Below are 70782 nucleotides of genomic sequence, written 5' to 3'. Positions count from 1 at the left end.
GTGTGCAATGGTTAGTGCGTTCAGCTGTTATTCAAAAGGTTGGTGGTTCAAGCCCACCCGGGAGCGGTGTTGTGAGGTCTCAGATGTAACGTAAAAAGTCAGAGTTTTTCTACAATACCTGACGAACATTTAATTTTCGGGCTTCCGTGGCGCAATGGTTAGCGCGTTCAGCTGTTAACCGAAAGGTTGGTGGTTCCAGCCCGCCCGGGAGAGGTGTTGTGGGGTCCAAGATGTAGCATAAAAAGTCATAAGTTTTCCACAATACCTGACAACCATTTAATTTCTGAGCTTCCGTGGCGCAATGGTTAGCGCGTTCAGCTGTTAACCGAAAGGTTGATGGTTCGAGCCCACCCGGGAGCGGTGTTGTGAGATCTCAAATGTAACGTAAAAAGCCAAAGTTTTTCCACAATACCTGACGACCATTTAATTTCAGAGCTTCCTTGGCTCAATCAATACCGCGTTCGGCTTTTAACCAATAGTTTGGTGGTTCGAGCCCATCCGGGAGCGGTGTTGTGAGGTCTCAGATTTAACGTATAAAGTCAAAGTTTTTCCACAATACCTGACGACCATAAAATTTCATAGCTTCCGTGGCTCAATCAATACCGCGTTCGGCTTTTAAACCGATAATTTGGTGGTTCGAGCCCATCCGGGAGCGTTATTGTGAGGTCACAGATGTAACGTAAAAAGTCAGAGTTTTTCAACAATACCTGACGACCATTTAATTTTTGGCCTTCCGTGGCGCAATGGTTAGCGCGTTCATCTGTTAACCGAAAGGTTGGTGGTTCCAGCCCACCCGGGAGAGGTGTTGTGGGGTGGGGTCTCAGATGTAGCGTAAAAAGTCATAAGTTTTCCACAATACCTGACGACCATTTAATTTTTGGGCTTCCGTGTGCAATGGTTAGTGCGTTCAGCTGTTATTCAAAAGGTTGGTGGTTCAAGCCCACCCGGGAGCGGTGTTGTGAGGTCTCAGATGTAACGTAAAAAGTCAGAGTTTTTCTACAATACCTGACGAACATTTAATTTTCGGGCTTCCGTGGCGCAATGGTTAGCGCGTTCAGCTGTTAACCGAAAGGTTGGTGGTTCCAGCCCGCCCGGGAGAGGTGTTGTGGGGTCCAAGATGTAGCATAAAAAGTCATAAGTTTTCCACAATACCTGACAACCATTTAATTTCTGAGCTTCCGTGGCTCAATGGTTAGCGCGTTCGGCTGTTAATCGAAAGGTTGGTGGTTCGAGCCCACCTGGGAGCGGTGTTGTGAGGTCTCAAATGTAACGTCAAAAGACAAAGTTTTTCAACAATACCTGACGACATTTAATTTTTAGGCTTCCGTGGCGCAATGGTTAGCGCGTTCATCAGTTAACCGAAAGGTTGGTGGTTCAAGCCCACCCGGGAGCGGTGTTGTGAGGTCTCAGATGTAACAAAAAGGCAGAGTTTTTCCACAATACCTGACGAACATTTAATTTTTGGGCTTCCGTGGCGCAATGGTTAGCGCGTTCAGCTGTTAACCGAAAGGTTGGTGGTTCGAGCCCATCCGGGAGCGGTGTTGTGAGGTCTAAGATGTGACGTAAAAAGTCAAAGTTTTTGCACAATACCTGACGACCATTTAATTTTTGGGCTTCCGTGGCGCAAGGGTTAGCCTGTTCGGCTGTTATCCGATAGGTTGGCGGCTCAAGCCCAACCGGGAACGTTGGTGTTAAGTTTTATAAGAAACGTAAAAAGTCAAAGTTTTTCCACAATACCTGACGACCATTAAATTTTTGGGCTTCCGTAGTGCAATGGTTATCGCGTTCAGCTGTTATTCAAAAGGTTGGTGGTTCGAGCCCACCCGGAAGCGGTGTTGTGAGGTCTCAGATGTAACGTAAAAAGCCAAAGTTTTTACACAATACCTGACGACCATTAAATTTTCGGGCTTCTGTGGTGCATTTTTTGGCGCGTTCGGCTGTTATTCGAAAGGTTGGTGGTTCGAGCCCACCCGGGAGAGGATTTGTGAGGTCTCAGATGCAACGTAAAAAGTCACAGTTTTTCCACAATACCTGACGAACATTTAATTTTTGGGCTTCCGTGGCGCAATGCTTAGCTTGTTCGGCTGTTAATCGAAAGGTTGGTGGTTCGTGCCCATTCGGGAGCGGTGTTGTGAGGTCCCAGATGTGACGTAAAAATTCAAAGTTTTCCCACAATACCTGACGAACATTTATTTTTTGGGATTCCGTGGCGCAATGGTTAGCGCATTTGGCTGTTAACCGAAAGGGTGGTGGTTCGAGCTCATCCGGGAGCGGTGTTGTGGGGTCTCAGATGTAGCATAAAAAGTCATAAGTTTTCCACAATACCTGACAACCATTGAATTTCTGATCTTCTGTGGCTCAATGGTTAGCGCGTTCGGCTGTTAATCGAAAGGTTGGTGGTTCGAGCCCACCCGGGAGCGGTGTTGTGAGATCTCAGATGTAACGTAAACAAGTTGGGAAAGCCAAAATATTACCTCTCCGAGTGGAGATGACTATCACTACCCCTTAAACAACCTAAATATATGCATCTATCGCTTTTTTTAATTCTTTGCAAGTGCAGGAATTCAATTTTAAAATAGTCAATTGTTCAAGCCTTTTCAATATCTCTCAATTGCTGTGGAAACTCTACTCTCTCGCTATACCTCAACCGTATTCTTAGTCTACCAGTATGATTTGTAACATTTGTCCATATCAAAGCTGAATCATACCTCGCCACACAAAAAGCAAATGTCCCCAAAACATGGAAGCCACAACCCAATCACACATAAGCTAGGCTCGTACTTGTTCATCGCCTTCGATTATTTCACTAATATTAGCATTATCATTTTGTACATTATTGGATTCCTCAATAATAGATATGCCTACGCTTACGGTACTTTCAATAGAGCTTTTATTTAATGCGTCATTTTTCGCAGAATCATGGCCAACTGGACTCGCGGTAGGACCAACATTGGGTGTGCTAGAACCTGTTCCCGAAACAGCCTTTTTTTCAGCTGCTCACACTCTTCTCCTTTCATTTTCTCGTTTCCTAAATTCAGGATCTGACCTTTTTTCCCTCATTCTTTCCCTTGCTTTACGTTTCCTGATTTCCTCTTTACTTAAATTATTATCCTCCTCCATTTTATTATTCAGTTAAATACTCACAAAATCCGCAAAAGCAATCCCCTTGCAAGACTCTGTAACGTTTGAAATATTATTTTCCGAAGAAAGTTATTACAGAAGATTGAATTATGAAGTACTACCTTTGAAATTCAAATAAAGAATGATAAAAGTGCGTAAAAAAGGTCTTTCACAAATAGGGGGCGTATAAAATAAACAGCATTTTTTTATATTTAAAAAATATTCTTAGATTGTCAAATACTTTTTTCGCCGTTGAATTTTTTTTAACACCAGCTTGTAATCTAACTGGGAGTAAGATGAAAGGAGTAGAAGCTTATCTGTCTTAGGAAATATGAAATTTTATCTTAACAGTTCGTTAAATCATAAGTTTATAACGAAAAAACGCGGAAGGGGAAAACGAGCAGACAACAGCGATTTTTGGGGGTAGAAGGTTAAGAGCGCCATCTGTCGTCCGTGCCAAAGTTGAACTTCCACTCGAAACGCAATGAGAAAGTGGATAAAATAATGCCATCAGGTATTTAACTGTGTCGATATAATTAACGACTAGACCCATGACATGCCCTTAACACTGGCTTCTATGAATCCTATTTATTCTTGGATACTAGGAAACTTGGTAGACGTAACAGTCTGTACCAAGTACCCAAGCATCCTTCAATAAACGTCTGGCAACATTGTGGTACGCATGGTACAACTAAAAAATAGGATGTGTATTTATCTTTCGACTCTCTCCAAGTCGTGAAGCCCTCATTACAGAGGATTTGAAACACTACCATAATTCATAGTGTCTCGAATCTCTACGTTCCTGTCCATTATGAACAGTGCTGAGAGAATGATACATCAGAAAGAGCCATTCAAATCGAATTGCCGAAAATATTATCCATATTTTCATTTCATATAACAAAGAAATTAAATTATTATGGTTTTGAGAGGAGCTTCCCATTTTGGTTGTTATTTTCAAAAATATATCGCAATGCACGGGCCTTGAAAGATAGAGGAGGCAATGTAGGAAATATAACGCAATGCACGGGCCTTGATAGACATAGGAGGCAATGATTTAACGACTTCGGTACTTGGGTTTATCTTTAATATTTAAATAAATATAATTATTTTTAATTATTTTAATCAACAGTAAATAACTTTAAAAATAGTTAAATCGTTTAAAATAAAGTTGTTCATAATATCTTTCGAAACTTTGCTAATATTGACGTTTGAAGTGAAGGGTACCCTTCTTGCCCGCTTTCTTCAAATTTTGGGGTATATATACGATCCGTTTCCATTATAATAATAGATAAAAACGCATTCGCGTGAACCTTTGGTGGAAGCCCTGCCATTGGGAGGCTAGACGTTTCTCGTAACCCTAGCTGATCGCCGCGTATATCTTAAAACCAAATAATAGATAAAAACGCATTTGCGTGAACCGATGGTGGAAGCCCTGCCATTGGGAGGCTAGACGTTTCTCGTAACCCTAGCCGCTCGCCGCGTATATCTTGAAACCAAACGATGACGGTGGAAAAGAAGCCAGAATGTACTGACCGGCGTCCATGTGGAATGGACAAAAGACCTGAAGATGGTGGTGCATAGAAGCTGGTGTCAATGTGGAATTGACGAAGAACAGAAGATGGTGGTGCATAGAAGCTGGAGTCAAGGTGAAATTGACGAAGAACAGAAGTTGGTGGTGCTTGGAAGCAAGCAAGTACAGACTAGTGTCCATGTGAGACGGACAAAGACTAGCAGATTGTGGTCCTTAGAAGCCAATTAGTAAAGACTGGTGTTGGTAGATGAATGGCCAAATTTCCGTGAACCGCGAACGCGTTCCGGAAATCGGGTATTTGTTTGCTCCGATTTGTAAACTGCGAACGCGGTCACGTGGGGTCTGACAGACAGACACACAGACACACAGACACACACACACACACACACAGACAGACACGGCCGGTGTAATACCTCTCCGTGACATACGTCACTCGGAGAGGTAAAAATCGAAGTTTTTACACATTACCTGACGATCATTTAATTTTTGGGCTTCTGTGGCGCATTGGTTAGCGCGTTCGGCTGTTATCCGAAAGGTTGGTTGCTCAAGCCCAGCCGAGAACGTTGGTGTGAAGTGTTATAAGTAACGTTAAAAGTCAAAGTTTTTCCAAAATACCTGACATCATTTTAAATTCTAAGCTTCCGTGGCGCAATGTTTTGTGCTTTCGTCTGTTAACCGAAGGGGTGGTGGTTCGAGCCCATCCGGGAGCGGTGTTGTGAGGTGTCAGCTGTAACCCAGAATATAAAAGTTTTTCCACAATACCTGACGACGATATAATTTTTGGGCTTCCGTTGCGCAATGGTTATCGCGTTCATCTGTTAACCGAAAGGTTGGTGGTTCGAGCCCACCCGGGAGCGGTGTTGTGAGATCTCAAAAGTAACGTAAAAAGCCAAAGTTTTTCCACAATACCTGACAACATTTTAAATTCTAAGCTTCCGTGGCGCAATGCTTAGTGCGTTCGGCTGTTAACCGAAAGGTTGGTGGTTCGAGCCCACCCGGGAGCGGTGTTGTGAGGTCTCAGATGTGACGTAAAAAGTCAAAGTTTTTCCACAATACCTGACGACGATATTATTTTTGGGCTTCCGTTGTGCAATGGTTATCGCGTTCATCTGTTAACCGAAAGGTTGGTGGTTCGAGCCCACCCGGGAGCAGTTTTGTGAGATCTCAAAAGTAACGTAAAAAGCCAAAGTTTTTCCACAATACCTGACAACATTTTAAATCCTAAGCTTTCATGGCGCAATGCTTAGTGCGTTCGGCTGTTAACCGAAAGGTCGGTGGTTCGAGCCCACCCGGGAGCGGTGTTGTGAGGCCTCAGATGTGACGTAAAAAGTCAAAGCTTTCCCACAATACCTGACGAACATTTATTTTTTGGGCTTCCGTGGCGCAATGGTTAGCGCATTCGGCTGTTAACCGAGAGGTTGGTGGTTCGAGCCCATCCCGGAGCGGTGTTGTGAGATCTCAGATGTGACATAAAAAGTCAAAGTTTTTCCACAATACCTGACGACGATATAATTTTTGGGCTTCCGTTACGCAATGGTTATCGCGTTCATCTGTTAACCGAAAGGTTGGTGGTTCGAGCCCACCCGGGAGCGGTGTTGTGAGATCTCAAAAGTAACGTAAAAAGCCAAAGTTTTTCCACAATACCTGACAACATTTTAAATTCTAAGCTTCCATGGCGCAATGCTTAGTGCGTTCGGCTGTTAACCGAAAGGTCGGTGGTTCGAGCCCACCCGGGAGTGGTGTTGTGAGATCTCAAAAGTAACGTAAAAAAGCCAAAGTTTTTCCAAAATACCTGACAACATTTTAAATTCTAAGCTTCCGTGGCGCAATGCTTTGTGCTTTCGGCTGTTAACCGAAAGGTCGGTGGTTCGAGCCCACCCGGGAGCGGTGTTGTGAGGTGTCAGCTGTAACCCAGAATATAAAAGTTTTTCCACAATACCTGAAGACCATTTAATTTTTGGGCTTCCTTTTCGCAATGGTTATCACGTTCATCTGTTAACCGAAAGGTTGGTCGTTCGAGCCCACCCGGGAGCGGTGTTGTGAGATCTCAAATGTAACGTAAAAAGCCAAAGTTTTTCCACAATACCTGACAACATTTTAAAATCTAAGCTTCCGTGGCGCAATGCTTAGTGCGTTCGGCTGTTAACCGAAAGGTTGGTGGTTCGAGCCCATCCGGGAGCGGTGTTGTGAGGTCTCAGATGTGACGTAAAAAGTCAAAGTTTTTCCACAATACCTGACGACGATATAATTTTTGGGCTTCCGTTGCGCAATGGTTATCGCGTTCATCTGTTAACCGAAAGGTTGGTGGTTCGAGCCCACCCGGGAGCGGTTTTGTGAGAACTCAAAAGTAACGTAAAAAGCCAAAGTTTTTCCACAATACCTGACAACATTTTAAATTCTAAGCTTCCATGGCGCAATGCTTAGTGCGTTCGGCTGTTAACCGAAAGGGTCGGTGGTTCGAGCCAACCCGGGAGCGGAAAGCCGAACGCGCTAACCATTGAGCAACTTGAGCTCTGAAATTAAATGGTCGTCAGTTATTGTGGAAAAACTTTGACTTTTTACGTAACATCTGAAACCTCACAGCACCGCTCCTGGGTGGGCTCGAACCACCAACTTTCGGTTAACAGCTGAACGTGCTAACCATTGCGCCACGGAAGCCCAAAAATTAAATGTTCGTCTGGTATTGTGCAAAAACACTGAATTTTACGTTACATCTGAGACCTCACAACAACGCTCCCGGATGGGCTCGAACCACCAAAATTTCGGTTAACAGCCGAACGCGCTACCTTGGGCCACGTAAGCCGAAAAATTAAATGGTCGTCAGGTATTGTGCAAAAACACTGACTTTTTACGTCAAATCTGAGACCTCACAACACCGCTCTTGGATGTGCTTGAACCACCAAACTATCGGTTAAAAGCCGAGCGCGCTAACCATTGAGCCAGGGAAGCTCTGAAATTAAATGGTCGTCAGGTATTTTAGAAAAAGTTTGACTTTTTACGTAACATCTGAAACCTCACAGCACCGCTCCTGGGAGGGCTCGAACCACCAACCTTTCGGTTAACAGCTGAACGCGCTAACCTTTGCGCCACGGAAGCTCAAAAATTAGATGTTCGTCAGGCATTGTGGAAAAACTCTGACTTTTTACGTTACATCTGAGACCTCACAATACCGCTCCCGGGTGTGCTCGAACCACCAACCTTTCGGTTAACAGATGAACAGATGAACGAGATAACCATTGCGCCACGGAAGCCCAAAAATTAAATGTTCTTCAGTAATTGTGGAAAAACTTTGACTTTTTACGTCACATCTGAGACCTCACAACACCGCTCCCGGGTGGGCTCGAACCACCAACCCCTCGGTTAACAGCTGAACGCGATAACCATTGCGCAACGGAAGCCCAAAAATTAAATGGACGTCAGGTATTGTGGAAAAACTTTGACATTTTACGTCACGTCTGAGACCTCACAACACCGCTCCCGGATAAGCTCGAACCACCGACCTTTCGATTAACAGCCGAACGCGCTACCTTGGGCCACGGAAGCCCAAAAATTAAATGGTCGTCAGGTATTGTGCAAAAACACTGACTTTTTACGTCAAATCTGAGACCTCACAACACCGCTCTTGGATGTGCTTGAACCACCAAACTATCGGTTAAAAGCCGAGCGCGCTAACCATTGAGCCAGGGAAGCTCTGAAATTAAATGGTCGTCAGGTATTTTAGAAAAAGTTTGACTTTTTACGTAACATCTGAAACCTCACAGCACCGCTCCTGGGAGGGCTCGAACCACCAACCTTTCGGTTAACAGCTGAACGCGTTAACCTTTGCGCCACGGAAGCTCAAAAATTAGATGTTCGTCAGGCATTGTGGAAAAACTCTGACTTTTTACGTTACATCTGGGACCTCACAATACCGCTCTAGGGTGTGCTCGAACCACCAACCTTTCGGTTAACAGATGAACAGATGAACGAGATAACCATTGCGCCACGGAAGCCCAAAAATTAAATGTTCTTCAGTAATTGTGGAAAAACTTTGACTTTTTACGTCACATCTGAGACCTCACAACACCGCTCCCGGGTGGGCTCGAACCACCAACCCCTCGGTTAACAGCTGAACGCGATAACCATTGCGCAACGGAAGCCCAAAAATTAAATGGACGTCAGGTATTGTGGAAAAACTTTGACATTTTACGTCACGTCTGAGACCTCACAACACCGCTCCCGGATAAGCTCGAACCACCGACCTTTCGATTAACAGCCGAACGCGCTACCTTGGGCCACGGAAGCCCAAAAATTAAATGGTCGTCAGGTATTGTGCAAAAACACTGACTTTTTACGTTACATCTGAGACCTCACAACACCGCTCCCGGGTGGGCTCGAACCACCAACCTTTCGGTTAACAGCCGAACGCGCTAACCATTGCGCCACGGAAGCCCAAAAATTAATCCTTCGTCAGGTATTGTGGAAAAACACTGACTTTTTACGTTACATCTGAGACCTCACAACAACGCTCCCGGATGGGCTCGAACCACCAAAATTTCGGTTAACAGCCGAACGCGCTACCTTGGGCCACGTAAGCCCAAAAATTAAATGGTCGTCAGGTATTGTGCAAAAACACTGACTTTTTACGTCAAATCTGAGACCTCACAACACCGCTCCCGGATGGGCTCGAACCACCAACCTTTCGGTTAACAGCCGAACGCGCTAACCATTGCGCCACGGAAGCCCTAAAATTAAACGTTCGTCAGGTATTGTGGAAAAACACTGACTTTTTACGTTACATCTGAGACCTCACAACAACGCTCTTGGATGGGCTTGAACCACCAAACTATCGGTTAAAAGCCGAACGCGCTAACCATTGAGCCACGGAAGCTCTGAAATTAAATGGTCGTCAGGTATTGTGGAAAAACTTTGACTTTTTACGTAACATCTGAAAATTCACAGCACCGCTCCTGGGTGGTCTCGAACCACCAACCTTTCGGTTAACAGCTGAACGTGCTAACCATTGCGCCACGGAAGCCCAAAAATTAGATGATCGTCAGGCATTGTGGAAAAACACCGACTTTTTCGTTACATCTGAGACCTCACAACACTGCTCCCGGATGGGCTCGAACCACCAACCTTTTGGTTAACAGCCGAACGCGCTAACCATTGCGCAACGGAAGCCCAAAAATTAAACGTTCGTCTTTTATTTTGGAAAAACTGTGACTTTTTCCGTTACATCTGAGACCTCACAATATCGCTCCAGGATGGGCTAGAACCACCAAACTATCGGTTAAAAGCCGAACGCGAATTTCATTGAGCCACGGAAGCTCAGATCCTAAATGGTCGTCAGGTATTGTGGAAAAAATTTGACTTTTTACGTTACTTATAAAACTTAACACCAACGTTCCCGGATGGGCTGGAACCACCAACCTTTCGGTAAACAGGTGAACGCGATAACCATTGCGCCCCGGAGGCCCAAAAATTAAATGGACGTCGGGTATTGTGGAAAAACTTTGAATTTTTACGTCACGTCTGAGACCTCACAACACCGCTCCCGGATGGGCTCGATCCACCAACCTTTCGGTTAACAGCTGAACGCGCTAACCATTGCGACACGGAAGCCCAAAAATTAAACGTTCGTCAGGTATTGTGGAAAAACACTGACCTTTACGTTATATCTGAGACCTCACAACACCGCTCTTGGATGTGCTTGAATCACCAAACTATCGGTTAAAAGCCGAACGCGCTAACCATTGAGCCAGGGAAGTTCTGAAATTAAATGGTCGTCAGGTATTGTAGAAAAACTTTGACTTTTTACGTAACATCTGAAACCTCACAGGACCGCTCCTGGGTGGGCTCGAACCACCAACCTTTCGGTTAACAGCTGAACGCGCTAACCTTTGCGCCACGGAAGCCCGAAAATTAAAAGGACGTCAGGTATTGTGGAAAAACTTTGAATTTTTACGTCACATCTGAGACCTCACAACACCGCTCCCGGGTGGGCTCGAACCACCAACCCCTCGGTTAACAGCTGAACGCGATAGCCATTGCGCAACGGAAGCCCAAAAATTAAATGGACGTCAGGTATTGTGGAAAAACTTTGACATTTTACGTCACGTCTGATCTGACCTCACAACACCGCTCCCGGATGGGCTCGATCCACCAACCTTTCGGTTAACAGCTGAACGCGCTAACCATTGCGACACGGAAGCCCAAAAATTAAACGTTCGTCAGGTATTGTGGAAAAACACTGACTTTTACGTTACATCTGAGACCTCACAACACCGCTCTTGGATGTGCTTGAATCACCAAACTATCGGTTAAAAGCCGAACGCGCTAACCATTGAGCCAGGGAAGCTCTGAAATTAAATGGTCGTCAGGTATTGTAGAAAAACTTGGCATTTTTACGTAACATCTAAAACCTCACAGCACCGCTCCTGGGTGGGCTCGAACCACCAATCTTTCGGTTAACAGCTGAACGCGCTAACCTTTGCGCCACGGAAGCCCAAAAATTAGATGTTCGTCAGGCATTGTGGAAAAACACTGACTTTTTACGTCACATCTGAGACCTCACAACACCGCTCCCGGGTGGGCTCGAACCACCAACCTTTCGGTTAACAGCTGAACGCGCTAACCATTGCGCCTCAGAAGCCCAAAAATTAAACGTTCGTCAGGTATTGTGCAAAAACACTGACTTTTTACGTTATATCTGAGACCTCACAACACCGCTCCAAGGTGGGCTCGAACCACTAACCTTTCGGTTAACAGCTGAACGCGAATTTCATTGAGCCACGGAAGCTCAGATCTTAAATGGTCGTCAGGTATTGTGGAAAAACTTTGACTTTTAACGTCACATCTGAGACCTCACCACACCTCTCCCGGATGGGCTCGAACCACAAACCTTTCGGTTAACAGCCGAACGCGCTAACCATTGCGCCACGGAAGCCCAAAAATTAAATGGTCGTCAGGTATTGTTGAAAAACTTTGGACTTTTACGTTACATTTGAGATCTCGCAACACCGCTCCCGGGTGGGCTCAAACCACCAACCTTTCGGTTAACAGCCGAACGCGCTAACCATTGAGCCACGGAAGCTCAGAAATTAAATGGTTGTCAGGTATTGTGGAAAACTTACGACTTTTTACGCTACATCTGAGACCCCACAACATCTCTCCCGCGTGGGCTCGAACCACCAACCTTTCGGTTAACAGCTGAACGCGCTAACCATTGCGCCACGGAAGCCCAAAAATTAAACGTTCGTCAGGTATTGTGGAAAAACACTGACTTTTTACGTTACATCTGAGACCTCAAAACACCACTCTTGGATGTGCTTGAACCACCAAACTATCGGTTAAAAGCCGAGCGCGCTAACCATTGAGCCAGGGAAGCTCTGAAATTAAATGGTCGTCAGGTATTGTAGAAAAACTTTGACTTTTTACGTAACATCTGAAACCTCACAGCACCGCTCCTGGGAGGGCTCGAACCACCAACCTTTCGGTTAACAGCTGAACGCGCTAACCTTTGCTCCACGGAAGCCCAAAAATTAGATGTTCGTCAGGCATTGTGGAAAAACTCTGACTTTTTACGTTACATCTGAGACCTCACAATACCGCTCCCGGATGGGCTAGAACCACCAAACTATCGGTTAAAAGCCGAACGTGAATTTCATTGAGCCACGGAAGCTCAGATCTTAAATGGTCGTCAGGTATTGTGGAAAAACTTTGACTTTTTACGTAACATCTGAAACCTCACAGCACCACTCCCGGGTGTGCTCGAACCACCAACCTTTCGGTTAACAGATGAACAGATGAACGAGATAACCATTGCGCAACGGAAGCCCAAAAATTAAATGTTCTTCAGTAATTGTGGAAAAACTTTGACTTTTTACGTCACATCTGAGACCTCACAACACCGCTCCCGGGTGGGCTCGAACCACCAACCCCTCGGTTAACAGCTGAACACGATAACCATTGCGCAACGGAAGCCCAAAAATTAAATGGACGTCAGGTATTGTGGAAAAACTTTGACATTTTACGTCACGTCTGTGACCTCACAACACCGCTCCCGGATAAGCTCGAACCACCAACCTTTCGATTAACAGCCGAACGCGCTACCTTGGGCCACGGAAGCCCAAAAATTAAATGGTCGTCAGGTATTGTGCAAAAACACTGACTTTTTACGTTACATCTGAGACCTCACAACACCGCTCCCGGGTGGGTTCGAACCACCAACCTCAAATTCAAATCAAATTCAAATTCAAAAATGTTTATTTTTTTTTACTTATCATTACATATACAGTTTGCTACGGGGCTAAGTCACATTGTGACTTGTAAGCCCCGTGCCTATCTGCTTAATTTAATACAACAATTTTATTTAAAAAATAGATTTAACAATGGTGTATTATAATAATTAGTGTTAAAGATTCATGAAAAAAGAATTAATGAATTTATGTTATATCCACTTAAAATTGAACAGTGGCATGGTATATTATAAAAAATTTAACAATTGGTTATGCCAAAAGTGGCTTTATAAAAACAAATTAAATAAAAAAGTAAAGGTTTTATTATTTTTTTCTACTATTAGTGATTTTATAGTCTTTTTAAATCTAGTTAAAGTCGGTTTTGCTTGAATTTCAGGTGATATTGTGTTATATAATTTTATTCCCGTATAAAATATTGACGTGAATTTTTTTGAAGTGTTACATTTAGGTAAATCTAATAGCTCTAGTGATCTAGTATGTCTATTTTTCTGCTTCATTTTTATTAGGCTATTTTCCCGCCGAATGTTTGTGTATATGAAACATAAGCTATTATACTGTATACTCTCTTGTATGTTTAAAATTTTTGCCCTAGTAAAGTACTCTTGGGTATGGTCTCTAAAAGATAAATTATATATTGATCTAATTGCCCTTTTTTGTAGGATATGTATCCTATTTTTATTAGCTTTTGTTGTGTTGCCCCAGAATTGTATTCCATAGGAGAGCACCGAATTAAATAATGCGTGGTATATTTCAATTAGAATATTTCTGGGTACCATTTTTCTACAATGGTAAAGTAATCCATTCACTCGGGCTAATTTTGAGCTGGTTATATTAACATGACTGTCGCAGGTCAGGTGTTTATCAAAGTATAGGCCTAGATATTTGTATTTATCTACTATTTTAATTTTTTCCTTATTAAGTTCGATACCATTTAGTACCCTACTGACATCTGTACCCCTATTATGGAATATTATGCATTCCGTCTTTTTTATATTAAGGAGAAGCCCATTATCTGTGATCCACTTAAATATCTTATCTAGGTAGTGGTTTGATTGATCTATTGCATTTATTGGGTTTGCGGATTTATATAAAAGGAGCGCGTCATCTGCGTACATGAACATGTGACCAGACGGTGCCTGTTTAATGAGGTCATTTATAACTAGATTAAATAGGAGTGGTGATATTATAGAGCCCTGCGGAACTCCAGACATTAATTGACTTGGCGCAGATAAATCCCTTCCCACTCTAGTGTAGCATTGTCTATTTTCTACACTGTTAAAAAAAATGGAACTGTTTGACACCTTTAGAGGTGTTTCCTAATGCATCCCCAGCAGCACCTCTATTGGTGTTTAAAAGCACCATTCGAGAGGATGTCAATACGCACCTTTCAAAACGGTGCGAAATAATACCTTATTTGAAGGTGCTTTTTATATCCTGTGAGGTGTTTTAATCACTTTGAATAGAGGTGTATATTAATACCAGAAAAAGTGTTAATAAACCCTTTAAAAAAAGGTCTTTTTGAGACTAATTTGGTGTTTTTAAATTCCATTGACGTTGGTGCTTTTTAATTCTTGTTAGGTTTAAACCATCATTCTTAATAGAGGATTATAATTATACCAGAAAGGTGTCTATAGACTCGGTAAAAGGTGTTTTTTGAAATTATTGTTTTCAAAACACATGAGTTACCATAGATTAGTCTATCAAAATAGCTGCTCAAAATCTGCTGCTCAAATCTAGTGGATTAAGGGTAGACGTTTTTCTGCTGTAAGCCTTATTCAACCGTGTAAGAATTGATATGCGTGTGAAATGGTTACTTTAACCTTTACTGTATATCCTCAATAGTTCTATTTAAGGACCTGATTTACATCATTGAAATGTGTATTTAATTTTCGGCTCACTGTGAACCGTCAAGACCTCCTCAAAGACACACGAATTCAAGGAACCAATCCGAACAACGCTTACCAAACCATTACGAAGTAACATTTAGTGAATCTAGGAAAGTTAAATATCAAGTTTACACTGTATATAAATGTAGTAAAGCTGAATTAAAAAGTAAACAAAAAATTTGATATATTAATATAAAAGATCTTCTTGGAATATTGAAATGAAACAGAACTTTATAGCTACAAAACTACTTAAAGAATCGTAATGCCGAAACATACTTAACATATTTTCATTTAATATTCTACAATAAGAAAATGTTATGGTTTTGTAAGAGATAATATTATCCTACTCGCTTTATATTAACTTTGATATACGTGTAGTGTTTCGATTCAGATGCAATCTTCATTACTCGTTCTATATCAACTTTCACTTGTGTCGTTCCGAAGAAAGAAAATTATCTTAAATATTTAAATAAATATAAATGATATTAATTTTTTTAATCGTCAGTATTTTACCTTAATTCTAGTTAAGTTGTTTTAAAGAACGTTATTCTTAAAATGATTTTAAACATAGCTATTGTTGAAGTTTGACTTCTAGCGTAAACCGTTTACACAATTTTTGGAAATTTAGGGTATATAAGGCGATTGATTCACAAATGGTAGGAATAAGCGCTATTGCGTCAACCTTTGGTCGAAGCCCTGCCATTGGGAGGCTGGTCGTTTCTCTTAACTTAAGCCGATCGCGCCTACATCTTAATCCCAACGATGATAATGGAGTAGAAGCCAATGTTTCAGTTTGGCGTGTATGTGGTATACACAGAAGACTATATGATGGTGTTGTCAGAAGACAATAAGTACAGATTAGCGTGTATGTGGTATATACCATTAGAAAAACAAGTGTGGCGATAGAGTTATGAAGTTGAATTTTTACCTCTCTCCGAGTGACTGGACGTGTCTGTCTGTCACCGCGTTCGCAGTTGGCAAATCGAAGCAAACGTGTTCGTAATTTCCGGAGCGCGTTCGTAGTATACAGAAATTCGGAAAATGTTACTTCGTTGCTTTGTCCATCTTATTTAACGTCAATCATTAACTATTCGTTACACCTTCATCTGCTGTCTAACAACCAATTGTTTCACCCAATGCTAACCGGTATTTAATGGTTTCTAACAACAACACCATGCACTAGTCTTTCGTGTACACCACATACGCCACGAGAAACGTCTAGCCTCCTAATGGCATAACTTCCACCAAAGGTTCACGCAATTGCGCATTTCTTATCTCTTAGTGTGAATCAATCACCTTTTATACCCAAAATTTACAAAAGTTCTGATACAGGTGTTTCCTAGAAGTATAACTTTATAGATAGCTATGTTTAAAATTAATTTAGGAATTAAATTTCTTAAACCTACCTAATTATAATTAACGTAAAATACTGACAATTAAAATAATTCATAGCACTTATATTTATTTAATTATTTAAGATAAACTTCTTTCTTTGGAATGACAAAAAAAGAGAGTTTATATAGAACGAGTAATGAAGATTGCATCTGAATCGAGACACAACACGCATATCAAAGTTAATATAAAGCGAGTAGGATGATAAGATCTCTCACAAAACGATAACATTTTCTTTTTGCAGAATATTAAATGGAAATATTTTAAATATTTTTTGGCATTACGATTCTTTTAGTAGTTGTGTAGCTATAAAGCTTTGTTTCATCTTAGACACACAGATACGTCCAATGTAATACCTCTCCGTGACGTCATCGTCACTCGGAGAGATAAAAAGCTGTGTCAAGGGGAAATTCAAGTGATAATTTTATGAATTACTCTAATTCCAAAACATTCCAGCATAGAACTCTTCGAGAATTATTTTCCAATGATTGAAAAATCAAAATAAGTATAAATTCCTTCAAATATTAGAATAAGCTAGTCCTAAGAAATGTTAAATAATTTAGATTTTTAAAATCTTTTGGTTATTTTTAGGATGTTTCACTGTGCAGGTAGAATTAGTAGATTATTTCCCTCTAAGCTCATATCAATAACCATTCACTTAAAAAGGCACCATATCAGCTTAAAATGTGTAAAGTAAAGCCCAAAGGTGTTTATTCGCACCATTCGAACAGATTTATATTAAAAACACTATTTCCGTTTAAAAAACAATTTAAATAAGGGTCAATTAACACCTAAAGGTGTGTCTACGTACCAGTGAATCACAATTTCCTTAAAAAATACCTTAAAAGAGTCAACTAGCACCTTTTTACGAAGAAAACACCATTTCATTTAAAAAACACTCCAAAAAGAGTGTATAAACACCTCAAGGTATTTCCGAACACCCATAAAACACCTTTTTTTCTAACAGTGTAAGTAGCTTTTTAGCCACGCACTTGCAGTTCCTCTGATCCCTTGTTTGTATAGTTTGTTTAGTAGATGTTCGTGATCTACACTATCGAAAGCTTTTCGCAGATCCAGAAAAACGCCCACACAGATTTCACTTTGATCAAGTGCCTCTAGTATATACTTGTATGCTCCCCCTAATGCTTCCATTGTACCATTTCCACTACGGAAACCAAATTGAAATTCCGATAATATGTTAAATTTCTCCACGAAGGAGTTGAGTCGCACGTGAAAGGCTTTATCAAATATTTTTGCTATAATAGATAGAAGTGAAATAGGGCGATAATTTGACGGAGTTTTTGGGTCGTCTTTTTTAAAAATTGCAACTATTATGGTTTTTTTTAGATTTTCTGGATAGATACCTAGATTGAAGGATAAGTTAATTAGGTATTTAAGTGGGGTTATTATGCTTTCTATCACTATTTTCAGCGGTTTAGCTTTTATGCCGTCAAAGCCAGATGACGAGTTATTTTGGAGAGAGTTAATTATGGTTACCAGTTCTGCTTCGTCGGTTTCGTACAGAGCCATTGTGTTGGGGTTTAGTTCGAGAAAGTTTAATGATTTAACATTAACTGGTTTAGATTCGTTGCTAGTAAAATATTCATTTAATTTATTAGGGTGTAATGTAATTTGTTCTTGGGTCATTTGACCTTTTCCCAATAGTTGATTTACAATTTGCCATTTTTCTTTATTCGTTTTTGAACCATATAACTTACTCCTGAAAAACTCATTACGGCTATTTCTAATAATATTGTTTGCTCGGTTTCTAAGATGTAAGTATTGATCTTTGTTCATCTGTGAGGGCGATCTTCTAAACCTTTTTTGTGCTTTATGTTTATTCCTCAAAATTTCTTTTATATCGTCTGTTATCCACGAGTCTTTTCCTAATTTTATTGTCTTGTATGCAAAACTCATGTTATATTCGGCACTGATTTTTTCTTCGAAGAAATCGTAAGCAGTATTAATGTCAGAGTTATTGTAAAGTTGTTCCCAATTTATATTGTTGATTCTTGATTTAAATTTTTGTAAATTGGTTTTACTGTAATCTCTTAATCTAACTGTGTTGTCTTTTTTCAGAATTGTTGTAGAGGTAAGGTATAAGGGCATATGATCAGTTATATCCACGCTGGCTAGTACTTTGGTAATGCCCTCAAAATTTATAAAGATATTATCAATACAGGTGGCAGTGCTTATCGTTGTTCTAGTGGGAGTTTGGACAGTTTGTTTGAGACCATAGCTCAAACATAGTTCTATTAAGGCATTCGAGCATGGAGTGGTTTCTAGTAGGTTTATATTAAAATCACCTGCTAATATTTTCCTATTTTTATTATTTCCCAGTCCCTCCAATATGAATTCCAGGGCATTTAAAAAATTGTGAAAGTTCGAGGAGTGGGGTCTATATATTATCGCATAGATTTCGTCAGTTTCTAAAACCTTTATAACATAACTCTCCACGTCTTGCGTACACATGCATAGGTTTGAAATTCTAAATATTTTTATATCTTGTTTACAGTAGAATCCCACCCCCCCACCTAGTCTATTCCCTATTCCAAAAAAATTATAATTTTGCAAGTATAAAAATGTATTTTCTCTAAACCATGTTTCTGTTAAGGCTATTATATCCGGATCTATCTCTTTTGTCTCTAGCGTTGCTATCAGATTTGGTAAACTACATCTTGCGCTTCTGATGTTCGAGTAGATAAATTTCATTTTGGGTTATTATGGATAACAAATATAGAGTATTTTATTGGTATTTAATTTTAGTTCTTTACAAGAACTTTTTGTTCAAGTTCATTGTAATAATATTTTTCATCACCTTTTTGTTAACCTTTCGGTTAACAGCCGAACGCGCTACCTTGGGCCACGCAAGCCCAAAAATTAAATCGTCGTCAGGTATTGTGCAAAAACACTGACTTTTTACGTTACATCTGAGACCTCACAATACCGCTCCCGGATGGGCTAGAACCACCAAACCATCGGTTAAAAGCCGAACGTGAATTTCATTGAGCCACGGAAGCTCAGATCTTAAATGGTCGTCAGGTATTGTGGAAAAACTTTGACTTTTTACGTAACATCTGAAACCTCACAGCACCACTCCCGGGTGCGCTCGAACCACCAACCTTTCGGTTAACAGATGAACAGATGAACGCGATAACCATTGCGCAACGGAAGCCCAAAAATTAAATGTTCTTCAGTAATTGTGGAAAAACTTTGACTTTTTACGTCACATCTGAGACCTCACAACACCGCTCCCGGGTGGGCTCGAACCACCAACCCCTCGGTTAACAGCTGAACGCGATAACCATTGCGCAACGGAAGCCCAAAAATTAAATGGACGTCAGGTATTGTGGAAAAAAACTTTGACATTTTACGTCACGTCTGAGACCTCACAAACACCGCTCCCGGATAAGCTCGAACCACCAACCTTTCGATTAACAGCCGAACGCGCTACCTTGGGCCACGGAAGCCCAAAAATTAAATGGTCGTCAGGTATTGTGCAAAAACACTGACTTTTTACGTTACATCTGAGACCTCACAACACCGCTCCCGGGTGGGCTCGAACCACCAACCTTTCGGTTAACAGCCGAACGCGCTACCTTGGGCCACGCAAGCCCAAAAATTAAATAGTCGTCAGGTATTGTGCAAAAACACTGACTTTTTACGTTACATCTGAGACCTCACAACACCGCTCCCGGGTGGGCTCGAACCACCAACCTTTCGGTTAACAGCTGAACGCGAAAACCATTGCGCAACGGAAGCCCAAATATTAAATGGTCGTCAGGTATTGTGGAAAAACTTTGACTTTTTACGTAACATCTGAAACCTCACAGCACCACTCCCGGGTGTGCTCGAACCACCAACCTTTCGGTTAACAGATGAACAGATGAACGCGATAACCATTGCGCAACGGAAGCCCAAAAATTAAATGTTCTTCAGTAATTGTGGAAAAACTTTGACTTTTTACGTCACATCTGAGACCTCACAACACCGCTCCCGGGTGGGCTCGAACCACCAACCCCTCGGTTAACAGCTGAACGCGATAACCATTGCGCAACGGAAGCCGAAAAATTAAATGGACGTCAGGTATTGTGGAAAAAAACTTTGACATTTTACGTCACGTCTGAGACCTCACAAACACCGCTCCCGGATAAGCTCGAACCACCAACCTTTCGGTTAACAGCCGAACGCGCTACCTTGGGCCACGCAAGCCCAAAAATTATATAGTCGTCAGGTATTGTGCAAAAACACTGACTTTTTACGTTACATCTGAGACCTCACAACACCGCTCCCGGGTGGGCTCGAACCACCAACCTTTCGGTTAACAGCTGAACGCGAAAACCATTGCGCAACGGAAGCCCAAATATTAAATGGACGTCAGGTATTGTGGAAAAACTTCGCCTTTTTACGTTACATCTGAGACCTCACCACACCGCTCCCGGATGGGCTCGAACCACCAACAGTTCGGTTAACAGCCGATCGCGCTTACCATTGCGCCACGGAAGCCCAAAAATTAAATGGTCGTCAGGTATTGTTGAAAAACTTTGGCTTTTTACGTTACATTTGAGATCTCGAAACACCGCTCCCGGGTAGGCTCAAACCACCAACCTTTCGGTTAACAGCCGAACCCGCTAACCATTGAGCCAAGGAAGCTCAGAAATTAAATGGTTGTCAGGTATTGTGGAAAACTTATGACTTTTTACGCTACGTCTGAGACCCCACAACATCTCTCCCGGGTGGGCTCGAACCACCAACCTCTTGGTTAACAGCTGAACGCGCTAACCATTGAGCCAGGGAAGCTATGTAATTAAATGTTCGTCAGGTATTGTAGAAAAACTTTGACTTTTTACGTAACATCTGAAACCTCACAGCACCGCTCCTGGGTGGGCTTGAACCACCAACCTTTCGGTTAACAGCTGAACGCGCTAACCTTTGCGCCACGGAAGCCCAAAAATTAGATGTTCGTCAGGCATTGTGGAAAAACACCGACTTTTTACGTTACATCTGAGACCTCACAACACCGCTTCCGGATGGGCTCGAACCACCAGCCTTTCGGTTAACAGCCGAACGCGCTAACCATTGCGCAACGGAAGCCCAAAAATTAAACGTTCGTCTTTTATTGTGGAAAAACTCTGACTTTTTACGTTACATCTGAGACCTCACAATACCGCTCCCGGATGGGCTCGAACTAACAACCTTTTGGTTAACAGCCGAACGCGCTAACCATTGCACCACGGAAGCCCAAAAATTAAATGGTCGTCAAGTATTGTTGAAAAACTTTGGCTTTTTACGTTACATTTGATATCTCACAACACCGCTCCCGGGTGGGCTCGAACCACCAACTTTTCGGTTAACAGCCGAACGCGCTAACTATTGAGCCACGGAAGCTCACACATTAAATGATTGTCAGGTATTGTGGAAAACTTATGACTTTTTACGCTACATCTGAGACCCCACAACATCTCTCCCGGGTGGGCTCGAACCACCAACCTTTCGGTTAACAGCTGAACGCGCTAACCATTGCGCCACGGAAGCCCAAAAATTAAACGTTCGTCAGGTATTGTGCAAAAACACTGTCTTTTTACGTTACATCTGAGACCTCACAACACCGCTCCCGGGTGGGCTCGAACCACCAACCTTTCGGTTAACAGCTGAACGCGATAACCATTGCGCAACGGAAGCCCAAATATTAAATGGACGTCAGGTATTGTGGAAAAACTTTGACTTTTTACGTTACATTTGAGATCTCGCAACACCGCTCCCGGGTGGGCTCAAACCACCAACCTTTCGGTTAGCAGCCGAACGCGCTTACCATTGAGCCACGGAAGCTCAGAAATTAAATGGTTGTCAGGTATTGTGGAAAACTTATGACTTTTTACGCTACATCTGAGACCCCACAATACCGCTCCCGGATGGGCTAGAACCACCAAACCATCGGTTAAAAGCCGAACGTGAATTTCATTGAGCCACGGAAGCTCAGATCTTAAATGGTCGTCAGGTATTGTGGAAAAACTTTGACTTTTTACGTAACATCTGAAACCTCACAGCACCACTCCCGGGTGTGCTCGAACCACCAACCTTTCGGTTAACAGATGAACAGATGAACGCGATAACCATTGCGCAACGGAAGCCCAAAAATTAAATGTTCTTCAGTAATTGTGGAAAAACTTTGACTTTTTACGTCACATCTGAGACCTCACAACACCGCTCCCGGGTGGGCTCGAACCACCAACCCCTCGGTTAACAGCTGAACGCGATAACCATTGCGCAACGGAAGCCCAAAAATTAAATGGACGTCAGGTATTGTGGAAAAACTTTGACATTTTACGTCACGTCTGAGACCTCACAAACACCGCTCCCGGATAAGCTCGAACCACCAACCTTTCGATTAACAGCCGAACGCGCTACCTTGGGCCACGGAAGCCCAAAAATTAAATGGTCGTCAGGTATTGTGCAAAAACACTGACTTTTTACGTTACATCTGAGACCTCACAACACCGCTCCCGGGTGGGCTCGAACCACCAACCTTTCGGTTAACAGCCGAACGCGCTACCTTGGGCCACGCAAGCCCAAAAATTAAATAGTCGTCAGGTATTGTGCAAAAACACTGACTTTTTACGTTACATCTGAGACCTCACAACACCGCTCCCGGGTGGGCTCGAACCACCAACCTTTCGGTTAACAGCTGAACGCGAAAACCATTGCGCAACGGAAGCCCAAATATTAAATGGACGTCAGGTATTGTGGAAAAACTTCGCCTTTTTACGTTACATCTGAGACCTCACCACCAACAGTTCGGTTAACAGCCGATCGCGCTAACCATTGCGCCACGGAAGCCCAAAAATTAAATGGTCGTCAGGTATTGTTGAAAAACTTTGGCTTTTTACGTTACATTTGAGATCTCGCAACACCGCTCCCGGGTAGGCTCAAACCACCAACCTTTCGGTTAACAGCCGAACGCGCTAACCATTGAGCCAAGGAAGCTCAGAAATTAAATGGTTGTCAGGTATTGTGGAAAACTTATGACTTTTTACGCTACGTCTGAGACCCCACAACATCTCTCCCGGGTGGGCTCGAACCACCAACCTCTTGGTTAACAGCTGAACGCGCTAACCATTGAGCCAGGGAAGATATGTAATTAAATGTTCGTCAGGTATTGTAGAAAAACTTTGACTTTTTACGTAACATCTGAAACCTCACAGCACCGCTCCTGGGTGGGCTTGAACCACCAACCTTTCGGTTAACAGCTGAACGCGCTAACCTTTGCGCCACGGAAGCCCAAAAATTAGATGTTCGTCAGGCATTGTGGAAAAACACCGACTTTTTACGTTACATCTGAGACCTCACAACACCGCTTCCGGATGGGCTCGAACCACCAGCCTTTCGGTTAACAGCCGAACGCGCTAACCATTGCGCAACGGAAGCCCAAAAATTAAACGTTCGTCTTTTATTGTGGAAAAACTCTGACTTTTTACGTTACATCTGAGACCTCACAATACCGCTCCCGGATGGGCTCGAACTAACAACCTTTTGGTTAACAGCCGAACGCGCTAACCATTGCACCACGGAAGCCCAAAAATTAAATGGTCGTCAAGTATTGTTGAAAAACTTTGGCTTTTTACGTTACATTTGATATCTCACAACACCGCTCCCGGGTGGGCTCGAACCACCAACTTTTCGGTTGACAGCCGAACGCGCTAACTATTGAGCCACGGAAGCTCACACATTAAATGATTGTCAGGTATTGTGGAAAACTTATGACTTTTTACGCTACATCTGAGACCCCACAACATCTCTCCCGGGTGGGCTCGAACCACCAACCTTTCGGTTAACAGCTGAACGCGCTAACCATTGCGCCACGGAAGCCCAAAAATTAAACGTTCGTCAGGTATTGTGCAAAATCACTGTCTTTTTACGTTACATCTGAGACCTCACAACACCGCTCCCGGGTGGGCTCGAACCACCAACCTTTCGGTTAACAGCTGAACGCGATAACCATTGCGCAACGGAAGCCCAAATATTAAATGAACGTCAGGTATTGTGGAAAAACTTTGACTTTTTACGTTACATTTGAGATCTCGCAACACCGCTCCCGGGTGGGCTCAAACCACCAACCTTTCGGTTAACAGCCGAACGCGCTTACCATTGAGCCACGGAAGCTCAGAAATTAAATGGTTGTCAGGTATTGTGGAAAACTTATGACTTTTTACGCTACATCTGAGACCCCACAACATCTCTCCCGGGTGGGCTCGAACCACCAACCTTTCGGTTAACAGCTGAACGCGCTAACCATTGCGCCACGGAAGCCCAAAAATTAAAAGTTCGTCAGGTATTGTGCAAAAACACTGACTTTTTACGTTACATCTGAGACCTCACAACACCGCTCCCGGGTGGGCTCGAACCACCAACCTTTCGGTTAACATCTGAACGCGATAACCATTGCGCAACGGAAGCCCAAATATTAAATGGACGTCAGGTATTGTGGAAAAACTTTGACTTTTTACGTTACATCTGAGACCTCACAACGCTTGTAGGTCAAAATAGCGAAATCCAAAATGTCGAAGGCACAATATCGACGGTCAAAATAGCGAAAACAAAAACAGCGAAATGCAATAATAGCGAAATATCTTTATAGCGATAGCAAAGTTAGCGAATTACAATTACCTTGAAATCATTAAACGCTAAATACATTTTTAGCGAACTTAATAACAGCTAAATACCTTTACAACGAAACCTAATATAAAGTAGTAAAGATTCGAAAACTACCAAATTGAATGCACATGCGATGAAGATAGCATCGTTATTATAACATAATCAAAGCATTGGTCGAGTAATCCTCAAACTATAATGCAGCCCGCCATTAATGGTCTAGACTGTTTCGAGAACCTTTTGAAATCATAGCTTAAAGACCGTCGAAAGCTTCTTCAGAGCTAAATCCCACCATAAGAGAAAAAATGGACATAATCCCCTCTCGTAGGCGACAAAATCCCCCGGACAATTCCCCCCCCAGGCCACACTTCAAATGCCCCCGAGCCCCAGAACAAATTCCCACCAAACTGTGATTGACAGGGAGGGAAATCTCTATTATATTAAGTATATAAAGTAAAGAACATTATTATGCAAAAAGGAGAAATGTTATATCGGAAGGAAATATAAAATGTAATTTTTTGGAAAAGGCATGTTATTATGGGAAGTCAATGAAGATAAACAACAATATTTTGGAAAGGCATATTATTTTGGGAAGTCATAGAAGATACACAACAATATTTTGGAAAAGGCATAATATTTTGGGAGGTGAATGAAAATAATCAACAATATTTTGGAAAAAGCATATTATTTTGGGAAGTGAATGAAGATAACCAACAATATTTTGAGAAAAGCATATTATTTTGGGAAGTCAATGAAGATAAACCACAATATTTTGGAAAAGGCATATTATTTTGGGAAGTCAATGAAGATTCACAACAATATTTTGGAATAGGCATAATATTTTGGGGAGTGAATGAAAATAATCTACAATATTTTGAAAAAAGCATATTATTTTGGGAAGTGAATGAAGATAAAGAACAATATTTTGGAAAAGGCATATCATTTTGGAAAGTGAATGAAGATAATCAAGAATATTTTGGAAACGGCATATTATCTTGGGAAGTCCATGAAGATAAACAACAATATTTTGGAAAAGGCATATTATTTTGGAAAGTTAATGAAGATAAACCATATTATTTTGGAAAGGCATATTATTTTGGGAACTCAATGAAGATAAACAACAATATATTGGAAAATGCATATTATTTTGGGAAGTGAATGAAGATAAAAAACTATATTTTGGAAAAGGCATATTATTTTGGAAAAAGCATATTATTTTGGGAAGTCAATGAAGATAAACAACAATATTTTGGAAAAGGCATATTATTTTGGGAAGTCATTGGAGATAAACAACAATATTTTGGAAAAGGCATATTATTTTGGGAAGTCAATGAAAATAAAATACAATATTTTGGAAAATGCGTAAAATATTAAAGTTATTTATGAAATATTACTAACCTAACCTAACCAACCTAACCTAATCCAATCGAACCTAACATAACCCAACCTAACCGAACAAAACCTAACCTAATCCAACGTAAATATTGCATGTCGTTGACACTACCAATTAACCAATTCAAAGCAAAAAATGTTTCGAATTTGCAAATTTTCACCATATTTACGCTAATATCTTTTACGTACACCTATTTTTGCCCTAGAACTGAATGAAAGTCAAAAATTAATTTGAAATAAGTCAAATTGTATTTTAATAATATTTATTTACCTTCGGCGAAACGAACCCACCATCCTTCACTCCGCTGTTCAACGCCTTATCCACTATGCCACCAGATCGCTGACTCTGCTAGTGTTTTAGATAATTTTGATATTGTATTTTTACGACCTTTTTATTAAACACTGTCGGGGGATTATGACCGAAGGATTTTGTCTAGAGCGTGGGGGGATTTTGTACTCTTTCCTCGAATAGGGGGAAAAATGACCGGGGGATTTTGTCATGAGAGAGCGGGGATTTTGTAAGTTTTCAAAAATGGGGGATTATGACCGGGGTTCTTTTGTCTTGGGGGTATTTAGTCCGTATACCCTCTTTTTTGCATTTCCTGTTACGGGGGATTATTCGGTGTTTTATCTTTTAGTATAGAGTACGTATGCATTGTTAAAAATATTTTAAGGTACCGTATGAAATTCGCTATTGTTGTTCTCTTCAATATTTCATTTCGTTGTTTTTGTTCTCGATATTGTTGCACTTCGCTAACCTTGCTATCGCTATTATTGCATTTCACTGTTGTTGTTTTCGCTATTATTGCATTTCGCTATTGTGTGTTTCGACGAAATCAACGCGCATTTTCAGCATTCGACATTTTATTTTCGATATTTTGACCTGATACCCTCACGCCACCGCTCCGGGATGGGCTCGAACTAACAACCTTTCGGATAATAGCCGAACGCGCTAACCATTGCGCCACGGAAGCTCAGAAATTCAATGGTTGTCAGGTATTTTGGAAAACCCTTGACTATTTAAGCTACATCTGAGACCCACAACACCTCTCCCGGATGGGCTCGAACTAACAACCTTTCGGTTAACAGCCGAACGCGCTAACCATTGCACCACGGAAGCCCAAAAATTAAATGGTCGTCAAGTATTGCTGAAAAACTTTGGCTTTTTACGCTACATCTGAGACCTCACAACACCGCTCCCGGATGGGCTCGAACCACCAACCTTTCGGTTAACAGCCGAACGCGATAACCATTGCGCAACGGAAGCCCAAAAATTAAATGGACGTCAGGTATTGTGGAAAAACTTTGACTTTTTACGCTACATCTGAGACCCCACAACATCTCTCCCGGGTGTGCTCGAACCACCAACCTTTCGGTTAACAGCCGAACGCGCTAAGCATTGCGCCACGGAAGCCCAAAAATTAAACGTTCGTCAGGTATTGTGCAAAAACACTGACTTTTTACGTTACATCTGAGACCTCACAACACCGCTCCCGGGTGGGCTCGAACCACCAACCTTTCGGTTAACAGCCGAACGCGATAACCATTGCGCAACGGAAGCCCAAATATTAAATGTTCGCCTGGTATTGTGGAAAAACCCTGAATTTTTACGTTACATCTGAGACCTCACAACACCGCTCCCGGATGGGCTCGAACTAACAACCTTTCGGTTAACAGCCGAACGCTCTAACCATTGCACAACGGAAGCCCAAAAATTAAATGGTCGTCAAGTATTGTTGAAAAACTTTGGCTTTTTACGTTACATTTGATATCTCACAACACCGCTCCCGGGTGGGCTCGAACCACCAACTTTTCGGTTAACAGCCGAACGCGCTAACCATTGAGTCACGGAAGCTCAGAAATTAAATGTTTGTCAGGTATTGTGGAAAAACACTGACTTTTTACGCTACATCTGCGACCCCACAACATCTGTCCCGGGTGGGCTCGAACCACCAACCTTTCGGTTAACAGCTATACGCGCTAACCATTGCGCCACGGAAGCCCAAAAATTAAACGTTCGTCAGGTATTGTGCAAAAACACTGACTTTTTACGTTACATCTGAGACCTCACAACACCGCTCCCGGATGGGCTCGAACCATCAACCTTTCGGTTAACAGCCGAACGAGCTAACCATTGCGCCACGGAAGCCCAAAAAATAAATGGTCGTCAGGTATTGCTGAAAAACTTTGGCTTTTTACGTTACATTTGAGATCTCGCACCACCGCTCCCGGGTGGGCTTGACCCACCAACCTTTCGGTTAACATCCGAACGCGCTAACCATTGAGCCACGGAAGCTAAGAAAATAAATAATTGTCAGGTATTGTGGAAAACTTATGACTTTTTACGCTACATCTGAGACCCCACAACATCTCTCCCGGGTGGGCTCGAACCACCAACCTTTCGGTTACCATCCGAACGCGCTAACCATTGCGCCACGGAAGCCCAAAAATTAAACGTTCGTCAGGTATTGTTCAAAAACACTGACTTTTTACGTTACATCTGAGACCTCACAACACCGCTCCCGGGTGGGCTCGAACCACCAACCTTTCCGTTAACAGCCGAACTCGATAACCATTGCGCAACAGAAGCCCAAATATTAAATGTTCGTCTGGTATTGTGGAAATACCCTGACTTTTTACGTTACATCTGAGGACTCACAACACCGCTCCCGGATGGACTCGAACTAACAACCTTTCGGTTAACAGCCGTACGCGCTAACCATTGCACCACGGAAGCCCAAAAATTAAATGGTCGTCAAGTATTGTTGAAAAACTTTGGCTTTTTACGTTACATTTGATATCTCACAACACCGCTCCCGGATGGGCTCGAACCACCAACCTTTCGGTTAACAGCTGAACGCGCTAACCTTTACGCCACGGAAGCCCAAAAATTAGATGTTCGTCAGGCATTGTGGAAAAACACCCACTTTTTACGTTACATCTGAGACCTCACAACACCGCTCCCGGATGGGCTCGAGCCACCAACCTATCGGTTAACAGCCGAACGCGCTAACCATTGCGCCACGGAAGCCCAAAAATTAAATGTTCGTCTGGTATTGTGCAAAAACACTGACTTTTTACGTTACATCTGAGACCTCACAACACCGCTCCCGGGTGGGCTCGAACCACCAACCTTTCGGTTAACAGCCGAACGCGCTAACCATTGCTTCACGGAAGCTCAGAAATTAAATGGTTGTCAGGTATTGTGGAAAACTTATGACTTTTTACGCTACATCTGAGACCCCACAACACCGCTCCCGGATGGGCTCGAACCACCAACCTTTCGGTTAACAGCCGAACGCGATAACCATTGCGCAACGTAAGCCCAAAAATTAAATGGACGTCAGGTATTGTGGAAAAACTTTGACTTTTTGCGTTACATCTGAGACCTCACAACACCGCTCCCGGATGGGCTCGAACTAACAACCTTTCGGTTACCATCCGAACGCGCTAACCATTGCGCCACGGAAGCCCAAAAATTAAACGTTCGTCAGGTATTGTTCAAAAACACTGACTTTTTACGTTACATCTGAGACCTCACAACACCGCTCCCGGGTGGGCTCGAACCACCAACCTTTCCGTTAACAGCCGAACTCGATAACCATTGCGCAACAGAAGCCCAAATATTAAATGTTCGTCTGGTATTGTGGAAATACCCTGACTTTTTACGTTACATCTGAGGACTCACAACACCGCTCCCGGATGGACTCGAACTAACAACCTTTCGGTTAACAGCCGTACGCGCTAACCATTGCACCACGGAAGCCCAAAAATTAAATGGTCGTCAAGTATTGTTGAAAAACTTTGGCTTTTTACGTTACATTTGATATCTCACAACACCGCTCCCGGATGGGCTCGAACCACCAACCTTTCGGTTAACAGCTGAACGCGCTAACCTTTACGCCACGGAAGCCCAAAAATTAGATGTTCGTCAGGCATTGTGGAAAAACACCCACTTTTTACGTTACATCTGAGACCTCACAACACCGCTCCCGGATGGGCTCGAACCACCAACCTATCGGTTAACAGCCGAACGCGCTAACCATTGCGCCACGGAAGCCCAAAAATTAAATGTTCGTCTGGTATTGTGCAAAAACACTGACTTTTTACGTTACATCTGAGACCTCACAACACCGCTCCCGGGTGGGCTCGAACCACCAACCTTTCGGTTAACAGCCGAACGCGCTAACCATTGCTTCACGGAAGCTCAGAAATTAAATGGTTGTCAGGTATTGTGGAAAACTTATGACTTTTTACGCTACATCTGAGACCCCACAACACCGCTCCCGGATGGGCTCGAACCACCAACCTTTCGGTTAACAGCCGAACGCGATAACCATTGCGCAACGGAAGCCCAAAAATTAAATGGACGTCAGGTATTGTGGAAAAACTTTGACTTTTTGCGTTACATCTGAGACCTCACAACACCGCTCCCGGATGGGCTCGAACTAACAACCTTTCGGTTAACAGCCGAACGCGCTAACCATTGCACCACGGAAGCCCAAAAATTAAATGGTCGTCAAGTATTATTGAAAAACTTTGGCTTTTTACGTTACAATTGATATCTCACAACACCGCTCCCGGGTGGGCTCGAACCACCAACTTTTCGGTTAACATCCGAACGCGCTAACCATTGAGCCACGGAAGCTAAGAAAATAAATAATTGTCAGGTATTGTGGAAAACTTATGACTTTTTACGCTACATCTGAGACCCCACAACATCTCTCCCGGGTGGGCTCGAACCACCAACCTTTCGGTTACCATCCGAACGCGCTAACCATTGCGCCACGGAAGCCCAAAAATTAAACGTTCGTCAGGTATTGTTCAAAAACACTGACTTTTTACGTTACATCTGAGACCTCACAACACCGCTCCCGGGTGGGCTCGAACCACCAACCTTTCCGTTAACAGCCGAACTCGATAACCATTGCGCAACAGAAGCCCAAATATTAAATGTTCGTCTGGTATTGTGGAAATACCCTGACTTTTTACGTTACATCTGAGGACTCACAACACCGCTCCCGGATGGACTCGAACTAACAACCTTTCGGTTAACAGCCGTACGCGCTAACCATTGCACCACGGAAGCCCAAAAATTAAATGGTCGTCAAGTATTGTTGAAAAATTTTGGCTTTTTACGTTACATTTGATATCTCACAACACCGCTCCCGGGTGTGCTCGAACCACCAACTTTTCGGTTAACATCCGAACGCGCTAACCATTGAGCCACGGAAGCTAAGAAAATAAATAATTGTCAGGTATTGTGGAAAACTTATGACTTTTTACGCTACATCTGAGACCCCACAACATCTCTCTCGGGTGGGCTCGAACCACCAACCTTTCGGTTAACAGCCGAACGCGCTAACCATTGCTTCACGGAAGCTCAGAAATTAAATGGTTGTCAGGTATTGTGGAAAACTTTTGACTTTTTACGCTACATCTGAGACCCCACAACACCGCTCCCGGATGGGCTCGAACCACCAAAATTTCGGTTAACAGCCGAACGCGATAACCATTGCGCAACGGAAGCCCAAAAATTAAATGGACGTCAGGTATTGTGGAAAAACTTTGACTTTTTGCGTTACATCTGAGACCTCACAACACCGCTCCCGGATGGGCTCGAACTAACAACCTTTCGGTTAACAGCCGAACGCGCTAACCATTGCACCACGGAAGCCCAAAAATTAAATGGTCGTCAAGTATTGTTGAAAAACTTTGGCTTTTTACGTTACAATTGATATCTCACAACACCGCTCCCGGGTGGGCTCGAACCACCAACTTTTCGGTTAACATCCGAACGCGCTAACCATTGAGCCACGGAAGCTAAGAAAATAAATAATTGTCAGGTATTGTGGAAAACTTATGACTTTTTACGCTACATCTGAGACCCCACAACATCTCTCCCGGGTGGGCTCGAACCACCAACCTTTCGGTTACCAGCCGAACGCGCTAACCATTGCGCCACGGAAGCCCAAAAATTAAACGTTCGTCAGGTATTGTTCAAAAACACTGACTTTTTACGTTACATCTGAGACCTCACAACACCGCTCCCGGGTGGGCTCGAACCACCAACCTTTCGGTTAACAGCCGAACTCGATAACCATTGCGCAACAGAAGCCCAAATATTAAATGTTCGTCTGGTATTGTGGAAAAACCCTGACTTTTTACGTTACATCTGAGGACTCACAACACCGCTCCCGGATGGACTCGAACTAACAACCTTTCGGTTAACAGCCGTACGCGCTAACCATTGCACCACGGAAGCCCAAAAATTAAATGGTCGTCAAGTATTGTTGAAAAACTTTGGCTTTTTACGTTACATTTGATATCTCACAACACCGCTCCCGGGTGGGCTCGAACCACGAACTTTTCGGTTAACAGCCGAACGCGCTAACCATTGAGCCACGGAAGCTCAGAAATTAAATGTTTGTCAGGTATTGTGGAAAACTTATGCCTTTTTACGCTACATCTGAGACCCCACAACATCTGTCCCGAGTGGGCTCGAACCACCAACCTTTCGGTTAACAGCTATACGCGCTAACCTTTGCGCCACGGAAGCCCAAAAATTAAACGTTCGTCAGGTATTGTGCTAAAACACTGACTTTTTACGTTACATCTGAGACCTCACAACACCGCTCCCGGTTGGGCTCGAACCACCAACCTTTCGGTTAACAGCCGAACGCGCTAACCATTGCGCCACTTAAGCTCAGAAATTCAATGGCTGTCAGGTATTGTGGAAAACTTATGACTTTTTACACTACTTCTGAGACCCCACAACACCTGTCCTGGGTGAGCTTGAACCACCAACCTTTCGGTTAACAGCTGAACGAGCTAACCATTGCGCCACGGAAGCTTAGAACTTAAAATGTTGTCAGGTCTTGTGGAAAACCTTTGAATTTTACGTTACTTATAACACTTCACACTAACCCTCCAGTGTGGGCTCTAACCACCTGCCTTTCGGTTAACAGCCGAACGCGCTATCCATCGTGCCAGGGAAGCCTAAAAATTAAATGGTCGTCAGGTATTGTGGAAAAACATTGACTTTTTACGTCACATCTGACATCTCACAACACCGCTCCCGGTTGCGGTTGAACCACCAACCTTTCGGTTAACAGATGAACGCGATAACCATTGCGCCCCGGAAGCCCAAAAATTAATTGGACGTCAGGTATTGTGGAAAAACATTGACTTTTTACGTCACATCTGAGACCTCACAACACCGCTCCCGGATGGGCTTGAACCACCAAACTTTCGGTTAACAAATGAACGTGATAATCATTGCGCAACGGAAGCCCAAAAATGAAATGGTCGTCAGGTTTTGAGGAAAACCTTTGACTTTTTACGTCACATCTGAGACCTCACAACACCGCTCCCGAATGGGCTCGAACCAACAACCTTTCGGATAACAGCTGAACGCGCTAACCATTGAGCCACGGAAGCTCTGAAATTAAATGGTCGTCAGGTATTGTGGAAAAACTTTGACTTTTTACGTCACAACTGAGACCTCACAACACCGCTCCCGAATGGGCTCGAACCAACAACCTTTCGATTAACAGCCGAACTTGCTAACCATTAAGCCACGGAAGCTTAGAAATTAAATGGATGTCAGGTATTGTGGAAAACTTATGACATTTACGCTACATCTGAGACCTCACCACACCGCTCCCGGATGGGCTCGAACTAACAACCTTTCGGTTAACAGCCGAACGCGCTAACCATTGCACCACGGAAGCCCAAAAATTAAATGGTCGTCAAGTATTGTTGAAAAACTTTGGCTTTTTACGTTACAATTGATATCTCACAACACCGCTCCCGGGTGGGCTCGAACCACCAACTTTTCGGTTAACATCCGAACGCGCTAACCATTGAGCCACGGAAGCTAAGAAAATAAATAATTGTCAGGTATTGTGGAAAACTTATGACTTTTTACGCTACATCTGAGACCCCACAACATCTCTCCCGGGTGGGCTCGAACCACCAACCTTTCGGTTACCAGCCGAACGCGCTAACCATTGCGCCACGGAGGCCAAAAATTAAACGTTCGTCAGGTATTGTTCAAAAACACTGACTTTTTACGTTACATCTGAGACCTCACAACACCGCTCCCGGGTGGGCTCGAACCACCAACCTTTCGGTTAACAGCCGAACTCGATAACCATTGCGCAACAGAAGCCCGAATATTAAATGTTCGTCTGGTATTGTGGAAAAACCCTGACTTTTTACGTTACATCTGAGGACTCACAACACCGCTCCCGGATGGACTCGAACTAACAACCTTTCGGTTAACAGCCGTACGCGCTAACCATTGCACCACGGAAGCCCAAAAATTAAATGGTCGTCAAGTATTGTTGAAAAATTTTGGCTTTTTACGTTACATTTGATATCTCACAACACCGCTCCCGGGTGTGCTCGAACCACCAACTTTTCGGTTAACATCCGAACGCGCTAACCATTGAGCCACGGAAGCTAAGAAAATAAATAATTGTCAGGTATTGTGGAAAACTTATGACTTTTTACGCTACATCTGAGACCCCACAACATCTCTCTCGGGTGGGCTCGAACCACCAACCTTTCGGTTAACAGCCGAACGCGCTAACCATTGCTTCACGGAAGCTCAGAAATTAAATGGTTGTCAGGTATTGTGGAAAACTTATGACTTTTTACGCTACATCTGAGACCCCACAACACCGCTCCCGGATGGGCTCGAACCACCAAAATTTCGGTTAACAGCCGAACGCGATAACCATTGCGCAACGGAAGCCCAAAAATTAAATGGACGTCAGGTATTGTGGAAAAACTTTGACTTTTTGCGTTACATCTGAGACCTCACAACACCGCTCCCGGATGGGCTCGAACTAACAACCTTTCGGTTAACAGCCGAACGCGCTAACCATTGCACCACGGAAGCCCAAAAATTAAATGGTCGTCAAGTATTGTTGAAAAACTTTGGCTTTTTACGTTACAATTGATATCTCACAACACCGCTCCCGGGTGGGCTCGAACCACCAACTTTTCGGTTAACATCCGAACGCGCTAACCATTGAGCCACGGAAGCTAAGAAAATAAATAATTGTCAGGTATTGTGGAAAACTTATGACTTTTTACGCTACATCTGAGACCCCACAACATCTCTCCCGGGTGGGCTCGAACCACCAACCTTTCGGTTACCATCCGAACGCGCTAACCATTGCGCCACGGAAGCCCAAAAATTAAACGTTCGTCAGGTATTGTTCAAAAACACTGACTTTTTACGTTACATCTGAGACCTCACAACACCGCTCCCGGGTGGGCTCGAACCACCAACCTTTCCGTTAACAGCCGAACTCGATAACCATTGCGCAACAGAAGCCCAAATATTAAATGTTCGTCTGGTATTGTGGAAATACCCTGACTTTTTACGTTACATCTGAGGACTCACAACACCGCTCCCGGATGGACTCGAACTAACAACCTTTCGGTTAACAGCCGTACGCGCTAACCATTGCACCACGGAAGCCCAAAAATTAAATGGTCGTCAAGTATTGTTGAAAAATTTTGGCTTTTTACGTTACATTTGATATCTCACAACACCGCTCCCGGGTGTGCTCGAACCACCAACTTTTCGGTTAACATCCGAACGCGCTAACCATTGAGCCACGGAAGCTAAGAAAATAAATAATTGTCAGGTATTGTGGAAAACTTATGACTTTTTACGCTACATCTGAGACCCCACAACATCTCTCTCGGGTGGGCTCGAACCACCAACCTTTCGGTTAACAGCCGAACGCGCTAACCATTGCTTCACGGAAGCTCAGAAATTAAATGGTTGTCAGGTATTGTGGAAAACTTATGACTTTTTACGCTACATCTGAGACCCCACAACACCGCTCCCGGATGGGCTCGAACCACCAAAATTTCGGTTAACAGCCGAACGCGATAACCATTGCGCAACGGAAGCCCAAAAATTAAATGGACGTCAGGTATTGTGGAAAAACTTTGACTTTTTGCGTTACATCTGAGACCTCACAACACCGCTCCCGGATGGGCTCGAACTAACAACCTTTCGGTTAACAGCCGAACGCGCTAACCATTGCACCACGGAAGCCCAAAAATTAAATGGTCGTCAAGTATTGTTGAAAAACTTTGGCTTTTTACGTTACAATTGATATCTCACAACACCGCTCCCGGGTGGGCTCGAACCACCAACTTTTCGGTTAACATCCGAACGCGCTAACCATTGAGCCACGGAAGCTAAGAAAATAAATAATTGTCAGGTATTGTGGAAAACTTATGACTTTTTACGCTACATCTGAGACCCCACAACATCTCTCCCGGGTGGGCTCGAACCACCAACCTTTCGGTTACCAGCCGAACGCGCTAACCATTGCGCCACGGAAGCCCAAAAATTAAACGTTCGTCAGGTATTGTTCAAAAACACTGACTTTTTACGTTACATCTGAGACCTCACAACACCGCTCCCGGGTGGGCTCGAACCACCAACCTTTCGGTTAACAGCCGAACTCGATAACCATTGCGCAACAGAAGCCCAAATATTAAATGTTCGTCTGGTATTGTGGAAAAACCCTGACTTTTTACGTTACATCTGAGGACTCACAACACCGCTCCCGGATGGACTCGAACTAACAACCTTTCGGTTAACAGCCGTACGCGCTAACCATTGCACCACGGAAGCCCAAAAATTAAATGGTCGTCAAGTATTGTTGAAAAACTTTGGCTTTTTACGTTACATTTGATATCTCACAACACCGCTCCCGGGTGGGCTCGAACCACGAACTTTTCGGTTAACAGCCGAACGCGCTAACCATTGAGCCACGGAAGCTCAGAAATTAAATGTTTGTCAGGTATTGTGGAAAACTTATGCCTTTTTACGCTACATCTGAGACCCCACAACATCTGTCCCGAGTGGGCTCGAACCACCAACCTTTCGGTTAACAGCTATACGCGCTAACCTTTGCGCCACGGAAGCCCAAAAATTAAACGTTCGTCAGGTATTGTGCTAAAACACTGACTTTTTACGTTACATCTGAGACCTCACAACACCGCTCCCGGTTGGGCTCGAACCACCAACCTTTCGGTTAACAGCCGAACGCGCTAACCATTGCGCCACTTAAGCTCAGAAATTCAATGGCTGTCAGGTATTGTGGAAAACTTATGACTTTTTACACTACTTCTGAGACCCCACAACACCTGTCCTGGGTGAGCTTGAACCACCAACCTTTCGGTTAACAGCTGAACGAGCTAACCATTGCGCCACGGAAGCTTAGAACTTAAAATGTTGTCAGGTCTTGTGGAAAACCTTTGAATTTTACGTTACTTATAACACTTCACACTAACCCTCCAGTGTGGGCTCTAACCACCTGCCTTTCGGTTAACAGCCGAACGCGCTATCCATCGTGCCAGGGAAGCCTAAAAATTAAATGGTCGTCAGGTATTGTGGAAAAACATTGACTTTTTACGTCACATCTGACATCTCACAACACCGCTCCCGGTTGCGGTTGAACCACCAACCTTTCGGTTAACAGATGAACGCGATAACCATTGCGCCCCGGAAGCCCAAAAATTAATTGGACGTCAGGTATTGTGGAAAAACATTGACTTTTTACGTCACATCTGAGACCTCACAACACCGCTCCCGGATGGGCTTGAACCACCAAACTTTCGGTTAACAAATGAACGTGATAATCATTGCGCAACGGAAGCCCAAAAATGAAATGGTCGTCAGGTTTTGAGGAAAACCTTTGACTTTTTACGTCACATCTGAGACCTCACAACACCGCTCCCGAATGGGCTCGAACCAACAACCTTTCGGATAACAGCTGAACGCGCTAACCATTGAGCCACGGAAGCTCTGAAATTAAATGGTCGTCAGGTATTGTGGAAAAACTTTGACTTTTTACGTCACAACTGAGACCTCACAACACCGCTCCCGAATGGGCTCGAACCAACAACCTTTCGATTAACAGCCGAACTTGCTAACCATTAAGCCACGGAAGCTTAGAAATTAAATGGATGTCAGGTATTGTGGAAAACTTATGACATTTACGCTACATCTGAGACCTCACCACACCGCTCCCGGATGGGCTCGAACTAACAACCTTTCGGTTAACAGCCGAACGCGCTAACCATTGCACCACGGAAGCCCAAAAATTAAATGGTCGTCAAGTATTGTTGAAAAACTTTGGCTTTTTACGTTACAATTGATATCTCACAACACCGCTCCCGGGTGGGCTCGAACCACCAACTTTTCGGTTAACATCCGAACGCGCTAACCATTGAGCCACGGAAGCTAAGAAAATAAATAATTGTCAGGTATTGTGGAAAACTTATGACTTTTTACGCTACATCTGAGACCCCACAACATCTCTCCCGGGTGGGCTCGATCCACCAACCTTTCGGTTACCAGCCGAACGCGCTAACCATTGCGCCACGGAGGCCAAAAATTAAACGCTCGTCAGGTATTGTTCAAAAACACTGACTTTTTACGTTACATCTGAGACCTCACAACACCGCTCCCGGGTGGGCTCGAACCACCAACCTTTCGGTTAACAGCCGAACTCGATAACCATTGCGCAACAGAAGCCCGAATATTAAATGTTCGTCTGGTATTGTGGAAAAACCCTGACTTTTTACGTTACATCTGAGGACTCACAACACCGCTCCCGGATGGACTCGAACTAACAACCTTTCGGTTAACAGCCGTACGCGCTAACCATTGCACCACGGAAGCCCAAAAATTAAATGGTCGTCAAGTATTGTTGAAAAATTTTGGCTTTTTACGTTACATTTGATATCTCACAACACCGCTCCCGGGTGTGCTCGAACCACCAACTTTTCGGTTAACATCCGAACGCGCTAACCATTGAGCCACGGAAGCTAAGAAAATAAATAATTGTCAGGTATTGTGGAAAACTTATGACTTTTTACGCTACATCTGAGACCCCACAACATCTCTCTCGGGTGGGCTCGAACCACCAACCTTTCGGTTAACAGCCGAACGCGCTAACCATTGCTTCACGGAAGCTCAGAAATTAAATGGTTGTCAGGTATTGTGGAAAACTTATGACTTTTTACGCTACATCTGAGACCCCACAACACCGCTCCCGGATGGGCTCGAACCACCAAAATTTCGGTTAACAGCCGAACGCGATAACCATTGCGCAACGGAAGCCCAAAAATTAAATGGACGTCAGGTATTGTGGAAAAACTTTGACTTTTTGCGTTACATCTGAGACCTCACAACACCGCTCCCGGATGGGCTCGAACTAACAACCTTTCGGTTAACAGCCGAACGCGCTAACCATTGCACCACGGAAGCCCAAAAATTAAATGGTCGTCAAGTATTGTTGAAAAACTTTGGCTTTTTACGTTACAATTGATATCTCACAACACCGCTCCCGGGTGGGCTCGAACCACCAACTTTTCGGTTAACATCCGAACGCGCTAACCATTGAGCCACGGAAGCTAAGAAAATAAATAATTGTCAGGTATTGTGGAAAACTTATGACTTTTTACGCTACATCTGAGACCCCACAACATCTCTCCCGGGTGGGCTCGAACCACCAACCTTTCGGTTACCAGCCGAACGCGCTAACCATTGCGCCACGGAAGCCCAAAAATTAAACGTTCGTCAGGTATTGTTCAAAAACACTGACTTTTTACGTTACATCTGAGACCTCACAACACCGCTCCCGGGTGGGCTCGAACCACCAACCTTTCGGTTAACAGCCGAACTCGATAACCATTGCGCAACAGAAGCCCAAATATTAAATGTTCGTCTGGTATTGTGGAAAAACCCTGACTTTTTACGTTACATCTGAGGACTCACAACACCGCTCCCGGATGGACTCGAACTAACAACCTTTCGGTTAACAGCCGTACGCGCTAACCATTGCACCACGGAAGCCCAAAAATTAAATGGTCGTCAAGTATTGTTGAAAAACTTTGGCTTTTTACGTTACATTTGATATCTCACAACACCGCTCCCGGGTGGGCTCGAACCACGAACTTTTCGGTTAACAGCCGAACGCGCTAACCATTGAGCCACGGAAGCTCAGAAATTAAATGTTTGTCAGGTATTGTGGAAAACTTATGCCTTTTTACGCTACATCTGAGACCCCACAACATCTGTCCCGAGTGGGCTCGAACCACCAACCTTTCGGTTAACAGCTATACGCGCTAACCTTTGCGCCACGGAAGCCCAAAAATTAAACGTTCGTCAGGTATTGTGCTAAAACACTGACTTTTTACGTTACATCTGAGACCTCACAACACCGCTCCCGGTTGGGCTCGAACCACCAACCTTTCGGTTAACAGCCGAACGCGCTAACCATTGCGCCACTTAAGCTCAGAAATTCAATGGCTGTCAGGTATTGTGGAAAACTTATGACTTTTTACACTACTTCTGAGACCCCACAACACCTGTCCTGGGTGAGCTTGAACCACCAACCTTTCGGTTAACAGCTGAACGAGCTAACCATTGCGCCACGGAAGCTTAGAACTTAAAATGTTGTCAGGTCTTGTGGAAAACCTTTGAATTTTACGTTACTTATAACACTTCACACTAACCCTCCAGTGTGGGCTCTAACCACCTGCCTTTCGGTTAACAGCCGAACGCGCTATCCATCGTGCCAGGGAAGCCTAAAAATTAAATGGTCGTCAGGTATTGTGGAAAAACATTGACTTTTTACGTCACATCTGACATCTCACAACACCGCTCCCGGTTGCGGTTGAACCACCAACCTTTCGGTTAACAGATGAACGCGATAACCATTGCGCCCCGGAAGCCCAAAAATTAATTGGACGTCAGGTATTGTGGAAAAACATTGACTTTTTACGTCACATCTGAGACCTCACAACACCGCTCCCGGATGGGCTTGAACCACCAAACTTTCGGTTAACAAATGAACGTGATAATCATTGCGCAACGGAAGCCCAAAAATGAAATGGTCGTCAGGTTTTGAGGAAAACCTTTGACTTTTTACGTCACATCTGAGACCTCACAACACCGCTCCCGAATGGGCTCGAACCAACAACCTTTCGGATAACAGCTGAACGCGCTAACCATTGAGCCACGGAAGCTCTGAAATTAAATGGTCGTCAGGTATTGTGGAAAAACTTTGACTTTTTACGTCACAACTGAGACCTCACAACACCGCTCCCGAATGGGCTCGAACCAACAACCTTTCGATTAACAGCCGAACTTGCTAACCATTAAGCCACGGAAGCTTAGAAATTAAATGGATGTCAGGTATTGTGGAAAACTTATGACATTTACGCTACATCTGAGACCTCACCACACCGCTCCCGGATGGGCTCGAACTAACAACCTTTCGGTTAACAGCCGAACGCGCTAACCATTGCACCACGGAAGCCCAAAAATTAAATGGTCGTCAAGTATTGTTGAAAAACTTTGGCTTTTTACGTTACAATTGATATCTCACATCACCGCTCCCGGGTGGGCTCGAACCACCAACTTTTCGGTTAACATCCGAACGCGCTAACCATTGAGCCACGGAAGCTAAGAAAATAAATAATTGTCAGGTATTGTGGAAAACTTATGACTTTTTACGCTACATCTGAGACCCCACAACATCTCTCCCGGGTGGGCTCGATCCACCAACCTTTCGGTTACCAGCCGAACGCGCTAACCATTGCGCCACGGAGGCCAAAAATTAAACGTTCGTCAGGTATTGTTCAAAAACACTGACTTTTTACGTTACATCTGAGACCTCACAACACCGCTCCCGGGTGGGCTCGAACCACCAACCTTTCGGTTAACAGCCGAACTCGATAACCATTGCGCAACAGAAGCCCGAATATTAAATGTTCGTCTGGTATTGTGGAAAAACCCTGAATTTTACGTTACATCTGAGGACTCACAACACCGCTCCCGGATGGACTCGAACTAACAACCTTTCGGTTAACAGCCGTACGCGCTAACCATTGCACCACGGAAGCCCAAAAATTAAATGGTCGTCAAGTATTGTTGAAAAATTTTGGCTTTTTACGTTACATTTGATATCTCACAACACCGCTCCCGGGTGTGCTCGAACCACCAACTTTTCGGTTAACATCCGAACGCGCTAACCATTGAGCCACGGAAGCTAAGAAAATAAATAATTGTCAGGTATTGTGGAAAACTTATGACTTTTTACGCTACATCTGAGACCCCACAACATCTCTCTCGGGTGGGCTCGAACCACCAACCTTTCGGTTAACAGCCGAACGCGCTAACCATTGCTTCACGGAAGCTCAGAAATTAAATGGTTGTCAGGTATTGTGGAAAACTTATGACTTTTTACGCTACATCTGAGACCCCACAACACCGCTCCCGGATGGGCTCGAACCACCAAAATTTCGGTTAACAGCCGAACGCGATAACCATTGCGCAACGGAAGCCCAAAAATTAAATGGACGTCAGGTATTGTGGAAAAACTTTGACTTTTTGCGTTACATCTGAGACCTCACAACACCGCTCCCGGATGGGCTCGAACTAACAACCTTTCGGTTAACAGCCGAACGCGCTAACCATTGCACCACGGAAGCCCAAAAATTAAATGGTCGTCAAGTATTGTTGAAAAACTTTGGCTTTTTACGTTACAATTGATATCTCACAACACCGCTCCCGGGTGGGCTCGAACCACCAACTTTTCGGTTAACATCCGAACGCGCTAACCATTGAGCCACGGAAGCTAAGAAAATAAATAATTGTCAGGTATTGTGGAAAACTTATGACTTTTTACGCTACATCTGAGACCCCACAACATCTCTCCCGGGTGGGCTCGAACCACCAACCTTTCGGTTACCAGCCGAACGCGCTAACCATTGCGCCACGGAAGCCCAAAAATTAAACGTTCGTCAGGTATTGTTCAAAAACACTGACTTTTTACGTTACATCTGAGACCTCACAACACCGCTCCCGGGTGGGCTCGAACCACCAACCTTTCGGTTAACAGCCGAACTCGATAACCATTGCGCAACAGAAGCCCAAATATTAAATGTTCGTCTGGTATTGTGGAAAAACCCTGACTTTTTACGTTACATCTGAGGACTCACAACACCGCTCCCGGATGGACTCGAACTAACAACCTTTCGGTTAACAGCCGTACGCGCTAACCATTGCACCACGGAAGCCCAAAAATTAAATGGTCGTCAAGTATTGTTGAAAAACTTTGGCTTTTTACGTTACATTTGATATCTCACAACACCGCTCCCGGGTGGGCTCGAACCACGAACTTTTCGGTTAACAGCCGAACGCGCTAACCATTGAGCCACGGAAGCTCAGAAATTAAATGTTTGTCAGGTATTGTGGAAAACTTATGCCTTTTTACGCTACATCTGAGACCTTACAACATCTGTCCCGAGTGGGCTCGAACCACCAACCTTTCGGTTAACAGCTATACGCGCTAACCTTTGCGCCACGGAAGCCCAAAAATTAAACGTTCGTCAGGTATTGTGCTAAAACACTGACTTTTTACGTTACATCTGAGACCTCACAACACCGCTCCCGGTTGGGCTCGAACCACCAACCTTTCGGTTAACAGCCGAACGCGCTAACCATTGCGCCACTTAAGCTCAGAAATTCAATGGCTGTCAGGTATTGTGGAAAACTTATGACTTTTTACACTACTTCTGAGACCCCACAACACCTGTCCTGGGTGAGCTTGAACCACCAACCTTTCGGTTAACAGCTGAACGAGCTAACCATTGCGCCACGGAAGCTTAGAACTTAAAATGTTGTCAGGTCTTGTGGAAAACCTTTGAATTTTACGTTACTTATAACACTTCACACTAACCCTCCAGTGTGGGCTCTAACCACCTGCCTTTCGGTTAACAGCCGAACGCGCTAACCATTGCACCACGGAAGCCCAAAAATTAAATGGTCGTCAAGTATTGTTGAAAAACTTTGGCTTTTTACGTTACAATTGATATCTCACAACACCGCTCCCGGGTGGGCTCGAACCACCAACTTTTCGGTTAACATCCGAACGCGCTAACCATTGAGCCACGGAAGCTAAGAAAATAAATAATTGTCAGGTATTGTGGAAAACTTATGACTTTTTACGCTACATCTGAGACCCCACAACATCTCTCCCGGGTGGGCTCGAACCACCAACCTTTCGGTTACCAGCCGAACGCGCTAACCATTGCGCCACGGAAGCCCAAAAATTAAACGTTCGTCAGGTATTGTTCAAAAACACTGACTTTTTACGTTACATCTGAGACCTCACAACACCGCTCCCGGGTGGGCTCGAACCACCAACCTTTCGGTTAACAGCCGAACTCGATAACCATTGCGCAACAGAAGCCCAAATATTAAATGTTCGTCTGGTATTGTGGAAAAACCCTGACTTTTTACGTTACATCTGAGGACTCACAACACCGCTCCCGGATGGACTCGAACTAACAACCTTTCGGTTAACAGCCGTACGCGCTAACCATTGCACCACGGAAGCCCAAAAATTAAATGGTCGTCAAGTATTGTTGAAAAACTTTGGCTTTTTACGTTACATTTGATATCTCACAACACCGCTCCCGGGTGGGCTCGAACCACGAACTTTTCGGTTAACAGCCGAACGCGCTAACCATTGAGCCACGGAAGCTCAGAAATTAAATGTTTGTCAGGTATTGTGGAAAACTTATGCCTTTTTACGCTACATCTGAGACCTTACAACATCTGTCCCGAGTGGGCTCGAACCACCAACCTTTCGGTTAACAGCTATACGCGCTAACCTTTGCGCCACGGAAGCCCAAAAATTAAACGTTCGTCAGGTATTGTGCTAAAACACTGACTTTTTACGTTACATCTGAGACCTCACAACACCGCTCCCGGTTGGGCTCGAACCACCAACCTTTCGGTTAACAGCCGAACGCGCTAACCATTGCGCCACTTAAGCTCAGAAATTCAATGGCTGTCAGGTATTGTGGAAAACTTATGACTTTTTACACTACTTCTGAGACCCCACAACACCTGTCCTGGGTGAGCTTGAACCACCAACCTTTCGGTTAACAGCTGAACGAGCTAACCATTGCGCCACGGAAGCTTAGAACTTAAAATGTTGTCAGGTCTTGTGGAAAACCTTTGAATTTTACGTTACTTATAACACTTCACACTAACCCTCCAGTGTGGGCTCTAACCACCTGCCTTTCGGTTAACAGCCGAACGCGCTATCCATCGTGCCAGGGAAGCCTAAAAATTAAATGGTCGTCAGGTATTGTGGAAAAACATTGACTTTTTACGTCACATCTGACATCTCACAACACCGCTCCCGGTTGCGGTTGAACCACCAACCTTTCGGTTAACAGATGAACGCGATAACCATTGCGCCCCGGAAGCCCAAAAATTAATTGGACGTCAGGTATTGTGGAAAAACATTGACTTTTTACGTCACATCTGAGACCTCACAACACCGCTCCCGGATGGGCTTGAACCACCAAACTTTCGGTTAACAAATGAACGTGATAATCATTGCGCAACGGAAGCCCAAAAATGAAATGGTCGTCAGGTTTTGAGGAAAACCTTTGACTTTTTACGTCACATCTGAGACCTCACAACACCGCTCCCGAATGGGCTCGAACCAACAACCTTTCGGATAACAGCTGAACGCGCTAACCATTGAGCCACGGAAGCTCTGAAATTAAATGGTCGTCAGGTATTGTGGAAAAACTTTGACTTTTTACGTCACAACTGAGACCTCACAACACCGCTCCCGAATGGGCTCGAACCAACAACCTTTCGATTAACAGCCGAACTTGCTAACCATTAAGCCACGGAAGCTTAGAAATTAAATGGATGTCAGGTATTGTGGAAAACTTATGACATTTACGCTACATCTGAGACCTCACAACACCGCTCCCGGATGGGCTCGAACTAACAACCTTTCGGTTAACAGCCGTACGCGCTAACCATTGCACCACGGAAGCCCAAAAATTAAACGTTCGTCAGGTATTGTGCAAAAACACTGACTTTTTAAGTTACATCTGAGACCTCACAACACCGCTCCCGGTTGGGCTCGAACCACCAACCTTTCGGGTAACAGCCGAACGCGCTAACCATTGCGCCACTTAAGCTCAGAAATTCAATGGCTGTCAGGTATTGTGGAAAACTTATGACTTTTTACACTACTTCTGAGACCCCACAACACCTGTCCTGGGTGAGCTTGAACCACCAACCTTTCGGTTAACAGCTGAACGAGCTAACCATTGCGCCACGGAAGCTTAGAACTTAAAATGTTGTCAGGTCTTGTGGAAAACCTTTGAATTTTACGTTACTTATAACACTTCACACTAACCCTCCAGTGTGGGCTCTAACCACCTGCCTTTCGGTTAACAGCCGAACGCGCTATCCATCGTGCCAGGGAAGCCTAAAAATTAAATGGTCGTCAGGTATTGTGGAAAAACATTGACTTTTTACGTCACATCTGACATCTCACAACACCGCTCCCGGTTGCGGTTGAACCACCAACCTTTCGGTTAACAGATGAACGCGATAACCATTGCGCCCCGGAAGCCCAAAAATTAATTGGACGTCAGGTATTGTGGAAAAACATTGACTTTTTACGTCACATCTGAGACCTCACAACACCGCTCCCGGATGGGCTTGAACCACCAAACTTTCGGTTAACAAATGAACGTGATAATCATTGCGCAACGGAAGCCCAAAAATGAAATGGTCGTCAGGTTTTGAGGAAAACCTTTGACTTTTTACGTCACATCTGAGACCTCACAACACCGCTCCCGAATGGGCTCGAACCAACAACCTTTCGGATAACAGCTGAACGCGCTAACCATTGAGCCTGGAAGCTCTGAAATTAAATGGTCGTCAGGTATTGTGGAAAAACTTTGACTTTTTACGTCACAACTGAGACCTCACAACACCGCTCCCGAATGGGCTCGAACCAACAACCTTTCGATTAACAGCCGAACTTGCTAACCATTAAGCCACGGAAGCTTAGAAATTAAATGGATGTCAGGTATTGTGGAAAACTTATGACATTTACGCTACATCTGAGACCTCACAACACCGCTCCCGGATGGGCTCGAACTAACAACCTTTCGGTTAACAGCCGAACGCGCTAACCATTGCACCACGGAAGCCCAAAAATTAAATGGTCGTCAAGTATTGTTGAAAAACTTTGGCTTTTTACGTTACAATTGATATCTCACAACACCGCTCCCGGGTGGGCTCGAACCACCAACTTTTCGGTTAACATCCGAACGCGCTAACCATTGAGCCACGGAAGCTAAGAAAATAAATAATTGTCAGGTATTGTGGAAAACTTATGACATTTTACGCTACATCTGAGACCCCACAACATCTCTCCCGGGTGGGCTCGAACCACCAACCTTTCGGTTACCAGCCGAACGCGCTAACCATTGCGCCACGGAAGCCCAAAAATTAAACGTTCGTCAGGTATTGTTCAAAAACACTGACTTTTTACGTTACATCTGAGACCTCACAACACCGCTCCCGGGTGGGCTCGAACCACCAACCTTTCGGTTAACAGCCGAACTCGATAACCATTGCGCAACAGAAGCCCAAATATTAAATGTTCGTCTGGTATTGTGGAAAAACCCTGACTTTTTACGTTACATCTGAGGACTCACAACACCGCTCCCGGATGGACTCGAACTAACAACCTTTCGGTTAACAGCCGTACGCGCTAACCATTGCACCACGGAAGCCCAAAAATTAAATGGTCGTCAAGTATTGTTGAAAAACTTTGGCTTTTTACGTTACATTTGATATCTCACAACACCGCTCCCGGGTGGGCTCGAACCACGAACTTTTCGGTTAACAGCCGAACGCGCTAACCATTGAGCCACGGAAGCTCAGAAATTAAATGTTTGTCAGATATTGTGGAAAACGTATGCCTTTTTACGCTACATCTGAGACCCCACAACATCTGTCCCGGGTGGGCTCGAACCACCAACCTTTCGGTTAACAGCTATACGCGCTAACCTTTGCGCCACGGAAGCCGAAAAATTAAACGTTCGTCAGGTATTGTGCAAAAACACTGACTTTTTACGTTACATCTGAGACCTCACAACACCGCTCCCGGTTGGGCTCGAACCACCAACCTTTCGGTTAACAGCCGAACGCGCTAACCATTGCGCCACTTAAGCTCAGAAATTCAATGGCTGTCAGGTATTGTGGAAAACTTATGACTTTTTACACTACATCTGAGACCCCACAACACCTGTCCTGGTTGAGCTTGAACCACCAACCTTTCGGTTAACAGCTGAACGAGCTAACCATTGCGCCACGGAAGCTTAGAACTTAAAATGTTGTCAGGTCTTGTGGAAAACCTTTGAATTTTACGTTACTTATAACACTTCACACTAACCCTCCAGTGTGGGCTCTAACCACCTGCCTTTCGGTTAACAGCCGAACGCGCTATCCATCGTGCCAGGGAAGCCTAAAAATTAAATGGTCGTCAGGTATTGTGGAAAACATTGACTTTTTACGTCACATCTGACATCTCACAACACCGCTCCCGGTTGCGGTTGAACCACCAACCTTTCGGTTAACAGATGAACGCGATAACCATTGCGCCCCGGAAGCCCAAAAATTAATTGGACGTCAGGTATTGTGGAAAAACATTGACTTTTTACGTCACATCTGAGACCTCACAACACCGCTCCCGGATGGGCTTGAACCACCAAACTTTCGGTTAACAAATGAACGTGATAATCATTGCGCAACGGAAGCCCAAAAATGAAATGGTCGTCAGGTTTTGAGGAAAACCTTTGACTTTTTACGTCACATCTGAGACCTCACAACACCGCTCCCGAATGGGCTCGAACCAACAACCTTTCGGATAACAGCTGAACGCGCTAACCATTGAGCCACGGAAGCTCTGAAATTAAATGGTCGTCAGGTATTGTGGAAAAACTTTGACTTTTTACGTCACAACTGAGACCTCACAACACCGCTCCCGAATGGGCTCGAACCAACAACCTTTCGATTAACAGCCGAACTTGCTAACCATTAAGCCACGGAAGCTTAGAAATTAAATGGATGTCAGGTATTGTGGAAAACTTATGACATTTACGCTACATCTGAGACCTCACAACACCGCTCCCGGATGGGCTCGAACTAACAACCTTTCGGTTAACAGCCGAACGCGCTAACCATTGCACCACGGAAGCCCAAAAATTAAATGGTCGTCAAGTATTGTTGAAAAACTTTGGCTTTTTACGTTACAATTGATATCTCACAACACCGCTCCCGGGTGGGCTCGAACCACCAACTTTTCGGTTAACATCCGAACGCGCTAACCATTGAGCCACGGAAGCTAAGAAAATAAATAATTGTCAGGTATTGTGGAAAACTTATGACATTTTACGCTACATCTGAGACCCCACAACATCTCTCCCGGGTGGGCTCGAACCACCAACCTTTCGGTTACCAGCCGAACGCGCTAACCATTGCGCCACGGAAGCCCAAAAATTAAACGTTCGTCAGGTATTGTTCAAAAACACTGACTTTTTACGTTACATCTGAGACCTCACAACACCGCTCCCGGGTGGGCTCGAACCACCAACCTTTCGGTTAACAGCCGAACTCGATAACCATTGCGCAACAGAAGCCCAAATATTAAATGTTCGTCTGGTATTGTGGAAAAACCCTGACTTTTTACGTTACATCTGAGGACTCACAACACCGCTCCCGGATGGACTCGAACTAACAACCTTTCGGTTAACAGCCGTACGCGCTAACCATTGCACCACGGAAGCCCAAAAATTAAATGGTCGTCAAGTATTGTTGAAAAACTTTGGCTTTTTACGTTACATTTGATATCTCACAACACCGCTCCCGGGTGGGCTCGAACCACGAACTTTTCGGTTAACAGCCGAACGCGCTAACCATTGAGCCACGGAAGCTCAGAAATTAAATGTTTGTCAGATATTGTGGAAAACGTATGCCTTTTTACGCTACATCTGAGACCCCACAACATCTGTCCCGGGTGGGCTCGAACCACCAACCTTTCGGTTAACAGCTATACGCGCTAACCTTTGCGCCACGGAAGCCGAAAAATTAAACGTTCGTCAGGTATTGTGCAAAAACACTGACTTTTTACGTTACATCTGAGACCTCACAACACCGCTCCCGGTTGGGCTCGAACCACCAACCTTTCGGTTAACAGCCGAACGCGCTAACCATTGCGCCACTTAAGCTCAGAAATTCAATGGCTGTCAGGTATTGTGGAAAACTTATGACTTTTTACACTACATCTGAGACCCCACAACACCTGTCCTGGTTGAGCGTGAACCACCAACCTTTCGGTTAACAGCTGAACGAGCTAACCATTGCGCCACGGAAGCTTAGAACTTAAAACGTTGTCAGGTCTTGTGGAAAACCTTTGAATTTTACGTTACTTATAACACTTCACACTAACCCTCCAGTGTGGGCTCTAACCACCTGCCTTTCGGTTAACAGCCGAACGCGCTATCCATCGTGCCAGGGAAGCCTAAAAATTAAATGGTCGTCAGGTATTGTGGAAAACATTGACTTTTTACGTCACATCTGACATCTCACAACACCGCTCCCGGTTGCGGTTGAACCACCAACCTTTCGGTTAACAGATGAACGCGATAACCATTGCGCCCCGGAAGCCCAAAAATTAATTGGACGTCAGGTATTGTGGAAAAACATTGACTTTTTACGTCACATCTGAGACCTCACAACACCGCTCCCGGATGGGCTTGAACCACCAAACTTTCGGTTAACAAATGAACGTGATAATCATTGCGCAACGGAAGCCCAAAAATGAAATGGTCGTCAGGTTTTGAGGAAAACCTTTGACTTTTTACGTCACATCTGAGACCTCACAACACCGCTCCCGAATGGGCTCGAACCAAAAACCTTTCGGATAACAGCTGAACGCGCTAACCATTGAGCCACGGAAGCTCTGAAATTAAATGGTCGTCAGGTATTGTGGAAAAACTTTGACTTTTTACGTCACAACTGAGACCTCACAACACCGCTCCCGAATGGGCTCGAACCAACAACCTTTCGATTAACAGCCGAACTTGCTAACCATTAAGCCACGGAAGCTTAGAAATTAAATGGATGTCAGGTATTGTGGAAAACTTATGACATTTACGCTACATCTGAGACCTCACAACACCGCTCCCGGATGGGCTCGAACTAACAACCTTTCGGTTAACAGCCGAACGCGCTAACCATTGCACCACGGAAGCCCAAAAATTAAATGGTCGTCAAGTATTGTTGAAAAACTTTGGCTTTTTACGTTACAATTGATATCTCACAACACCGCTCCCGGGTGGGCTCGAACCACCAACTTTTCGGTTAACATCCGAACGCGCTAACCATTGAGCCACGGAAGCTAAGAAAATAAATAATTGTCAGGTATTGTGGAAAACTTATGACATTTTACGCTACATCTGAGACCCCACAACATCTCTCCCGGGTGGGCTCGAACCACCAACCTTTCGGTTACCAGCCGAACGCGCTAACCATTGCGCCACGGAAGCCCAAAAATTAAACGTTCGTCAGGTATTGTTCAAAAACACTGACTTTTTACGTTACATCTGAGACCTCACAACACCGCTCCCGGGTGGGCTCGAACCACCAACCTTTCGGTTAACAGCCGAACTCGATAACCATTGCGCAACAGAAGCCCAAATATTAAATGTTCGTCTGGTATTGTGGAAAAACCCTGACTTTTTACGTTACATCTGAGGACTCACAACACCGCTCCCGGATGGACTCGAACTAACAACCTTTCGGTTAACAGCCGTACGCGCTAACCATTGCACCACGGAAGCCCAAAAATTAAATGGTCGTCAAGTATTGTTGAAAAACTTTGGCTTTTTACGTTACATTTGATATCTCGCAACACCGCTCCCGGGTGGGCTCGAACCACGAACTTTTCGGTTAACAGCCGAACGCGCTAACCATTGAGCCACGGAAGCTCAGAAATTAAATGTTTGTCAGGTATTGTGGAAAACTTATGCCTTTTTACGCTACATCTGAGACCCCACAACACCTCTCCCGGGTGGGCTCAAACCACCAACCTTTCGAATAACAGCCGAACGTGCTAAAAATGCGCAACTGAAGCCCAAAAATTGAATGGTCTTCAGTTATTGTGGAAAAACTTTGGCTTTTTACGTTACATTTGAGATCTCACAACACCACTCCCGGTTTGACTCGAAATACCAACCTTTCGGTTAACAGCCGAACGCGCTAACCATTGACCCACGGAAGCCCAAAAATTAAATGGTCTTCAGGTATTGTGGAAAAACTTATGAATTTTTACGCTACATCTGAGACCCCACAACACCTCTCCCGGATGGGCTTGAACCACCAAACTTTCGGTTAACAAATGAACGTGATAATCATTGCGCAACGGAAGCCCAAAAATGAAATGGTCGTCAGGTTTTGAGGAAAACCTTTGACTTTTTACGTCACATCTGAGACCTCACAACACCGCTCCCGAATGGGCTCGAACCAACAACCTTTCGGATAACAGCTGAACGCGCTAACCATTGAGCCACGGAAGCTCTGAAATTAAATGGTCGTCAGGTATTGTGGAAAAACTTTTACTTTTTACGTCACATCTGAGACCTCACAACACCGCTCCCAGATGGGCTCGAACCACCAACCTATCGGATAACAGCCGAACAAGCTAACCATTGCGCCAGGGAAGCCCAAAAATTAAATGGTCGTCAGGTATTGTGGAAAACTTATGACTTTTTACGCTACATCTGAGACCCCACAACATCTCACCCGGGTGGGCTCGAACCACCAACCTTTCGGTTAACAGCTTAACGCGAGGTCTCAGATGTAACGTAACAAGTCGGTGTTTTTCCACAATGCCTCTCGATCATCTAATTTTTGGGCTTCCGTGGCGCAATGGTTAGCGCGTTCAGCTGTTAACCGAAAGGTTGGTGGTTCGAGCCCACCCAGGAGCGGTGCTGTGAGGTTTCAGATGTTACGTAAGAAGTCAAAGTTTTTCCACAATGCCTGACGATCATTTAATTTTAGAGCTTCCGAGGCTCAATGGTTAGCGCGTTCGGCTTTTAACCGATAGTTTGGTCGTTCAAGCCCATCCAAGAGCGTTGTTGTGAGGTCTCAGATGTAACGTAAAAAGTCAGTGTTTTTCCACAATACCTGACGAACGTTTAATTTTTGGGCTTCCGTGGCGCAATGCTTAGCGCGTTCAGCTGTTAACCGAAAGGTTGGTGGTTCGAGCCCACCCGGGAGAGATGTTGTGGGGTCCCAGATGTAGCGTAAAAAGTCATAAGTTTTCCACAATTCCTGACAACCATTTAATTTCTGAGCTTCCGTGGCTCAATGGTTAGCGCGTTCGGCTGTTAACCGAAAGGTTGGTGGTTCGAGCTCATCCGGGAGCGGTGTTGTGAGGTCTCAGATGTAACGTAAAAAGTCGGTGTTTTTCCACAATGCCTGATGATCACCTAATTTTCGGGCTTCCGTGGCGCAATGGTTACCTCGTTCAGCTGTTAACCGAAAGGTTGGTGGTTCGAGCCCACCCAGGAGCGGTGCTGTGAGGTTTCAGATGTTTTTCTCAATAATAAATCGTTTTTATTATGTTATCAGAAATAGATAGACTTTTTTAAGACGGAATGGGTAACAGGGTTATTCGGGTGCGCGTCCTAGTCCACGACCCCCTTACCCGTGACGGAGGGGTATGAAAGAAGAGGCGGGTCTTATTTTTGTTATGGCGTTGTATGTATATCCGGGTCAAATAAACGTCGTCTGCCCCTTCGTCTGCCAAGTTAGAATGGGCTCGGATTGTAATTTTTGAAATAACATTGTTTAAAAATGGAAGTTACACAAGACATAGGACTTGCAACTGAAAAAAAAAACGGGGAAGACCCAAGAAAATTAAAAGTGAGTTAGAATTGAGTAAAAGTCATCATAGATATTACAGCACAGGTTTTAACCAAACACTAAGCTCACAAAACTCCTGACCATTCACTAAGCCTTGGTTAACTTCATAAAATTCGTTTACAAAATCATGAGGATAGTAGAAATTATTGGCTTAAGAAAGAATTAGCGAACACTTTTCACCCTTACAGATGTACCCCAAATCCAAAACACCGGCACCAAATTCACTAACTATCTTCTTAATTGCTATTAAAAACAATTCCCAAATAATTATCGGACCCTCGAATTTAGACGGCTCCATTTTGAACCCCTGTGAAGACGCTTATCTGTACAACCATAGCCCACTCGATCCACGCTCTATAGCTATAGCGCGAGCAGCTTGCGTCGTGACGCGCGTGATCGAGTGGGCTATGGTACAACGCAAGAGGGGTCGTAGTCATGGCGACAGAGGTAAACAGGAATTACGTATTTTTGGCCCTCCCCGTCAGCAACGTCACCAATACGTAGTTTTTGTGAGCCAATAAGATAATTTAATTTTTTGGTTACGTGATGAAGGAAGGGACTATATACTCGTCTATGAGTCGGACCGAAGCAAAGGCCAAACATTGTTTATTCCGTCTTAAAAAAGTCTATCTATCCCTGATGTTATTAAACGTTTAAAAACTATATTTAAACATGTAGTGTATTAAACTAAAAGCACTTTGAAAATGTTTCATTTTCGCGCAAAAAATCAAATATAGAAATTTCTAGTTATGCGCCACACACATAGATGGCGCTACCGACGAATGATAAAGTATACTTGTTGAAAAAACATGGCGCGCGAAGCGTAGATTTGATGTGTAATTCTAGGGGCTTATATGTTCCAAGCTCTTTGTTACTTATAACACTTCACACTAACGCTCCAGCGTGGGCTCTAACCACCAACCTTTCAGTTAACAGCCGAACGCGCTAACCATCGCGCCAGGAAGCCTAAAAATTAAATGGTCGTCAGGTATTGTGGAAAAACTTTTATATTTTGGGTTACATCTGACACCTCACAACACTGCTCCCGGGTGGGCTCGAACCAACAACCTTTCGGATAACAGCCGAACTAGCTAAAAATGCGCCACAGAAGCCCGAAAATTAAATGGTCGTCTGGTATTGTGTAAAAACTTTGGCTTTTTACCTTACATCTGAAACCTCACAACACCGCTCCCGGGTGGGCTCGAACCACCAACCTTTTAAATAACAGCTGAGCGCGCTAACCATTGCACCACGGAAGCCCAAAAATTAAACGGTCGTCAGGTATTGTGGAAAAACTTTGACTTTTTACGTCACATCTGGGACCTTACATCACCGCTCCCGGATGGGCTCGAACCACAAACCTTTCGGTTAACAGCCGAACGCGCTAACCATTGCGCCACGGAAGCCTAAAAATTAAATGGTCGTCAGGTACTGTGGAAAAACTTTGGCTTTTTACGTCACATCTGAGATCTCACAATACCGCTCCCGGGTGGTCTCGAACCACCAACCTTTCGGTTAACAGCCCAACGCGCTAACCATCGAGCCACGGAAGCTCAGAAATTAAATGGTTGTCAGGTATAGTAGAAAACTTATGACTTTTTTACGTTACATCTGAGACCCCCACACCTCTCCAAGTTGGGCTCGAACCACCAACCTTTCGAATAACAGCTGAACGCGCTAACCATTGCACCACAGAAGCCCAAAAATTAAATGGTCGTCAAGTAATGTATAAAAACTTTGGCTTTTTACGTCACATCTGAGACCTCACAACACCGCTCCCGGGTGGGCTCGTACCCTGGTCTCAGATGTTACGTAAAAAGTCAGTGTTTTTCAACCATACCTGACGACCATTTAATTTTTGGCCTTCCGTGGCGCAATGGTTAGCGCGTTCATCTGTTAACCGAAAGGTTGGTGGTTCCAGCCCACCCGGGAGAGGTGTTGTGGGGTGGGGTCTCAGATGTAGCGTAAAAAGTCATAAGTTTTCCACAATACCTGACGACCATTTAATTTTTGGGCTTCCGTGGTGCAATGGTTAGCGCGTTCAGCTGTTATTCAAAAGGTTGGTGGTTCAAGCCCACCCGGGAGCGGTGTTGTGAGGTCTCAGATGTAACGTAAAAAGTCAGAGTTTTTCTACAATACCTGACGAACATTTAATTTTTGGGCTTCCGTGGCGCAATGGTTAGCGCGTTACGCTGTTATTCGAAAGGTTGGTGGTTCGAGCCCACCTGGGAGCGGTGTTGTGAGGTCTCAAATGTAACGTCAAAAGACAAAGTTTGTCAACAATACCTGACAACATTTAATTTTTAGGCTTCCGTGGCGCAATTGTTAGCACGTTCATCTGTTAACCGAAAGGTTGGTGGTTCAAGCCCACCCGGGAGCGGTGTTGTGAGGTGTCAGATGTAACGTAAAAAGTCAGAGTTTTTCCACAATACCTGACAACCATTTAATTTTTGGGCTTCCGTGGCGCAATGGTTAGCGCGTTCGGCTGTTAACCGAAAGGTTGGTGGTTCGAGCCCATCCGGGAGCGGTGTTGTGAGGTCTCAGATGTAACGTAAAAAGTCGGTGTTTTTCCACAATGCCTGACGATCACCTAATTTTCGGGCTTCCGTGGCGCATTGGTTTGCTCGTTCAGCTGTTAACCGAAAGGTTGGTGGTTCGAGCCCACCCATGAGAGGTGTTGTAGGGTCTCAGATGTAGCGTAAAAAGTCATAAGATTTCCACAATACCTGACATCCGTTTAATTTTTGGGCTTCCGGTGCGCAATGGTTAGCGCGTTCAGCTGTTAACCGAAAAATTGGTGGTTCAAACCCACCCAGGAGAGGTGTTGTGGGGTCTCAGATGTAGCGTAAAAAGTCATAAGTTTTCCACAATACCGGACAACCATTGAATTTCTGAGCTTCCGTGGCGCAATGGTTACCGCGTTCGGCTGTTAACCGAAAGGTTGGTGGTTCGAGCCCACCCGGGAGCGGTGTTGTGAGGTCTCAGATGTAACGTAAAAAGTCAGTGTTTTTGCACAATACCAGACGAACATTTAATTTTTGGGGTTCCGTGGCGCAATGGTTAGCGCATTCGGCTGTTAACCGAAAGGTTGGTGGTTCGAGCCCATCCCGGGGCGTTGTTGTGGAGTCTCAGATGTGACGTAAAAAGTCAAGGTTTTTCCACAATACCTGACGGCCATTTAATTTTTGGGCTTCCGTGGCGCAATGGTTAGCGCGTTCGGCTGTTAATCGAAAGGTTGGTGGTTCCAGCCCACCCGGGAGAGGTGTTGTGGGGTCTCAGATGTAGCGTAAAAAGTCATAAGTTTTCTACAATACCTGACAACATTTTAAATTTTAAGCTTCCGTGGCGCAATGCTTAGTGCGTTCGGCTGTTAACCAAAAGGGTGGTGGTTCGAGCCCATCCGGGAGCGGTGTTGTGAGGCGTCAGCTGTAACCCAGAATATAAAAGTTTTTCCACAATACCTGAAGACCATTTAATTTTTGGGCTTCCTTTGCGCAATGGTTATCGCGTTCATCTGTTAACCGAACGGTTGGTCGTTCGAGCCCACCCGGGAGCGGTGTTGTGAGATCTCAAATGTAACGTAAAAAGTCAAAGTTTTTCCACAATACCTGACGAACGTTTAATATTTGGGCTTCCGTTGCGCAATGGTTATCGCGTTCATCTGTTAACCGAAAGGTTGGTGGTTCCAGCCCACCCGGGAGAGGTGTTGTGGGGTCTCAGATGTAGCGTAAAAAGTCATAAGTTTTCCACAATACATGACAACATTTCAAATTCTAATTTTCCGTGGCGCAATGCTTAGTGCGTTCGGCTGTTAACCGAATGGTTGGTGGTTCCAGCCCATCCGGGAGCGGTGTTGTGAGGTCACAGATGTGACGTAAAAAGTCAAAGTTTTTCCACAATACCTGACAACCATTTAATTTCTGAGCTTCCGTGGCTCAATGGTTAGCGCGTTTGGCTGTTAACCGAAAGGTTGGTCGTTCGAGCCCACCCGGGAGCGGTGTTGTGAGATCTCAAATGTAACGTGAAAAGTCAAAGTTTTTCCACAATACCTGACAACATTTTAAATTCTAAGCTTCCGTGGCGCAATGCTTAGTGCGTTCGGCTGTTAACCGAAAGGTTGGTGGTTCGAGCCCATCCGGGAGCGGTGTTGTGAGGTCTCGGATGTGTCGTAAAAAGTCAAAGTTTTTCCACAATACCTGACAACCATTGAATTTCTGAGCTTCCGTGGCTCAATGGTTAGCGCGTTCGGCTGTTTACTGAAAGGTTGGTGGTTCAATTCAAAATGTTTATTTTATTTGCATTACAGATACAGTATACCACGGGGCTAAGTCACATTGTGACTTGTAAGCCCCGTGCCTATCTGTTTAATTTAATATAACAATTTTAATTTAATCAAATAAAAATAGATTTAACAATGGTGTCTTATAATAAATAATGTTAAAGATTCGTGAAAAAACTTAATGTATATATGTTATATCCACTTGAAATTAAACAATGGCATGGTATAACATAAAAAATTTAACAATGGGTTATGCCAAAGGTGGCTTTATAAAAACAAATTAAATAAAAAAGTAAAGGTTTTGTTATTTTTTTCCAATATTAGTGATTTTATAGTCTTTTTAAATCTAAATAAATTCGGTTTGGCTTGAATTTCTGGTGATATTGTGTTATATAATTTTATTCCCGAATAAAAGATAGACGTGAATTTTTTTGAAGTGTTACATTTAGGTAAATCTAATAGATCTAATGATCTTGTATGTCTATTTTTCTGGTTTATCTTTACTAGGCTATTTTCACGCTTAATGTTTGTGTGTATGAAAGATAAGCTATTATACTGTATACTCTCTTGTATGTTTAGAATTGTTGCCCTAGTAAAGTACTCTTGGGTATGGTCTCTAAATGATAAGTTATATATTGATCTAATTGCCCTTTTTTGTAGGATATGTATCCTGTTTTGATTAGCTTTTGTTGTGTTGCCCCAGAATTGTATTCCATAAGATAGCACCGAATTAAATAATGCGTGGTATATTTCAATTAGAATATTTCTGGGTACCATTTTACTACAATGGTAAAGTAATCCATTCACTCGGGCTAATTTTGAGCTAATTATATTAACATGGCTGTCCCAGGTCAGGTGTTTATCAAAGTATAGGCCTAGATATTTGTATTTATCTACTATTTTAATTTTTTCCTTATTTAGTTCGATACCATTTAGTACCCTACTGACATCTTTACCTCTATTATGGAATATTATGCATTCCGTTTTTTTTATATTAAGGAGAAGCCCGTTATTTGTGATCCACTTAAATATTTTATCTAGGTAGTAGTTTGTTTGATCTATTGCATTTATTGTGTTTGCGGATTTACATAAAAGGAGGGCGTCATCTGCGTACATGAACATGTTACCAGACGGTGCCTGTTTAATGAGGTCATTTATAAATAGATTAAATAAGAGTGGTGATATTATAGAGCCCTGGGGAACTCCAGATATTAATTGACTTGGCGCCGATAAATCCTTTCCCACTCTAGTGTAGCATTGTCTATTTTCTAGGTAGCTTTTTAGCCACGCACTTGCAGTTCCTCTGATCCCTTGTTTGTATAGTTTGTTTAGTAGATGTTCATGATCTACACTATCGAAAGCTTTTCGGAGATCCAGAAAAACGCCCACACAGATTTCACTTTGATCAAATGCCTCTAGTATATATTTGTATGCTCCCCCTAATGCTTCCATTGTACCATTCCCACTACGGAAACCAAATTGAAATTCCGATAATATGTTAAATTTCTCCACGAACGAGTTGAGTCGCACGTGAAAGGCTTTATCAAATATTTTTGCTATAATAGATAGAAGGGAAATAGGGCGATAATTTGACGGAGTTTTTGGGTCGTCTTTTTTAAAAATTGGAACTATTATGGTTTTTTTTAGATTTTCTGGATAGATACCTAGATTGAAGGATAAGTTAATTAGGTATTTAAGAGGGGTTATTATGCTTTCTATCACTATTTTCAGCGGCTTAGCTTTTATGCCGTCAAAGCCAGATGATGAGTTATTTTGGAGAGAGTTAATTATGGTTACAAGTTCTGCTTCGTCGGTTTCGTACAGAGCCATTGTGTTGGGGTTAATTTCGAGAAAGTTTAGTGATTTAACATTAACTGGTTTAGCTTCATTGCTAGTAAAATATTCGAGCCCATCCGGGAGCGGTGTTGTGAGGTCTCAGATGTGACGTAAAAAGTCAAAGTTTTTCCACAATACCTGACGACGATATAATTTTGGGCTTCCGTTGCGCAATGGTTATCGCGTTCATCTGTTAACCGAAAGGTTGGTGGTTCGAGCCCACCCGGGAGCGGTGTTGTGAGATCTCAAAAGTAACGTAAAAAGCCAAACTTTTTCCACAATACCTGACAACATTTTAAATTCTAAGCTTCCATTGCGCAATGCTTAGTGCGTTCGGCTGTTAACCGAAAGGTCGGTGGTTAAAGCCCATCCGGGAGCGGTGTTGTGAGGCCTCAGATGTGACGTAAAAAGTCAAAGTTTTCCCACAATACCTGACGAACGTTTATTTTTTGGGCTTCCGTGGCGCAATGGTTAGCGCATTCGGTTGTTAACCGACAGGTTGGTGGTTCGAGCCCATCCCGGAGCGGTGTTGTGAGATCTCAGATGTGACGTAAAAAGTCAAAGTTTTTCCACAATACCTGACGACGATATAATTTTTGGGCTTCCGTTGCGCAATGGTTATCGCGTTCATCTGTTAACCGAAAGGTTGGTGGTTCAAGCTCACCCAGGAGAGGTGTTGTGGGGTCTCAGATGTAGCGTAAAAAGTCATAAGTTTTCCACAATACCGGACAACCATTGAATTTCTGAGCTTCCGTGGCTCAATGGTTAGCGCGTTCGGCTATTAACCGAAAGGTTGGTGGGTCGAGCCCACCCGGGAGCGGTGTTGCGAGATCTCAAATGTAACGTAAAAAGCCAAAGTTTTTCAACAATACTTGACGACCATTTAATTTTTGGGCTTCCGTGGTGCAATGGTTAGCGCGTTCGGCTCTTAACCGAAAGGTTGGTGGTTCGAGCCCACCCGGGAGCGGTGTTGTGAGGTCTCAGATGTAACGTAAAAAGTCAGTGTTTTTGCACAATACCAGACGAACATTTAATTTTTGGGCTTCCGTGGCGCAATGGTTAGCGCGTTCGGCTGTTAACCGAAAGGTTGGTGGTTCGAGCCCATCCGGGAGCGGTGTTGTGAGGTCTCAGATGTAACGTAAAACGTCGGAGCTTTTCCACAATGCCTGACGAAAATCTAATTTTTGGGCTTCCGTGGCGTAAAGTTTAGCGCGTTCAGCTGTTAACCGAAAGGTTGGTGGTTCGAGCCCACCCGGGAGAGATGTTGTGGGGTCTCAGATGTAGCGTAAAAAGTCATAAGGTTTCCACAATACCTGACAACCATTTAATTTCTGAGCTTCCGTGGCTCAATGGTTAGCGCGTTCGGCTATTAACCGAAAGGTTGGTGGGTCGAGCCCACCCGGGAGCGGTGTTGCGAGATCTCAAATGTAACGTAAAAAGTCAAAGTTTTTCCACAATACCTGACAACCATTGAATTTCTGAGCTTCCGTGGCTCAATGGTTAGCGCGTTCGGCTGTTAACTGAAAGGTTGGTGGTTCGAGCCCATCCGGGAGCGGTGTTGTGAAGTCTCAAATGTGACGTAAAAAGTCAAAGTTTTTCCAGAATTACTGACGACGATATAATTTTGGGCTTCCGTTGCGCAATGGTTAGCGCATTCGGCTGTTAACCGAAAGGTTGGTGGTTCGAGCCCATCCCGGGGCGGTGTTGTGGAGTCTCAGATGTGACGTAAAAAGTCAAAGTTTTTCCACAATACCTGACGGCCATTTAATTTTTGGGCTTCCGTGGCGCAATGGTTAGCGCGTTCGGCTGTTAATCGAAAGGTTGGTGGTTCCAGCCCACCCGGGAGAGGTGTTGTGAGGTCTCAGATGTAGCGTAAAAAGTCATAAGTTTTCCACAATACATGACAACATTTTAAATTCTAATTTTCCGTGGCGCAATGCTTAGTGCGTTCGGCTGTTAACCGAAAGGTTGGTGGTTCGAGCCCATGCGGAAGCGGTGTTGTGAGGTCTCAGATGTGTCGTAAAAAGCCAAAGTTTTTCCACAATACCTGACAACATTTTAAATTCTAAGCTTCCATGGCGCAATGCTTAGTTCGTTCGGCTGTTAACCGAAAGGTCGGTGGTTCGAGCCCATCCGGGAGCGGTTTTGTGAGGCCTAAGATGTGACGTAAAAAGTCAAAGTTTTTCCACAATACCTGACGACGATATAATTTTTGGGCTTCCGTTGCGCAATGGTTATCGCATTCGGCTGTTAACCGAAAGGTTGGTGGTTCGAGCCCATCCCGGAGCGGTGTTATGAGATCTCAGATGTGACGTAAAAAGTCAAAGTTTTTCCATAATACCTGACGACGATATAATTTTTGGGCTTCCGTTGCACAAGGGTTATCGCGTTCATCTGTTAACCGAAAGGTTGGTGATTCGAGCCCTCCCGAGAGCGGTGTTGTGAGATCTCAAATGTAACGTGAAAAGTCAAAGTTTTTCCACAATACCTGACAACATTTTAAATTCTAAGCTTCCGTGGCGCAATGCTTTGTGCGTTCGGCTGTTAACCGACAGGTTGGTGGTTCGAGCCCATCCAGGAGCGGTGTTGTGAGGTCTCAGATGTGTCGTAAAAAGTCAAAGTTTTTCCACAATACCTGACAACCATTGAATTTCTGAGCTTCCGTGGCTCAATGGTTAGCGCATTCGGCTGTTAACCGAAAGGTTGGTGGTTCGAGCCCATCCCGGAGCGGTGTTATGAGATCTCAGATGTGACGTAAAAAGTCAAAGTTTTTCCATAATACCTGACGACGATATAATTTTTGGGCTTCCGTTGCACAAGGGTTATCGCGTTCATCTGTTAACCGAAAGGTTGGTGATTCGAGCCCTCCCGAGAGCGGTGTTGTGAGATCTCAAAAGTAACGTAAAAAGCCAAAGTTTTTCCACAATACCTGACAACAATTTAAATTCTAAGCTTCCTTGGTGCAATGCTTAGTGCGTTCGGCTGTTAACCGAAAGGTTGGTGGTTCGAGCCCATCCGGGAGCGGTGTTGTGAGGTCTCAGATGTGACGTAAAAAGTCAAAGTGTTTCCACAATACCTGACAACCATTTAATTTCTGAGCTTCCGTGGCTCAATGGTTAGCGCGTTCGGCTGTTAACCGAAAGGTTGGTCGTTCGAGCCCATCCCGGAGCGGTGTTATGTGATCTCAGATGTGACGTAAAAAGTCAAAGTTTTTCCACAATACCTGACGACGATATAATTTTTGGGCTTCCGTTGCGCAATGGTTATCGCGTTCATCTGTTAACCGAAAGGTTGGTGGTTCGAGCCCACCCAGGAGCGGTGTTGTGAGATCTCAAAAGTAACGTAAAAAGCCAAAGTTTTTCCACAATACCTGACAACATTTTAAATTCTAAGCTTCCACGGCGCAATGCTTAGTGCGTTCGGCTGTTAACCGAAAGGTCGGTGGTTCGAGCCCACCCGGGAGCGGTGTTGTGAGGCCTCAGATGTGACGTAAAAAGTCAAAGTTTTCCCACAATACCTGACGAACATTTATTTTTTGGGCTTCCGTGGCGCAAAGGTTAGCGTATTCGGCTGTTAACCGAAAGGTTGGTGGTTCGAGCCCATCCCGGAGCGGTGTTGTGGAGTCCCAGATGTGACGTAAAAAGTCAAAGTTTTTCCACAATACCTGACGGCCATTTAATTTTTGGGCTTCCGTGGCTCAATGGTTAGCGCGTTCGGCTGTTAACCGAAAGGTTGGTATTTCGAGTCAAACCGGGAGTGGTGTTGTGAGATCTCAAATGTAACGTAAAAAGCCAAAGTTTTTCCACAATAACTGAAGACCATTCAATTTTTGGGCTTCAGTTGCGCATTTTTAGCACGTTCGGCTGTTATTTGAAAGGTTGGTGGTTTGAGCCCACCCGGGAGAGGTGTTGTGGGGTCTCAGATGTAGCGTAAATGTCATAAGTTTTCCACAATACCTGACATCCATTTAATTTCTAAGCTTCCGTGGCTTAATGGTTAGCAAGTTCGGCTGTTAAACGAAAGGTTGTTGGTTCGAGCCCATTCGGGAGCGGTGTTGTGAGGTCTCAGTTGTGACGTAAAAAGTCAAAGTTTTTCCACAATACCTGACGACCATTTAATTTCAGAGCTTCCGTGGCTCAATGGTTAGCGCGTTCAGCTGTTATCCGAAAGGTTGTTGGTTCGAGCCCATTCGGGAGCGGTGTTGTGAGGTCTCAGATGTGACGTAAAAAGTCAAAGGTTTTCCTCAAAACCTGACGACCATTTCATTTTTGGGCTTCCGTTGCGCAATGATTATCACGTTCATTTGTTAACCGAAAGTTTGGTGGTTCAAGCCCATCCGGGAGCGGTGTTGTGAGGTCTCAGATGTGACGTAAAAAGTCAATGTTTTTCCACAATACCAGACGTCCATTTAATTTTTGGGCTTCCGGGGCGCAATGGTTATCGCGTTCATCTGTTAACCGAAAGGTTGGTGGTTCAACCGCAACCGGGAGCGGTGTTGTGAGATGTCAGATGTGACGTAAAAAGTCAATGTTTTTCCACAATACCTGACGACCATTTAATTTTTAGGCTTCCCTGGCACGATGGTTAGCGCGTTCGGCTGTTAACCGAAAGGCAGGTGGTTAGAGCCCACACTGGAGGGTTAGTGTGAAGTGTTATAAGTAACGTAAAATTCAAAGGTTTTCTACAAGACCTGACAACATTTTAAGTTCTAAGCTTCCGTGGCGCAATGGTTAGCTCGTTCAGCTGTTAACCGAAAGGTTGGTGGTTCAAGCTCACCCAGGACAGGTGTTGTGGGGTCTCAGATGTAGCGTAAAAAGTCATAAGTTTTCCACAATACCTGACAGCCATTGAATTTCTGAGCTTAAGTGGCGCAATGGTTAGCGCGTTCGGCTGTTAACCGAAAGGTTGGTGGTTCGAGCCCAACCGGGAGCGGTGTTGTGAGGTCTCAGATGTAACGTAAAAAGTCAGTGTTTTTGCACAATACCTGACAAACATTTAATTTCTGAGCTTCCGTGGCTCAATGGTTAGCGCGTTCGGCTGTTAACCGAAAAGTTCGTGGTTCGAGCCCACCCGGGAGCGGTGTTGTGAGTCCTCAGATGTAACGTAAAAAGTCAGGGTTTTTCCACAATACCAGACGAACATTTAATATTTGGGCTTCTGTTGCGCAATGGTTATCGCGTTCGGCTGTTAACCGAAAGGTTGGTGGTTCGAGCCCACCCGGGAGCGGTGTTGTGAGGTCTCAGATGTAACGTAAAAAGTCAGTGTTTTTGCACAATACCTGACGAACGTTTAATTTTTGGGCTTCCGTGGCGCAATGGTTAGCGCGTTCGGCTGGTAACCGAAAGGTTGGTGGTTCGAGCCCACCCGGGAGAGATGTTGTGGGGTCTCAGATGTAGCGTAAAAAGTCATAAGTTTTCCACAATACCTGACAATTATTTATTTTCTTAGCTTCCGTGGCTCAATGGTTAGCGCGTTCGGATGATAACCGAAAAGTTGGTGGTTCGAGCCCACCCGGGAGCGGTGTTGTGAGATATCAATTGTAACGTAAAAAGCCAAAGTTTTTCAACAATACTTGACGACCATTTAATTTTTGGGCTTCCGTGGTGCAATGGTTAGCGCGTTCGGCTGTTAACCGAAAGGTTGTTAGTTCGAGCCCATCCGGGAGCGGTGTTGTGAGGTCTCAGATGTAACGCAAAAAGTCATAAGTTTTCCACAATACCTGACAACCATTTAATTTCTGAGCTTCCGTGAAGCAATGGTTAGCGCGTTCGGCTGTTAACCGAAAGGTTGGTGGTTCGAGCCCACCCGGGAGCGGTGTTGTGAGGTCTCAGATGTAACGTAAAAAGTCAGTGTTTTTGCACAATACCAGACGAACATTTAATTTTTGGGCTTCCGTGGCGCAATGGTTAGCGCGTTCGGCTGTTAACCGATAGGTTGGTGGTTCGAGCCCATCCGGGAGCGGTGTTGTGAGGTCTCAGATGTAACGTAAAAAGTCGGTGTTTTTCCACAATGCCTGACGAACATCTAATTTTTGGGCTTCCGTGGCGTAAAGGTTAGCGCGTTCAGCTGTTAACCGAAAGGTTGGTGGTTCGAGCCCATCCGGGAGCGGTGTTGTGGGGTCTCAGATGTAGCGTAAAAAGTCATAAGTTTTCCACAATACCTGAAACCCATTTAATTTCTGAGCTTCCGTGATGCAATGGTTAGCGCGTTCGGCTGTTAACCGAAAGGTTGGTGGTTCGAGCCCACCCGGGAGCGGTGTTGTGAGGTCTCAGATGTAACGTAAAAAGTCAGTGTTTTTGCACAATACCAGACGAACATTTAATTTTTGGGCTTCCGTGGCGCAATGGTTAGCGCGTTCGGCTGTTAACCGATAGGTTGGTGGTTCGAGCCCATCCGGGAGCGGTGTTGTGAGGTCTCAGATGTAACGTAAAAAGTCGGTGTTTTTCCACAATGCCTGACGAACATCTAATATTTGGGCTTCCGTGGCGTAAAGGTTAGCGCGTTCAGCTGTTAACCGAAAGGTTGGTGGTTCGAGCCCATCCGGGAGCGGTGTTGTGAGGTCTCAGATGTAACGTAAAAATTCAGGGTTTTTCCACAATACCAGGCGAACATTTAATATTTGGGCTTCCTTGGTGCAATGGTTAGCGCGTTCGGCTATTAACCGAAAGGTTGGTGGGTCAAGCCCACCCGGGAGCGGTGGTGCGAGATCTCAAATGTAACGTAAAAAGCCAAAGTTTTTCAACAATACTTGACGACCATTTAATTTTTGGGCTTCCGTGGTGCAATGGTTAGCGCGTTCGGCTGTTAACCGAAAGGTTGTTAGTTCGAGCCCATCCGGGAGCGGTGTTGTGAGGTCTCAGATGTAACGTAAAAATTCAGGGTTTTTCCACAATACCAGGCGAACATTTAATATTTGGGCGTCCGTTGCGCAATGGTTATCGAGTTCGGCTGTTAACCGAAAGGTTGGTGGTTCGAGCCCACCCGGGAGCGGTGTTGTGAGGTCTCAGATGTAACGTAAAAAGTCAGTGTTTTTGCACAATACCTGACGAACGTTTAATTTTTGGGCTTCCGTGGCGCAATGCTTAGCGCGTTCGGCTGTTAACCGAAAGGTTGGTGGTTCGAGCACACCCGGGAGAGGTGTTGTGGGGTCTCAGATGTAGCGTAAAAAGTCAAAGTTTTTCCACAATACCTGACGTCCATTTAATTTTGGGGCTTCCGTTGCGCAATGGTTATCGCGTTCGGCTGTTAACCGAAAGGTTGGTGGTTCGAGCCCATCCGGGAGCGGTGTTGTGAGGTCTCAGATGTAGCGTAAAAAGCCAAAGTTTTTCAGCAATACTTGACGACCATTTAATTTTTGGGCTTCCGTGGTGCAATGGTTAGCGCGTTCGGCTGTTAACCGAAAGGTTGTTAGTTCGAGCCCATCCGGGAGAGGTGTTGTGGGTCTCAGATGTAGCTTAAATAGTCTAGGGTTTTCCAAAATACCTGACAACCATTGAATTTCTGAGCTTCCGTGGCGCAATGGTTAGCGCGTTCGGCTATTATCCGAAAGGTTGTTAGTTCGAGCCCATCCCGGAGCGGTGGCGTGAGGGTATCAGGTCAAAATATCGAAAATAAAATGTCGAATGCTGAAAATGCGTGTTGATTTCGTCGAAACACACAATAGCGAAATGCAATAATAGCGAAAACAACAACAGTGAAATGCAATAATAGCGATAGCAAGGTTAGCGAAGTGCAACAATATCGAGAACAAAAACAACGAAATGAAATATTGAAGAGAACAACAATAGCGAATTTCATACGGTACCTTAAAATATTTTTAACAATGCATACGTACTCTATACTAAAAGATAAAACACCGAATAATCCCCCGTAACAGGAAATGCAAAAAAGAGGGTATACGGACTAAATACCCCCAAGACAAAAGAACCCCGGTCATAATCCCCCATTTTTGAAAACTTACAAAATCCCCGCTCTCTCATGACAAAATCCCCCGGTCATTTTTCCCCCTATTCGAGGAAAGAGTACAAATTGTTCGTCAGGTATTGTGGGAAAACTTTGACTTTTTACGTCACATCTGAGGCCTCACAACACCGCTCCCGGGTGGGCTCGAACCACCGACCTTTCGGTTAACAGCCGAACGCACTAAGCATTGCGCCATGGAAGCTTAGAATTTAAAATGTTGTCAGGTATTGTGGAAAAACTTTGGCTTTTTACGTTACTTTTGAGATCTCACAACACCGCTCCTGGGTGGGCTCGAACCACCAACCTTTCGGTTAACAGATGAACGCGATAACCATTGCGCAACGGAAGCCCAAAAATTATATCGTCGTCAGGTATTGTGGAAAAACTTTGACTTTTTACGTCTTATCTGAGATCTCATAACACCGCTCCGGGATGGGCTCGAACCACCAACCTTTCGGTTAACAGCCGAACGCGCTAACCATTGTGCCACGGAAGCCGAAAAAATAAATGTTCGTCAGGTATTGTGGAAAAACTTTGACTTTTTACGTTACATTTGAGATCTCACAACACCGCTCCCGGGTGGGCTCGAACCACCGACATTTCGGTTAACAGCCGAACGCACTAAGAATGCGCCATGGAAGCTTAGAATTTAAAATGTGGTCAGGTATTGTGGAAAAACTTTGGCTTTTTACGTTACGTTTGAGATCTCACAACACCGCTCCCGGGTGGGCTCGAACCACCAACCTTTCGGTTAACAAATGAACGCGATAACCTTTGCGCAACGGAAGCCCAAAAATTATATCGTCGTCAGGTATTGTGGAAAAACTTTGACTTTTTACGTCACATCTGAGACCTCAAAACACCGCTCCCGGATGGGCTCGAACCACCAACCTTTCAGTTAACAGCCGAACGCGCTAACCATTGAGCCACGGAAGCTCAGAAATTCAATGGTTGTCAGGTATTGTGGAAAAACTTTGACTTTTTACGACACATCTGAGACCTCACAACACCGCTCCCGGATGGGCTTGAACCACCAACCTTTCGGTTAACAGCCGAACGCACTAAGCATTGCGCCACGGAAGCTTAGAATTTAAAATGTGGTCAGGTATTGTGGAAAAACTTTGGCTTTTTACGTTACGTTTGAGATCTCACAACACCGCTCCCGGGTGGGCTCGAACCACCAACCTTTCGGTTAACAAATGAACGCGATAACCTTTGCGCAACGGAAGCCCAAAAATTATATCGTCGTCAGGTATTGTGGAAAAACTTTGGCTTTTTACGACACATCTGAGACCTCACAACACCGCTCCCGGATGGGCTTGAACCACCAACCTTTCGGTTAACAGCCGAACGCACTAAGCATTGCGCCACGGAAGCTTAGAATTTAAAATGTTGTCAGGTATTGTAGAAAAACTTTGACTTTTCACGTTACATTTCAGATCTCACAACACCGCTCCCGGGTGGGCTCGAAAGACCAACCTTTCGGTTAACAGCCGAACGCGCTAACCATTGAGCCACGGAAGCTCAGAAATTAAATGGTTGTCAGGTATTGTGGAAAAACTTTGACTTTTTACGTCACATCTGAGGCCTCACAACACCGCTCCCGGGTGGGCTCGAACCACCGACCTTTCGGTTAACAGCCGAACGCACTAAGCATTGCGCCATGGAAGCTTAGAATTTAAAATGTTGTCAGGTATTGTGGAAAAACTTTGGCTTTTTACGTTACTTTTGAGATCTCACAACACCGCTCCTGGGTGGGCTCGAACCACCAACCTTTCGGTTAACAGATGAACGCGATAACCATTGTGCAACGGAAGCCCAAAAATTATATCGTCGTCAGGTATTGTGGAAAAACTTTGACTTTTTACGTCTTATCTGAGATCTCATAACACCGCTCCGGGATGGGCTCGAACCACCAACCTTTCGGTTAACAGCCGAATGCGCTAACCATTGCGCCACGGAAGCCGAAAAAATAAATGTTCGTCAGGTATTGTGGAAAAACTTTGACTTTTTACGTTACATTTGAGATCTCACAACACCGCTCCCGGGTGGGCTCGAACCACACACCTTTTGGTTAACAGCCGAACGCACTAAGCACTGCGCCATGTAAGCTTAGAATTTAAAATGTTGTCAGGTATTGTGGAAAAACTTTGGCTTTTTACGTTACTTTTGAGATCTCACAACACCGCTCCTGGGTGGGCTCGAACCACCAACCTTTCGGTTAACAGATGAACTTGATAACCATTGCGCAACGGAAGCCCAAAAATTATATCGTCGTCAGGTATTGTGGAAAAACTTTGACTTTTTACGTCACATCTGAGATCTCATAACACCACTCCGGGATGGGCTCGAACCACCAACCTTTCGGTTAACAGCCGAATGCGCTAACCATTGCGCCACGGAAGCCGAAAAAATAAATGTTCGTCAGGTATTGTGGGAAAACTTTGACTTTTTACGTCACATCTGAGGCCTCACAACTCCGCTCCCGGGTGGGCTCGAACCACCGACATTTCGGTTAATAGCCGAACGCACTAAGAATGCGCCATGGAAGCTTAGAATTTAAAATGTGGTCAGGTATTGTGGAAAAACTTTGGCTTTTTACGGTACGTTTGAGA

At 44.2% G+C, this 70782-nt stretch overlaps 25 non-coding genes across 25 annotated transcripts; 7 read left to right on the top strand and 18 right to left on the bottom strand.

Annotated features, from left to right (window-relative positions):
* Positions 1-21925: 21925 nt before the first annotated feature.
* Positions 21926-21998, bottom strand: TRNAS-GCU (transfer RNA serine (anticodon GCU)). The gene has a single exon. It is a non-coding gene; the product is annotated as a tRNA-Ser (tRNA).
* A 1817-nt stretch (positions 21999-23815) lies between these two features.
* TRNAD-GUC (transfer RNA aspartic acid (anticodon GUC)) lies at positions 23816-23888 on the bottom strand. Its single transcript has one exon. It is a non-coding gene; the product is annotated as a tRNA-Asp (tRNA).
* A 3223-nt stretch (positions 23889-27111) lies between these two features.
* TRNAN-AUU (transfer RNA asparagine (anticodon AUU)) lies at positions 27112-27184 on the bottom strand. The gene has a single exon. It is a non-coding gene; the product is annotated as a tRNA-Asn (tRNA).
* A 1396-nt stretch (positions 27185-28580) lies between these two features.
* Positions 28581-28653, bottom strand: TRNAT-GGU (transfer RNA threonine (anticodon GGU)). The gene has a single exon. It is a non-coding gene; the product is annotated as a tRNA-Thr (tRNA).
* A 956-nt stretch (positions 28654-29609) lies between these two features.
* TRNAT-GGU (transfer RNA threonine (anticodon GGU)) lies at positions 29610-29682 on the bottom strand. Its single transcript has one exon. It is a non-coding gene; the product is annotated as a tRNA-Thr (tRNA).
* A 1250-nt stretch (positions 29683-30932) lies between these two features.
* Positions 30933-31005, bottom strand: TRNAT-GGU (transfer RNA threonine (anticodon GGU)). Its single transcript has one exon. It is a non-coding gene; the product is annotated as a tRNA-Thr (tRNA).
* Positions 31006-32108: 1103 nt separating this feature from the next.
* On the bottom strand, positions 32109-32181 carry TRNAT-GGU (transfer RNA threonine (anticodon GGU)). Its single transcript has one exon. It is a non-coding gene; the product is annotated as a tRNA-Thr (tRNA).
* Positions 32182-34164: 1983 nt separating this feature from the next.
* TRNAT-GGU (transfer RNA threonine (anticodon GGU)) lies at positions 34165-34237 on the bottom strand. Its single transcript has one exon. It is a non-coding gene; the product is annotated as a tRNA-Thr (tRNA).
* A 1102-nt stretch (positions 34238-35339) lies between these two features.
* Positions 35340-35412, bottom strand: TRNAT-GGU (transfer RNA threonine (anticodon GGU)). Its single transcript has one exon. It is a non-coding gene; the product is annotated as a tRNA-Thr (tRNA).
* A 1103-nt stretch (positions 35413-36515) lies between these two features.
* Positions 36516-36588, bottom strand: TRNAT-GGU (transfer RNA threonine (anticodon GGU)). Its single transcript has one exon. It is a non-coding gene; the product is annotated as a tRNA-Thr (tRNA).
* Positions 36589-38571: 1983 nt separating this feature from the next.
* TRNAT-GGU (transfer RNA threonine (anticodon GGU)) lies at positions 38572-38644 on the bottom strand. The gene has a single exon. It is a non-coding gene; the product is annotated as a tRNA-Thr (tRNA).
* A 1102-nt stretch (positions 38645-39746) lies between these two features.
* TRNAT-GGU (transfer RNA threonine (anticodon GGU)) lies at positions 39747-39819 on the bottom strand. Its single transcript has one exon. It is a non-coding gene; the product is annotated as a tRNA-Thr (tRNA).
* Positions 39820-41802: 1983 nt separating this feature from the next.
* On the bottom strand, positions 41803-41875 carry TRNAT-GGU (transfer RNA threonine (anticodon GGU)). Its single transcript has one exon. It is a non-coding gene; the product is annotated as a tRNA-Thr (tRNA).
* A 1101-nt stretch (positions 41876-42976) lies between these two features.
* Positions 42977-43049, bottom strand: TRNAT-GGU (transfer RNA threonine (anticodon GGU)). Its single transcript has one exon. It is a non-coding gene; the product is annotated as a tRNA-Thr (tRNA).
* A 1249-nt stretch (positions 43050-44298) lies between these two features.
* On the bottom strand, positions 44299-44371 carry TRNAT-GGU (transfer RNA threonine (anticodon GGU)). The gene has a single exon. It is a non-coding gene; the product is annotated as a tRNA-Thr (tRNA).
* Positions 44372-47527: 3156 nt separating this feature from the next.
* Positions 47528-47600, bottom strand: TRNAT-GGU (transfer RNA threonine (anticodon GGU)). Its single transcript has one exon. It is a non-coding gene; the product is annotated as a tRNA-Thr (tRNA).
* Positions 47601-49582: 1982 nt separating this feature from the next.
* TRNAT-GGU (transfer RNA threonine (anticodon GGU)) lies at positions 49583-49655 on the bottom strand. Its single transcript has one exon. It is a non-coding gene; the product is annotated as a tRNA-Thr (tRNA).
* Positions 49656-51637: 1982 nt separating this feature from the next.
* TRNAT-GGU (transfer RNA threonine (anticodon GGU)) lies at positions 51638-51710 on the bottom strand. The gene has a single exon. It is a non-coding gene; the product is annotated as a tRNA-Thr (tRNA).
* A 9242-nt stretch (positions 51711-60952) lies between these two features.
* On the top strand, positions 60953-61025 carry TRNAN-AUU (transfer RNA asparagine (anticodon AUU)). The gene has a single exon. It is a non-coding gene; the product is annotated as a tRNA-Asn (tRNA).
* A 74-nt stretch (positions 61026-61099) lies between these two features.
* Positions 61100-61172, top strand: TRNAK-CUU (transfer RNA lysine (anticodon CUU)). The gene has a single exon. It is a non-coding gene; the product is annotated as a tRNA-Lys (tRNA).
* Positions 61173-61540: 368 nt separating this feature from the next.
* Positions 61541-61613, top strand: TRNAN-AUU (transfer RNA asparagine (anticodon AUU)). The gene has a single exon. It is a non-coding gene; the product is annotated as a tRNA-Asn (tRNA).
* Positions 61614-65505: 3892 nt separating this feature from the next.
* On the top strand, positions 65506-65578 carry TRNAT-GGU (transfer RNA threonine (anticodon GGU)). The gene has a single exon. It is a non-coding gene; the product is annotated as a tRNA-Thr (tRNA).
* Positions 65579-65652: 74 nt separating this feature from the next.
* TRNAI-GAU (transfer RNA isoleucine (anticodon GAU)) lies at positions 65653-65725 on the top strand. The gene has a single exon. It is a non-coding gene; the product is annotated as a tRNA-Ile (tRNA).
* Positions 65726-66828: 1103 nt separating this feature from the next.
* On the top strand, positions 66829-66901 carry TRNAN-AUU (transfer RNA asparagine (anticodon AUU)). The gene has a single exon. It is a non-coding gene; the product is annotated as a tRNA-Asn (tRNA).
* Positions 66902-67709: 808 nt separating this feature from the next.
* TRNAN-AUU (transfer RNA asparagine (anticodon AUU)) lies at positions 67710-67782 on the top strand. Its single transcript has one exon. It is a non-coding gene; the product is annotated as a tRNA-Asn (tRNA).
* The last annotated feature ends 3000 nt before the right edge of the window (positions 67783-70782 follow it).

This window comes from Phalangium opilio, unplaced genomic scaffold (assembly GCF_054372755.1).
Source record: "Phalangium opilio isolate 3A_F unplaced genomic scaffold, DU_Popi_V2 ptg000101l_1, whole genome shotgun sequence".
NCBI lineage: Eukaryota > Metazoa > Arthropoda > Arachnida > Opiliones > Phalangiidae > Phalangium > Phalangium opilio.
Note: the sequence above shows the minus strand (reverse complement) of the source record. Positions and strands in the feature narration are given on the sequence as shown.